A 60,948-nucleotide genomic window follows, 5' to 3' on the forward strand; every position below is an offset into this window, starting at 1 on the left:
GAACAGGTACATCAAACATCCCTTTTGCGAATATTTGAAGTCTTATTTTAACTAATGTAAGAACTTGTCACTCAGCAACCCGATATCCATTCATTGTATTTCGATGATTGGAAATCTATGACTAAAGCTTGACTTTTTTCATTTTCATGAGTTTATTAGAGTGTAAGATATTAGAGCTCTACATATTCTTGTATTGGAGTGGATAGGATTTTAAAATTGTAAGCTGTAAGACAAGATGGATCCCATGTAAAAAATGAATCTATAATATATTTCTGTATAGTTTTCCAAGAAGTCATGTAAATCATTTACTGTGAAGTGCTATTTATTTTTAAATCTATTTTTATTCCTCTACCCTTCATGGATATTTGCCACAGATATTGTGTTTTCAGGTCGTCAGTCCACCTTTGTTTTTTTCTTCTTGCGATAACTAAAGAGGCATTTGATTGATCAACTCCTAACTTGTTTCAAGTATGCATATAGGATTCATCTGATTGGTTCTGGGGTCAAATGTCTTAGAGGAGCATTACACACATTGGAATATCTCAATCTCATAATTGCTAGAGAATTATGTTGGGGATCCATTTCAAACTTTAATAGCTCTTGTATTCATATGCTAGTAAAGATAAGATCTGATTAGATTTGGGGGTTAAGATTGCAAAGGTTAAAGGTCACAGAGGTCATTCCTTCAAAATTGTAGAAGTTAGCTGTGTGTTGTATTTTAGATCTGGCAATGGTGGAGGCAGAAATTTCATCTGCATTCAGTTAACCCCTCTTGTAACAATATAGATTACATTTGATCGACAGAATATCTCTTAAAAAGTAACTGGTTCTCATGTGTTTTTTTTTTCATTTTGAAGTGAATGTTGTTGGTCCTTGTGTTGAAATGTAGAAATTATACTACTCCACACTAAGTGCTAGCAGATATCACAAGTGTTAAGTGTCACTACTTATAGAATGAAAAAAAAACTGAAAAACATTAGTCAGACAGAATGAAACTGAAAGCTTCTTAAGGAGCCTCTGTATAACTTCATAAAATCATTTTGTCACTTTAAAGTATCTGTGATATATGTTTTTTTATACAGGTTGAGATCGTTTGTGATCACTATCCTATTGAGGTTTCTATATTACCATCCCAGTTTAAGTATAGTGATCCTTCATTGAGCATTGCAGCCTTCAATATTCAAATCTTTGGAGTAACTAAATCTGGTAAAGACAATGTCATGGATATTTTAGCCAAGGTAAGTTCCTTTGATACCATTGTATAAGCCAACTTAAATGATCCCTGATATCTGTGACAGTGGTTTGGTTTGCTTTACTTTGAATGTAGTTGTTGTTGTTGATTTTTCTCTCGGGGGGGGGGGGCCACTTACATGTACATTGGCAAGTGGATCCCATGCGGGACCAAAAAAACACATAAAAAGGATCTCTTTTTCAAGATAGGGCACATTAAGTACGTAACGTAATAAGGGTGTCAAAAACACTAAAATGATGAAAAAGGGGTATCTATTTACGCTAGGAAAGCTACGTGTTTAGGGTCAAATTTGCGAGGGTTGTAAAAAAATTAAGACTAAAATGTTTTATAAAGGATGTACTTTTTGCCCCGATAGTCAACAGGAGGTGGGGCTGTACTAAACCCAATGAAGTAGGTTAAGGTAAAACCAACGACCAATGTCCGTGACATAACAATAAAAATATCGCTGTACTTGTTTAGGGAGTCAATTCAGGGAATACTTGGCAAGAGTATCGTTTGGTTGCCAATACTTGTTAAGTGTAGGGTTTCACACGCCAATACTTGTTAAGAGGTGCATTTTCAGAATATGGAAAATACGTGTTTAGGGTGCTTTTCGAGACCCCATGGTATCCACTCGTCAATGGAAGTGCCCCCCCCCAGGATTTTTCTATTGATATACAGGTGTTTTTACAATAGCAACTACCAAAGGCATATCTGATCATTTACAAAGGGACAGATTCCCTCTTCTTGGTTTGTGTTGGCCGATGTCCTGTATCAGAATATGCCCTTCCAGGGTTCCCAGCCCATCAGGGAAAATCATTTTATTTTTTTCAGTCAGGGAAAAATCAGGGAATTTGATAAAAAATACCTCAAATCAGGGGAAAATGCCTCAAATGAGGGAACAAATGAGGAAAAACTCAGGGAATTTTGTTCATCCCAAAAGTTTAAAGCATGGTAGTCAGTCAGTTATATTTTGTTGCATATCAAAACAACATCAATTGAACGACTGGTTATGGTGGTACTAATTATTTTTACATTATTGTTTTTATACAGAAAATACATGTAATTCACTGTAACAACGTAGAAAACATGCGAAACTTGAAATGAGTTTAAATTATTATCAGGGAATTTTTAAACTTCATCAGGGAAAAATCAGGGAATTTTTTTATTTTGAAAGCTGGGAACCCTGCTTTCAATCAACATGCTTCAGATTTGGAGCAGCAAATTTCAGAAGCAGACAATTTTATGAAAGAAAATATGTTATTTTTGGATACGCAAACTTCCACACACGTAATGACCTCAATAACATTGAAAGAAAGATACACGATCTCTACATACTATGTGCTTTGTATCTTTGAAATATTAGGTGGAAACTTTGAAACAAAGGGATTATAAACAATTAAACTATGCATTCATTATCTCAAATAAAACCATCGAGCTAAGGAAACAAAAGGTAAACTACAACTGCACATTGACTTTCCATGATTTAAGTTATATATCTTCTGCGCATACAGTTTGTGCAATATTAACCACTTGGCTGTGGGCCATGTAATATTACGTGCTTACAACACTGTCCGATTTAAGTGTCAGCATCGCGCTGTAATACCCCTATGGTGGAAATAGCACAGGACTATCAAAACTGCGGATTTGGACAACAGATCTCGGGACTTCCCCTGTGATTTATAGAAGCTCAAAGCCACTTGCTGTGTAGTGAAATTTGAGTGTGTATTAAATTGGCTCAGCACAGAGGGGTTGTATACACATAATGGCAGTCAGCAGTCAAGTGGTTAATGTGTGATCATGAACTGCTTCTTTCAACTCATTGCCAAACTGATGGCGGAACACAATAGGATCAAAGTAGACGACTATGAAGAGAATGTCATTCAGAGTGCAATGACAGTCACATGTAGTGAATTACTTGATGAGTGTCCATCTCTATATTAGGTCCATAGTTTATACAGTGCGTCCCACAAAAAACGAAACCGAGATTTATCGATGATTTATCATAACTTAATCACAAATACAATAGACAAATTACCTACCATTGTAAAGCTTAGAATCTCCTCTTTCATCTGAAATTACTTAGATTATTTCTCATTCATGCATGAGTGAGCAAAAACAATTTCAAGAGGGGATACCAAAAAGTCATTTGGCGGGCTGTATCTGGGTTTCAAAAAGAAAACCACATTTTCAAAATGTTCAATATCTGCTCTTTAATTTGATACCTCAATTACAGAAAATGGTCAAGAAATAACAAAGTTCTGGTTATTTGAAATAAGGCTTGAATTTCAATAATTTCATAAAATTAAGAGGTTCTACAGGCTAGCGTTCAAAGTCACTTGACACTCCGTTTTGTTGACGATCAGTCATGCATTAAGTCTTTTGTTAACCATGCGATAGCTTCTGTGGGAAACCGGTGAAAACACGTTTGTTTAATGAAATTATGGAAATACAAGCATTGTTTCGAGGGATCATAACTTTTTTACTTCTTGACCATTTTTTGTGATTAAGGTATCAAATAAAAGAGCAGATATTGAACTTTTTAGGCATGTGATTTTCTTTTTGAAATTCAGATACCCCCCTCCAAATGAGTTTTTTGGTATCCTTTCTTCAAATTGTTTTTGCTCACTCTTGCGTGAATGGGGAATAATCTAAGTAATATCAGATGAAAGAGGAGATTCTAAGCTTTATATTGGTAGGTCAATTGTCTATTGTATTTGTGATTAAGTTATGATAAATCGTCACTTCATCTCGGTTTCATTTTTTCTGGGACGCACTGTATAACGGATCTGCAGTTTATATTTATAGTGGGATGTTTGTTTGAATCCTTCCAAATCTACATGTATTAACATAGAAGAATTCCCACCAATACCTGCTTTCTATTATGACATCACAGGTGTATCTACTTTGTAGTTTGCTCGTGTAAATATACGCCAGCACCAATAGCCTTTTCTTTGAAAGAGTGCATATTTCAGTTTTTATGCGCTATGGGTAGGATGATTCACCCAAAATGCATAGTGCCGCACAAAAAATGCACTGGTGGGAGGTTTTGTCGAATTAAAGCTTGAACACATAACTTGTATACACACTCACTATTGGCTACATCCTCAAAACCTGTTTTTCATAAAGTAAAATAAGAAAAAGGAAAGTGGGGAAATTACATCATCAGCCCACCTATTGCATATTCATGACAGTGCGCATATAACTGTTTTCACAAAACATTGCTAAATATCAAAATTCAATAACTTGGTTCTCTCATCAGATTTTGATCATATTTGGTTGGTCGTGGTCTAGAGGTTAAAACTCTCGTCTTTCAATCTGAGGGACGTGGGTTCGATTCCCGACCATGGCGTGTTTTCCTTCAGCAAGAAATTTACTCACATTGTGCTGCATTCAACCCAGTTGAGGAGAATGGGTACCTGGCAGGAAGAAATTCCGCAAATGCCAGAGTGCCTGTTGGCAGCACGGCTACAGCCAGGGTACTACTAATAATATTATTGTAATGCGCATTTGAGTATATACATACAGAAATTGCGCAATATAAATGTACAATTATTTTTATATTTATTCAGTATTTTGCTGAATGAATTATACTCTAATTATCTAGATACAATTACTTTTAGCCCAGAGTGCCCCTTTAAGAATATAAATTATGTACAATTGGAATAATGAAATGGAATGTTGAATATACTTTAATTATTTTCCTCTTATGAATATTCATGAGTATTCTAGATAAACGATTGGTCAATTCGTGATCATGTGACAAAGTATAATTTCAACAGGGAAAACATTGCTGCGAATAGCTCCTTTTTTTCTTCCAGCTCTGTATATTTTTCGATATACTTTCATTGGGAGAATTGTGCATGCTCATGCTCAATATTTTCTCTCAACGTTGAACTGTGCATGCTCCCTGACTTGACCAGATCATCAATCCAGATCTCGCTCAAATTATTTACTGACAATCTGAAAAGTCGAGTCTAGATAATCATGCAGGCAATATAATTCCACTCATACAGGGCACCTAAATTGACAGTGGATTAGCATACTAATAAGGTGAGTTAAGGTCTGATTCGAGAGTCTTAAACGTACATGTAAGTTAGCCTGCGCGCTTATAATATTATCTTGAGACTGAGTGCAACTGCAGCGGGGCAGCACAACGTACCTCTCACGGGACCTCTCATTAACTGCAGTCGGGTAGAAGCCGCGCGCAGCCTACCCAGGGACTGGCTAACAGCTCGACAGGCCTAAGACTAGTTAGGACTAGGTCTAGTTTGGTTGCAAATCAGCAAGGACTAGGTGTGCAAAATAAAGAGGGATATAAAACAAATATATCAGGCGTTTCTTTCGAAAGCATAGTGGGAATATTAATCCTTGGTTGGACTGGCAATGTAATTTTTTTTCCCTCGGGGCTTCACCCCTCTGGAAAAAAAAGTGATTGCCAGCCCAACCTCAGATAAGTAATGTACAAATATACCAGGCTTTGAGTAAGTAAAATGGGAATTATTTGTCCGAGGTTCCACTGGTATTACTATTTGTCATGAAGGGAAAAATAGTAATTTTGACAGTACAACCGATGATGAATAATTCCCTCTATACTTTCAAAATAAAGGCATGGTATATTTTTTATATCCTACATTTAATAAGTTGGAACAACAGATCTTCATAATCTAGTTCTTGTACATGTAGATCTTCTTTTTTTTATCTGAACCAAAATATAGATAACGCGCTGTGCTGACTAAATACTTTTCCTGAAGCTACGTGCTCAGCAGAACGCACATTTGTGCCAGTGCCCGACAGATTGCGCGATCTGTGTCACGTAATAGTAATTTTTCTTCAGTGAGTGTTTCATTTTCAACATCGCAAAATAGTGAGAATATGTTTGGTCACATGATCCTATGTAAACATCATTCATGATATAATTTATGTAGGATATAATTCCCACTATACTTTCTCAAAGCCTGATATATTTGTATATTATTATTTCACAATTCGTACTTCAATCCTTCATTTACATATATATCTCTTTCTCTCCTTGGTAGATTTTGAATCGTTATGACCTGATCTTGATCCAGGAGATACGTGATTCAAGGACAAATGAACCAGCAGTAAAAGAGCTTCAAGATTTGGTCAACAGGTTTGTATTAAATACTTTATCATGTCTTTTTTCTCACCTTCATAGCAGAGTGAGACTATAGGCGCTGCTTTTCCGATGGCGGCGTCAACATCAAATCTTAACCAAAGGTTAAGTTTTTGAAATGACAGCATAAAATATATGGACTTAGTTCATGAAACTCAGGCCATATGGTTAATCAAGTATTACTGAACATCTTGCCTGAGTTTCAGGTCACATAACCAAGGTCAAAGGTCATTTAGGGTCAATGAACTTAGACCATGTTGGGGAATCAACATCAAAATCTTAACCTAAGGTTAAGGTTTTAAAATGACAGTATAAACTAAAAAATATATGGACCTAGTTCATGAAACTAGGGTCAATGAACTTTGGCCAAATTGGGGTATTTGTTGAATTACCATCATAACTGAAAGTTTATAGATCTGATTCATGAAACTTGGACATAAGAGTAATCAAGTTTCACTGAACGTCCTGTGCCTAGTCCTGGTCTAGTACATAAATCTTGGACTTAAGAGTAATCAAGTATCACTGAACATCCTGTGCGAGTTTCAGGTCACATGACAAGGTCAATGAACTTTGGCCATGTTAGGGGTATCTGTTGAATTACCATCATAACTTTAAAAGTTTATGGATCTGATTCATGAAACTTGGACATAGGAGTAATCAATTATCACTGAACATCCTGTGCGAGTTTCTAGTCAGATGACTAAGGTCGATAAACTTTAGCCATGTTGGGGATATTTGTTGAATTACCATCATAACTCTGTAAGTGTATTGGTCTAGTTCATAAAACTTGGACATAAGAGTAATCAAGTATAACTGAATATCTCATGCGAGTTTCAGGTCACATGACCAAAGTCAAAGGTCTTTTAAGGTCATTGAACTTTGGCCATTTTGGAGGTAATTATTAGAAAGCTGTCATAACTTTCAAAGTTTATAGATATAGTTTATAAAATGTGGATATAGGGGTAATCAAGTATCACTGACAAGTCTTACATGTAGGTCGCATGATCAAGGTCAAATGTCATTTATTGTCAATGAACGTAGTATTGTCTCATTATATGAATGGTGTTTTTTGTGAATAATTATTTCATAGTAGTTTTAAAAGTCAGCACTGCTGCTATATTGAATCGCGGGATGCAGGTGAGACTGCCAGAGGTGCTCCACTTGTTAACATGTTCTGTCAAAGTATTTGTCAAGGACCTTGTGATATTCAAATTATTTTCCAGTTATTTATAATAATGATGATAATACATTTCAATATGTAGCAACTTTTCATGAGGTACAATGGGGTCTATAAAAATTGTGAACTTTAAATGGAAACAATACACAAATTTAATAATACATGATATTTATTGATGATATGATTATGTATGAAGTCGTATGTGACATAATGTTCACTTTATAATGTTCAGTTTTCTGTGTTTTTTTGTTTCTAGAAACAATGAAGATCCATTCCTGTATGTGATCAGTGAGCGACTTGGAAGATCAAGCAGTAAAGAGCAGTATGCATACTTTTACAGGTATTATTATATTGACATAAATAAAAGCTATATTTTGATATTATGAATTGAATAGATAGATTAAGATAAGCCAATTAAAAATTGAAGCCAGTGAAAGGAACAACAAAGAAACCTAAAAATGTTTACTGAATTACAATGTTAAGAGGCATTTGCAAGCTCTGTGTACATGAAAGCAAAATAAAGACAAAGTGGATCTTACTTCATATTCATGGTAAAAAAAAATCATGTTGACAATCATTAACATACCCAAATCCTTGGATTGGATTGAATTAATATTATACAAATAGGAATTGTACGATGTTTGTCAGGGTAAAATGCATATTTGATATTTAAGACTTTCTTGTTCTGTGAAAATTGTGAAATGTTCTTATTATTCCATTACTATGGTTAGATACTTAATATCTATATGTATACACATATCCATCTATTCATTGTATCATTGATCAATTAGAGATTATAATCCATTAATTTGATCACACAATATTTTGCATAATTTAATGATGTCTTTGTATTAAACAGACCAAGTAAGCTGGAGCTTGTTACAAGTTATGTGTTTGAAGAAACACAAGGAGATGTATTTCAGAGGGAACCCTATATTGCTTACTTCAAATCACCAACAACTTGTAAGTTTCATAGCATAGGCCTACTGGTCATTTTAATTACAATATACCATAAAATTCAAAAAATTATATATTTCGGAATTTAAAGTGGGTTTAACTCACTCCAGCTTGTTCTTTATTATTTTAACCATTTCTTATACGCCCGTCCTAGACGGGACGTGTTATGGTATCACGCTCGGTGTCCGTCCATCCGTCCGTCCGTTAACTTTTCCTTGTAAACGCGATAACTTCAGTTTGACTTAACCATGGCTCATATAATTTAGTGTGTATGATACTAGCATGGATCCCAGGAAGCCTATTGATTTTGAGGTCAAAGGTTAAGGTCACACTGACATGTTTTCATCTTGCCCTTCTGAAGTCCTTGTAAATGCGATAACTTCAGTTTAACTTAACCTAGGCTCATATAATTCAGTGTGTATGATACTAGCATGGATCCCAGGGAGCCTATCGATTTTGAGGTCAAAAGGTCAAGGTCACAGTGGCATATTTTCATCTTACCCTTCTGCAGCCCTTGTAACCATAACTTCAGTTTAAGTTAACTTAGTCTCATATAATTTGGTGTGTATGATACTAGCATGAATCCCAGGAAGCCTATTGATTTTGAGGTTGAAAGGTCAAGGTCACACTGGCATATTTTCATCTTACCCTTCTGAAGTCCTTGTAAACGTGATAACTTCAGTTTATTTTAACCTAGGCTCATATTATTCGGTGTGTATGATACTAACATGGATCCCAGGAAGCCTATTGATTTTTTGGTCAAAAGGCCAAAGGTCAAGGTTACACTGACCTGTTTTCCTCTTACTCTTCTGAAGTCTTTGTAAACAAAATAACTTCAGTTTAACTTAATCTAGGCTCATATAATTTGGTGTGTATGATACTAGCATGGAACCCAGGAAGCCTATAGATTTTGAGGTCAAAAGGTCAAAGGTTAAGGTCACACTGACATGTTTTCATCTTACCCTTCTGAAGTCCTTGTAAATGCGGTAACTTTAGTTTAACTTAAACTATGCTCATATAATTTGGTGTGTATGATACTAGCTTGGATCCCAGGGAGCCTATTGATTTTGAGGTCCAAAGGTCAAGGTCACATTGACTTATTTTCATCTTACCCTTCTGAAGTCCTTGTAAACGCAATAACATTAGTTTAACTTAACCTACATGTATGCTCATACAATTTTGTGTGTATGATAATAGCATAGATTCCAGGAATTCTATTGATTTTGAGGTCAGAAGGTCAAAGGTGTAGTCGCCAACTTTTCTTGCTTGACCAATAAAATCAATTTTCCGCGTTGCAGGCGGGCGTACTTGCCTTAGCGACACTCTTGTTTTTGTCTCAGAGTGAGACTATAGGCGCTGCTTTTCCGACGGCAGCGTCAACACCAAATCTTAACCTAAGGTTAAGTTTTTTGAAATGACAGCATAACTTAGAAAATATATAGACCAACGAACGTAGAGGGCAGCAACACACAAGCGTGTTGCTATTAGGAAGGTCCACTCGATACGCGCATACAAATGAAGTGCGCGAACAATTTGGTAGTCATGCCAACGAAACCATGATCCGATACAATACACTCACGGAGTGACAGCAAAATAGAGGTAAACTGATAGATTATGACAAAAGTAGATTAAAATAATAAAAACAAAAAATATACAAAACATTCATTAATAATATACTACATTTAAAAAATAATATATCACTAAATTATTGTCACAATTTTTTGTACATCTTCAGTAAAACAGGATTAAATTCTGTCATAAATAAACCAGTCTGCTAATTTCATCCGGATTTAGTCAAGCTCATTTTGTGACCACCGAAATCCTCTCAGAGCACTTTTTTAGTAAATTGTAGAGTTGATTTATTTTCATTTCCTCTTTATCATTATTTTTGCTTGAAAAGTTTTTACATCACATATCATGCTTAAAAATATGAAATACTTTTTACTGTATTTTTTATAAAATATTACATGGTGGTGACAACGGTTTTAAGACTTTGCATATCATTATGATATCAAGTATACGCGAGGTTGATACATCTTCATCTAAATTTCGCTGCACCATATAATACCCTACACAATCCAGCACCGCCTGAGTATACAAGCGCCATCGCTGGCTTGACCGCGCCGGCGCCCCGGGCCGGTCGGTGCTGAGGTAGGATACGGTTGGCTGCATGCAAATGCTGACACAAATTTTTGTAAAATTATGGTATGAAAATAGTAAATGTGACATAGACCTTCGCCCATTGATAGTTCTCAAGTCAAGACCCGTCGGAATATACATAGCTCGATACTGAACCAGATAATTTCTGTCTAATATTAGGTCTAACGTTAGACTAGGACTTGGCTTTGCTAGTTTAGTGGCCGCGTATTCGATCCTGCCTGATGGATTGCAAAATGAGGGGTTGGATTTCTAGATATAGCATGATTATTTTAGATTTTCAGACTACAATCTACACAGTAAGTGAAAATTAAAATTCTAACCTTGAATATTTATCGTTCCTCATCCTCCATAGTGCCACATCAATGACAGACCAAGTCTATATCCTTCAAGTCCATATCTAGCTAAAGTCGAGTCGCGTCGACCAGCGTCGGCCAGCATATCATTCGCGTAGCGCAGTACGCGCACCGAGGTACAGGTGACCGGGGAAGTTTCGGCGCGGCCAGACCAGAACATCACGGTCTTGGCTCTGGCATTAGCTTGTGTAGATTTGGTAGGGGCAGCGAAATTAAGCAGAAGAACGGTAACACAAATGTCATCAGTTTATGTATTTTTATTGCTATGTAAACTACAAGAATCATGCTTACCTTTTGCCTTACAATTCTTTAAAAATGCCATTATATAAAAATTATATTATTTAACATATTTTCTTGGAGGTTTCATTATCAATAAAAAATAGTAAAATTGAACAAACGAAAAAAAATCAACTCTACAATCTTCCAAAAAAGTGCTCTGGGAGAAAATGGTCACAATATCTGAGCGAAGTGGACCTTCCTAAAAGCAATACTGCAAAGTGTTGCTGCCCTCTACGTTCGTTGATATAGACCTAGTTTATGAAACTTGGACATAAGGTTAATCAAGTATTACTTAACATCCTGCTTGAGTTTCAAGTCACATGACCGAGGTCAAAGGTCATTTAGGGTCAATGAAGTTTGGTAAAATTGGGGTATTTGTTGAATTACCATCATAGCTTTGAAAGTTTATTGGTCTAGTTCATAAAACTTGGACATAAGAGTAATCAAGTAGCACTGAACATCCTGTGCGAATTTCAGGTCATATGACAAAGGTCAATGAACTTTGGCCATAATGGGGTATCTGTTGAATTACCATCATAACTTTGAATGTTTATGGATCTGATTCATGAAACTTTGACATAATAGTAATCAAGTATCACTGAACATCCTGTGCAAGTTTCAGGTCACATGATTAAGGTCAAAGGTCATTTAGGGTCAATGAACTTTGGCCAAATTGGGGGTATTTGTTGAATTACCATCTAACTTTGAAATTTTATGGATCTGATTCATGAAACTTGGCCATAAGAGAAATCAAGTATCTTTGAACAGCCCGTTTGAGTTTCAGGTCACATGACCAAGGTCAAAGGTCAATGAAGTTTGGTCAGGTTGGGCATATTTGTTGAATTACCATCATATGTCTGTAAGTGTATTGGTCTAGTTCATAAAACGTGGACATAAGAGTAACCAAGTATCACTGAACATCTTGTGCGAGTTTCTGGTCACATGACTAAGGTCAAAGGTCAATGGACTTTGGCCATGTTGGGGGTACTTGCAAAACTTGTAAATCAGTGGTCATTAAACATTGATAACAATTTAATTTCTGGAGTTGCGTTCATAGATCTTTGGAAGGCCTTTGATACCGTGGACCATTAGCTGCTTTTAAAGAAATTAGCTTGCATTGGTTGTAGTAATAGGACTATCACTTGGTTCAAATCATATTTATTTGATCGACAACAAGTGACACAATTCAAAGGAGCCAAATCGCACCCTTCAATCGTAAAATTTTGGCATGCCACAAGGGTCAATTCTAGGTCCCCTTTTATTTTCAATATATGTTAATAGTTTACCTGAATGTATTCATGAAGGTATCATAGATATGTACGCTGACGACACGACACTTACCGTCAGTGCGAATGATGCGACAGTTTTGGTAGAAAAATTAACTGTTGCATTAAACAAGGTCATGGCATGGATTAAAGATAATCAGCTCGTCCTCAACACTGAAAAAACTTGTGTCTTGATAATAGGTTCTCCTGCTAATCTCAGGAAAATAGATTCTTTCACGATTTCGTTAAACGGTGATTTGACAAATAGAGTTCAATTCACCAAATGCTTAGGAGTTTTGATAGATGAAGAACTGAAATGGTCAAAACAAATTGAAAATGTATGTAAACTTACGCGTTTTGATGATATATAAATGTGTTCATAATTTAGCACCTTCTTACCTTCAGGTAAACTTAACCAATCCAAATGATGTACATGAACATACCAGACAGAGACAGTGGATATTTACGCGTGCCTTAGTTTCGCACTGATTGTTATAAGTGTAGTCCAATTGTATATTCAATATTTGAATGGAATAAGCTTGATAATTCAATTAGAACAGCTCCTTCTGTCATTTCATTTAAGAGAATGTTGAGAAGAACTTGTAATTTTTAATTACCTTGCGGAACATGCACTGTTGTGCATATTTTGTGTTAGCATGACCTTGATGATTTGGTGTATATTATCAGTATTTTCAAGATGACGTTCTTAGTTAATTTGATTTATTGATATTTGATTATACGTCAAACGAGTGCCCGTCTGCGTTTTGTTTGCTGCTAAGTTTGTTAATGTTTCGTTTTACTTTCAAATCCTAATGTGAATCTTAATGCCGTAACATTGTGTACATACGTTATGCATTTTGTAAATATGTTTATTGTTATTCAGGGCCCCATGGAAGACCACTACTTTTTGGTGAATGGGCTACCCTGTCAAAATATCAGAAATAAATAAATAAATAAATAAATAAAAATGTCAATGAACGTAGTATTGTATATTTATATGAATGGTGTTTTTTGTGAATAATTATTTTATAGTAGTTTTTAAAGTCAGCACTGCTGCTATATTGAATCGCGTGATGCAGGTGAGACAGCCAGAGGCATTCCACTTGTTCATATTTGTTATTCATGTCTTATTCTTAACCCCTTTTTATGTGGCTTCAAACATGAAACAGATTCTTTATACTAAAATATTACATTTTATTATAAATCTGAAATATCTGTTACCTATTGTCAAATAGGCAAGTGACACCTTTTTGTTTAATGTCTTTTATGTTGAAATCTTTTCATTTTCAATTGTAGGTTCATAGACATGAAATATGTAGATTTCATTGAATTAAATTGTCCAGGAAGATTGTATTTACCCAACCAAAATGAGATCATAAGTGTCCTAATTTCAGCTGTCTTAAATGAAATAGCAAAATTGATATTGCCTCAGTCTGTGCTATTGTCTGGCCATATAATATTCATATTTTCATTTTAATGTCATTTATTATGTATTATAGTATTTTGTTGTATTGTGTGTTGCCATGTTGGAAATTTACATATATTTGATGGGGTTTATAATAGGTGGTATTCATACAAAACCACTTAACTATTATGGTATAATATTGTCCATTTATACTTAGCACAAGATCTATGGGTGAACAGACCTTATAGTCTACTATGTTTTATGCTGTATAATTTTCACAAGTTATATTGATTTTCATTTCATTCATTAAATCATTGGTCTTTCTCTTTGTTGTAAATATACATAGATTTGAAAGAGTTTATAGTAGGTGGTCTAGTGCAGCATCTTTGAGTATAAGAACTTGTATACAGCACTTTACAATGTATGATATTACAATAACTTTTGTTATTCATTCATGCATTATGTTTTTCTCTCTGTTTTTCTCTAGATGTGAAGGAGTTTATAATAGGTGGTATTCATACACAACCAGATGAAGCAGTTGCAGAGATAGACAACCTTGTTGATGTTTACAGTGCCATCCAAGAGAAGTATGAAGTTGAGGTAAAAATTTAAGGATGTAGCCAAGAGCGAACATGCATGCAAGTCATTTGTGTATGCTTTATAACTGAAAGTAACCATCATGCAATTTTTTCAATAAAGAAAAGAGCTTTAAGGGGAATCACTTCACCCCTATAGCATGTAAAGAAATGAGATACCATAGAATATATTTTCTTTCCAAGATAGGCCTATAGCTAGGACTCTGATAATATGCTCCTAGTTCTGAGCTTAACTCTAGCCTGATATCATGATGTAAAGCAAACTGTGTCTGTGTAATCTGGGGAAATTTCAGAGTGATTTTTATTGTACCAATAATGCACAGTTGTGACTGTGTTAGTGGCAATGCAACGCACTTGACAGTAATTACATCGTGAATATCCAAGATGCCTGCATCGCAAATAGCATATCAAATTTAAATATTTGCATTATTTTTTTTATAAAACGGGTCATCGGTATGAATTTGTAGTAAAACTTTCATTTAAAAACAACTCAAAATTTCCTTGTATCCTTGTTTCCTTGTTTGACCCCCCCAGACATATTTTGTTGCTACGCTGCCGCACAATTTTTGTCTAGCCTGCATAGCAGAGTGAGACTATAGGCGCCGCTTTTTCACTTTTGACGACATCAAATCTTAACCAAAGGTTAAGTTTTTGAAATGACAGCATAACTTAGAAAGTATATGGACCTAGTTCATGAAACTTGGACATAAGATTAATCAAGTATTACTGAATATCCTGTCTGCGTTTCAGGTCACCTGACCAAGGTCAGAGGTCATTTAGGGTCAATTAACTTGGACCATGTTTGGGGAATCAATATCAAAATCTTAACCAAGGTTAAGTTTTTGAAATGTTGTCATAACTTCAAAATTATTTGGACCTAGTTCATAAAACTTAGACATAAGGGTAATGGTGTATCACTGAAGATCCTGCCTGAGTTTCAGGTCACATGATTAAGGTCAAAGGTCACCTAGGGTCAACAAACTTTGGCCATGTTGGGGTTATTTAAGGTTTTGTCATCATAAATTTAAAATTTTATTGATCTAGTTCATGAAACTTGGACATAAGAGCAACCATGTATCCCTGAATATCATGTGCGAGTTTCAGTTCACATGAACAAGGTATAAGGTCATTTAGGGTCAACAAACTTTGGTAATGTTGGGGGTATTTGTGGAACTGTCATCATAACTTTAAAAGTTTATGGATCTAGTTCATGAAACTTGGACATAAGTGCAGCAATGTATCCCTGAATACCCTCTGCACGTTTTAGGAACATGGCCAAAATCAAAGGTCATTTAAACGTCAATGAACTCTGGCTGTGTTTATGGATCTAGCTCATGAAACATCGACATAAGGGTAATCAAGTATGAATGATTGTTTTGCGCATGTCTTAGGTCACTAGGCCCGTTTTGAAAGTTTATATTTGATGCACATGTACACAGCTTGTTTTTTGGTCGTGTACACGTTGTAAGCACTGAGAGCCAGTTATGTTACGTGATATGATAACTTGCATTTGGCCTAAGTTTTATTTTATTTTGTAAACAGCTTTAATTCGATCAAACATCGATGCATCGAAATTTGAAGGCGGGAAAATCAAGTCAATTTTTATGCTCTGTCATGACCGCGCAGAAAAGCGCTGAGGCTGGGGTAAGCGTTGCACAAGTGGCTGGATGCAGAGCAATAAGGATTGTCTGTATTTTCCATGATCACAAAACTAACCAAAAAAAAGAAGGTATCCAAACAGGATTCTTCACAAAATATCTAAAACAATGATATTTGCAGATGACAACATATACGGCATTTGACATAAAATAATATGGAAGACAGAATCACGCACAGTCGATCTGAACAATTCTCGGTCAAACTCACAGTCAGTCACCATCACAGTCCATACTCGCACACACACAACAGCCCCTTACTACACTCACCTCCCGAAACGACATGCATGCTTGCCGCCCAACGAGTGCTATATCGCTAGCAGAGACCAACTTGCCTGAGGTGTACATGTAGTTGGATCCAAAATGAGCTCCAAATTGAGGGGAATAAATATCATACGTAATTTCCCAGGATGGTCATTTGAATTGGTATTTTATGCTGATATAACGATTGTGAGAAAAGTTTGTGGAATATGAGTTATGACAATATTTGAGAATTAATCCTGGTAATGATTTTTGGGATGATCCATTTTTAGACACACTAGGACAATTGCAGAGCACTGACTCTATCGAAATAAATACAAATGTCTAAAATTGAGCTCTAAATATATATGAACGATTATTGGATGTAAAATATTAAATTATTATGATTTAATAACATTCTATGGCCATACTAAAAATGTTGGTAATACCATCTCTATAGTACATCTCCGAGATAAAGAAGCACATTGCGCATGCGCGATTGATGACATAATTTTCCATTCATGAATTCTAATGCGGAGTTGGGCACAAACAAGCTTCAAATTGATGGAAATAAATATCAAACATAATTTTCTCTGCTTTGTCATGTAAAATTGTATTCTATGGTGATATTACGATCGTGAGAAGAGTTTCTGCAACGGCAATGTTTGATGATCAATCCTGACATGATATATTTTTTAGACTAGTGCACCCATCACTCGTTACGGAATTCGTGATGTCCGTCATTAAAAATGGAAACGAAATACAAGTGTTTTACATCAAGCTCTAAATTCATATTAATGATTATCATTTGCAAATTATTGTTAAAATATTACGATTAAATAATGTTCTATGGTCATGATAAGAAATATTGTTAATGAAAGCAAGATTTATATTACGTTGATCGCGTCATGATTTTCCTTTCAGATCAAATCCGATCTGGTTTGATTAAAGCACAATGCGCTTGCGCGATCGACGATAAATTTCATTCATGAATTCATCGTGCATGAATTATCTCAGCATGAACAGACGAGTGAGACTCGAACTAGGATCAAAATAAACTTCAAATTAATGGCGATTAGTCATCATAATTACACAATAGGTTTCATTTTGGGGAAATATAAATCAAGTAAGTAGTATTTAAGTACTATGAAGGCGCGGTAAAAAGCCCATAGCTTGTTTTATCAAGCGCCCCAGGCCAGCCAAAGACAGATTTCATTCATAAAAAAGTGTGAATGAGCGCTGTGGCTTCTTGCGCAAATACAGAACTTCGTATGTGGGTATGAAAGTGGAATTTTAGTGATTAAATTTGTGCAGCGTCTGAGAACTTGGAATTAATGTGAGGCTGTGATCATGGTAATAGAATTGTGTTGAATTAAATAATTGTTCACTTGTGTACAACTCCCACACAAGTTTTATGCAGATGCTACCGTGTACACGATCATGGAATTCAGTACATGTGCACTGACTTGACAGGGCTTGTACCGGAAATGGGCCTATAGGTCACTGGTCAAAGGTCATTTTGGGTCAATGGACATAATATTTTATTATCATATTTTTTTTCTTCTGTGAATAATTCATTAGCTGTTTTCAAAGGCAGTACTGCTGCTATATCGAATTGCGTAATGCAGGCAGACTGCCAGAGGCGTTCCTCTTGTTATTCAAAAACAGCTCTTTGAGTTTGACCACATACTTTACAGACAAAGATTATTTCCTGAAAATTTCATCCCAGTCCATCCTTGTGAAGGAGTTTTATATGAAGAAGACAAAATTATGTAAATATTTTGTTTTGATCAGGCACCTAATCAAAATCATATGTTACATAAATTTGTTCAATTTTCCCAATAAAACACATTTTTTATATCATTTTCATCATTACTTTTAAGGGGCAGATACATTCATGTAATCTTGTGATAAATTGGAATAGTAACAATCACTTTGCAGGATTCACCAAAAACTGAAGATAGTCTTTAAAGAAATCAAAACTTTAGAAGAAAATAAATTTCTGTGACTGAATGAGAGACGCTTGTAAATATATGTGACTCGTCACGTCAAAAGCAGACAGAACTCAATTTTTTTCAAACATGATTTTTTTTAATGATTATGATTCTCCAGTATACCCAAGCTTTAATTTGGTATATAGCACATGCTAAGGGGCATAGTATTTGCAGAGAAAATAGTCTTTAAATGTACTACTAGAGTATTTTTACGAGAAAATCGCTTCTGAAGTTTTGCCCGCTTTCAGATTTCTCATAGCCTTTTTCACATGTTTCACGCGGAAACTCATCCTTTCATTGGCTGAAAGTGCTTAGCAACCATCTATGATTTACAATAAAATTGGGTTTTCCTGAATCTTTGAGATCTCTTCTCAAAGAAAATAAGCTTTTGTAATCTTTTCAACAATTAATTATACGTTTTTTAAGAGAGAAACACAAGCTATTTTATTGGACCGTGAGGCATTTTGCGTGGCTTTTGCCGCGTCTGGTATTGTTTCTCTGTCTATTGTCAGATTGTGTATCACCGGTCTTTCAGGTGCGATTGTGTGTGGCGTGCATGTTGAATGCCGACTGAACCTTTTCTATACCAGTCACGCCTGTATCGGCCCTATACTACCATGAGTCTAATCCGGGAGTTTTTCTTCTTCTCTTTCTTCTTTTTTCTAGGTTATTATCAATTTCCTTGGCATCTTAAGAACTTTCAACACGTTTATGAGAATAGTTTTAAAACGTTAAATGCCGGGGTAAAATGAGTAAAGCGAACTGTGTTTATACCACCGTAAAAACCAACACACAGAGGCCTCAGTGTGTTGGTTTTTACGGTGGTATGAACACGCCGTCTTTGTGTATATTCCGCGTTATTTTTCTTCCATGAAGGATTTTTTCACAGACATGTTTCTTAAAATCATGCAAGAAGTCTGACATCCCCCCACCCATAGACCCCACTTTTTGTTAAGAACGTGTTACGTTTAACTTTGAGTGTTCGTTGTTCTCTTTTAAATAGATTTAAAAAACTCGCGTTCACTGCCGATCAATCTTTTTGAGGATTTGAAAATCTTTCTTTTGAAAATGTTAAAAACGCTAATGAAAATATCGTGATCATGATTAAAAGAAACTTTCTTAATTCTGCATATCCTTGATAATTTCAATGAAATTAATTAATTCTCTCATACAACCGGCGTTTTGAATACGTCTTGTCCTTTGTTATTTCGCGACCCACTACTTGAGCTTAGTATCCATCGCCCACGCCCCCGGCCGGCCCTTTCTATGCCTTTAGAATTCGCATCCCGTTTGTAAACTTTTCTTAAAACCCTTATAAAAACAAGTACTATACCGTACCATGGTATTACTATGGTACATTACTATGGTATTACTATGGTATTACTAATAATAATAATAATACGACGTTGCTTATATAGCGCATATCACTACCCATGGGCGTCTCTATGCGCTTAATAGAAAAATAGACAAAGAAGAGAGAGGATCAAAGCTATTATGTAGACTGTCTCAATCATAGAACCGCTTAAACAAATAAGTTTTAAGACGACTTTTGAATGCAGAGCATGTAGATGCCTCCTTAATGGAAGAAGGGATGGTATTCCAAAGTTTAGGGGCCGCATGACAAAATGACCTCTTCCCATAGAACTTGGTCTGAACAACTGGACACTTAAGCAGATATCTCTGTGAAGATCTCAGATTACGTGAAGGGACATATCTTATTAATTTCTCACTGAGATATTCTGGGGCCAAGGAATTAAGACATTGATAGGTAAGTAACAGTAGCTTAAAGTTTATACGTGATTTGATCGGAAGCCAGTGTAACTGTTTCAGGACAGGGGTTATGTGAGAATACTTCTTAGTTCGGGTTATCAATCTTGCAGCAGAGTTCTGTATTACTTGGAGCTTAGATAGCTGAGTATCAGCCACGTTACAAAGCAAACTATTACAATAATCTAAGTGACATGTCACGAGAGCCTGAACAAGTTTCTTTGTTGTTTTAGAGTCCAAACAAGAACGAATCTTTCCAATTTTATATAGGGCAAACGAGGCAGATTTACACTTTGCCGAGACAAATTTGTCCAATGCCATATGCTGATCAAACATAACACCCAGATTTCTGGCTGAGACACTAGGAACAATAGAAACATCATTTATCTTAATCAGGGGAAGTTGTAATCTTCTACGAAATCGAGATGTTATGTGTAAAACCTCTGTTTTCTCGTCATTTAGTTTGAGACCATTTAGAATTGACCATTGCTTTATCTCTTTTACACAACACTCTACCTGGGATATTGCCCTCTGAAAATCACATGGTTTGAAAGATACATATATCTGTGTGTCGTCAGCATAACACATCCCTGACATTTGATTGGCCTTTATTACATCTCCCAACGGAGACGAAAACATAGTAAATAACATAGGGCCGACCACCGAACCCTGGGGCACACCTATATCAGATACATGGACTGAAGACTCGTAACCATCTATAACAACTTTCTGTTGTCTGTTTTTTAGATAGGATTCAAACCAACTGTAAACAAGACCACATATTCCAAACCTGTCCTTCAGTCTTTTCAGCAACATATCATGTCTGATCGTGTCAAACGCTGAAGAGAAATCGAGTAACACCAGTATGGATTCATAGCCTTTGTCTAAGGAGAAAGTGATATCATTCGATACTTTCAATAGCGCAGTTTCGCAGCTATGAAATGGTCTATAAGCTGACTGCATGGGGGACTGCAAGTTATTATCCGAAAGATATTTCTGTATCTGATTTACAACAGCCCTTTCAATGGTCTTTCCAAGAAATGAAAGATTCGAGACTGGCCTGTAATTTTTCAATTCATCTTGATCTAAGTTTGGGGTACATTGTGGTATTTCTGTATTTTCAAATAGTACTTTCCGATTCCGTATGGTACTTCTGTGGTAGTACTATAGTACTAATGAATTTACCGTGTGTCACGGCCCTATATTGGGGTCCGGAAAGAAAAGAGAGAGGTAGACTTGTGAACGGATACTCAGTACAACAAACCCTGACATTTTGAGTAAATTTTATAAATTTTATAATATCATTTAATTAATAAGTTCTTGTTCCAATATCAATTTACAACAGTGGAAAGGAGTTATTATTAATTGCAAAAGTTTGGAAAACCTAGTCGAACACTAGTGTGCTCAAAATACATTGGAGAGTTTGAATCACATATCAATTGAAGAGGAAAAATATTCACTGACTAAATGACACACCCACACCCAATCACACACACGCATTCACACGAAACCTGATTATCAGTTCGCGGTAGGGTGGGGCCCCTTGGTTTTGAAACACGGTTCCAACTCTTGCCGGTGATGGCGCTGTCGATATTTCTGCGACAAATCGGTGAACGGTGTTGCGACGTCCCAAAACAACGACCTTGAGCTGTCCTTGATGATCAGTAATGGCTGCATAATCGTACCCGAGAGGGTGGCCGACTCCAGTCCCGACGATGGAACTCTATATTAAAACAATAATCCAAAATGTCTTTCGAGAAAAGGATTTTTGAGATTAAGAACTATATTTACCCAAACAAACATTCGCATTCATCCTCAAGCATACATGCCAATCATGTCCGTTTGGATTACATTTCCTCAATTTTCCTAACGCATTAAAGATCGAGGTAAACAAATCTTTATAAATAAATCATTTCAAAAGATTGAATTATCCTTTCATATGCTCTTTAAAACATTTCATAAGAATAACAGATTAACAATCAATGATGGAAATGATCTACAAAAGATGCTTCTATCACATTGGCTATTCATTTCTTCCATTTTTTCCATTTAGTAATTGAGTTTAATCTATAGCAATACTCAATAACTATTAATTTAAAATCAGTACTATGTTTAGCATTCAAATGCTTTCAAAAGTCGTATTTTGCCTTACAGAGAGATAAATAAATACAATCATTGCTTACCACCGCAGTGATTTTTTCAGACACACCAAAAAGGACGACTTCTCTACACGTCTCATAAGTTGATTAAAAACTTGGTAAATAATTACTGAAGATTCATTTGGTGACTAAACAACTTGAAAATACAACTCAGGAAACATAAAAATGGCGACTGGCAGGAATTAAACTCAGACGACTACATGTCTTTACTCAACGAAAGCAAAAAACGTAATGCCTGCTACTAGCCTCCCTTTCTTCTTTCTTTACCCCGATCTATCTCTTATAATAATAATTTTTTTTAAAACCCAAGCCTTTTGAAGTATTATGTTGTTTGCATTTTGTCATGAAGGCCTACTAAAGCCAGACACAGATGCTAACTCGAACATAATCGTTTTTTTTTTATTATGATTTTCTATCACAATAACGTTTTTATTAAACCACAAGCAAGATTCAGTATTGATGCCATGTTTTTTTATCAACCATCAGAGAACGTTATTATGCCTATAACAAATTAAGATTAAGCTTATTAGTCATTATTATTGAATTGATTAGAAGATATTTCATTTTAATAGCCAGTACTATTGAGATACGGATAAAAAATCAAGCTCCTAATATTTTTTTTATATTGAATTTTTTTTCTAAATATCATTCATAATCAACATTTTTACAATTATAGGCCTATCATCACATCATCCCTATAATCTTCATTATCATTGTTAATTTATATTTCTCATTATTGTTTATCGTTAGTATTAACTGTCATTGTTATTTCCATGATTATCGTTGGTGATGGATTAAGCCATCAATTTCTTTATTCTTGTTTCATCTCTCTAATGGCTGTCTCTTTAGATAAATGCCAGTTGTGGTAAATATCTCAAAATGAGTTCTTACATAATCCAATAAAATGACCATCCAAGTCTGTTCATGAATAAAAAAAAATATGTACCAATTAAAGGATTCTGGAAGAAATTGTGTAACTGCTGACAAATAAGTAAAATAAGCGCGGATTCTGGCATATTTGTCGGGTCTTTTCACAGCAATAATTCACTGTCCCACGTGTGATTTTGTGTTAGTGTGATCGTTTTTCAGCTTAAATTTCATGATTTCACAAAGTTTAGTTTATGGAATTGTACCAGAGCTAGACCGAGGATGATATAGTGACAATTCATCTTGGTTTTACAGACTTTCTCATGAAATCAGTGTTCACTGCAAATACTTTCATTTAGCTTTATCATTAATTTCGCTATCGATATCGTTCCTTCAAAAAACATGAGGAAATTTTGACGGCAAAAGGTTTGAATCATAAACTGTTTGATATACTCATGATTCTAACCCCGAACATGGGCAGCGGAAGGAGTGGGGATGTTTCAGCCCCCACATTTTCCCGGCATTTTCCCCAAACCATGTACAAAAACTTAAAAAGTACCATAATTTGTGATTTTTTGCATGGTCGCCCTCCCCCTTCCCACTTTGAAAATCGTTCCGTCTGTATAATAAGTTTTCCCAAGGTACAATAAACGTTTCTAGTCCCCGCTTTCCTCATCTTGAATATAAAGTGATCATGAATTATTATTATGGCCACCCCCTATACACCTATATTGGTTAAAGTCCCTTTCACAAATGGTTTTGCAATCGTTTGCGATCATTTTGGTCACAATATGTTGCGTACAATGTGTTGCACACAATCGCAACGATTGTAAGCAGTCGCACCACCATTGTGAAAGGGGCTTCACTTGGATAGCGCAAACTTTGACGTTCGATTTAGTTTCTTTATTTATTCTCTTTTAAACTAGTAGATTAGCTCACGTTCACGGACTATCAATATTTTCTAAAGATTTGAAAATCTTTCTTTTGAAAATGCCATCTCCGAAAACAAAAATGTTTTAAATAATGAAAAGATCCTGATCATGGCCTATGATAGAGATAATACCTCTTATCAGTGTCTCCTTGATAGTATCCTTTGTAATTTCAACCGTGTTTTGAATACGTTTTGTCCTTGGCTTTTATTTCGCGATTATACTCGAGCTCATTATCGCCCACGCCCCTGCCCGGCCCAGTGCCATTATCGCCATACCTACGCCTTTAGAATTCGCATCCTCTTTGCAAACTTTTCTTAAAAACATGCTTTTGAGAACACTAAAAGCGATGTTTTTTATCTATCTATTTGAAGCGCGGGCGGGGAGGCGAGGGGGATGCTTCCCTTTCTTTACCCCAATTTAGCTTTTATTATTATTAGAAGAAAAAAAAACCAAGCCTTTTGAAGTATTATACAAAAACTTTGCACCTGGCGCTGGCCGAGAGCATCCCCACCCCCATCGCTACATCCTAGATTATCTTCATTGTTTACTATCAAATCTGTCTTTTTTCTACATGTACTAAATGCCTTTGCTTGCACCATCAAAAGTAAAAAAATAGGAATCTTAACAGATTGGTTTTTTAATTTATTTTTGTAATGATTGCGTTGTTAGCAATCGTCATGAATAGGCCTACCAAAGCCAGGCACAGATGCTAACTCGAACATACTTGTTTTGTTTTTTATTTTCATTTTCTATCACAATAACATTAAACCACAAGCAAGTATTAATGCCATGTTTCTTATCACCCATCAGAGAACGTTATTATGCCTATAGGCCTATAGCAAGAAAACACCAAGATTAAGCTTTATGATTCTTAAATTGATTAGAATATATATTTCATTCTAATAGCCAGAACTGTTGAGATACGGAAAAGGCAGTACAAGCTCATATTGATTTTTATGTTGTAATTATTGATTTTCTTTTAATTATCATAATTATCATTTTTACGATTATCATCACCATCATCCCTATAATTATAATCGTTATTTTGTATTATCGTTATTATCATCATGGTTAGTTTTATACTATCATTATCATTGTTGTTACCCTGAATACTATTTATTTTCAATTTATCATGATTATCGTTGGTGATTGTGATTGATTAAGCAATCGATCTCTTTTTTCTAGTTTCATCTCTCTATTGGAATTGTTGGTCTGTTTGTTAACATTTCGCTATTTCTATCGTTCCTTCAAATGACATGAGGAAATTTGACGGCAAGAGGTTTGAATCACAAAGGGTTTGATATAAATGATTCTAATCCCTATAAGTCTACAAAATGTACAGTACAGTATACATTTCCAGCCCCCGCTTTCCCTATCTTGAATAATGATTATGATTATTCCCGCTAGTTTTCAGTTCAGTTCAGTTTTTATTTTTTTTCTCATTTCCAACAAAAATACAAAATTCATACAAGTATCATGACAATAATGCAAAGTAGAATACATGCAATCTATCTTTCAGTTATAAATGTCTGATTAAAACGCGAGTTTAAATGGCTTAAGCTTAGCTCTAGCTCATCGATTTCAGCTAATTAATCCTCTTCAATCGCCGCCGGTCTCACGTGACTATGAATAGCCAATCAACAATGGCGTACGTTGCTAGGGGCGGAGCTTAGTACAGCGCGAAGATTAGAGCTTGCTGAACGAGCAGAGTGTCAGAAAAGTTTGAACTGACCGAAAAAAACACTCGCAGAAAAACTGCTTTTTCGACAATTTCCCGTTATCATTTTCGATTGATTTTTTAACAGAGTATACTTGAAACATTAATCATCCCTAAAATGTAAAAATAAACGTTTCAACATTTTTGAAGATTTTTAGCATTTTTATTTTTACCCATTTTCTCAAGTTGGTATCGAGCGAGTTCTGTCTGAATTGGACATGACGAGTCACATATCGCAAAAAAAAAGAGAGAAGATATCTTTGGTTAACAGTTACATTGTGTATTTGTCCTAGAATGTCATTTTTGCTGGAGATTTCAATGCTGACTGTTCGTATGTGGCTAAGAAAAGATGGTCTAATATTCGCCTGAAGAGTGATTCTCGTTTCTGTTGGCTCATAAACAATGATGTTGATACTACAGTCAAGGGTACTGATTGTGCTTATGATAGGTGAGTTCTAGGTTATTAACAATTATTTACCTACACATTTCATGCTAATTGATAAGAATGTGATAATTAGATCTACTTAACTTCTATTACAGGCCCATCCATTCCAATGTACAAATTTGTTCATCATATCTTTCATTGTTAAAATCTTATAATTTTTCTTGATTTTTTGCCACTGCAAAATTAATTTGAATTTATTCTGAATTCTTGTCCCCACACTTTGCCATTTGTAGATGTCTAAAAGGATAGGACTAGTCTGAACAGAATATAAAAATAAGGCAAAATTATGAAAATTACTTAAAATTATGAAATGTACATTTCTTCCAGCAGTCCCAGAATTGATATATATGCCAAAAAATTTACCTCCCAAACTTCTATGATGAGTTATCGAGAGTTTAGAAGGCAAAAGTATAGATTTGCAATATTTTTGTTAATCTGATTTATCATATATTTTTGTCACGTTATTTGTCAGGTTTGTGATTAGTGGCAAGGAGATGAAGGAAGGAATTGTACCTTATTCAGCCAAAGTGTTCCGCTTTGATCTGATGTATGAGCTCAATCAAAGTGAGGTAGGTTCTTTAATGTTTTTACCATTTTAACTGGGCTATTTCAGACCAAGATATACTGGGGGGGTCAATTTGATCCCACGCCTTAAGATCTTGGCCGCTGATCGCGCGATCGTCGAAAAAATTTGGACCCGTATAGAGCTGGAAGTAAACTGCAAGACTGTATTGTCAAATTTTTGAAAAAAATTGATTGTTTATATTTTTTATTATTAATTATGCAAATAAGCATATAAAATTTGCCCTAAATTTTTTTTTGTGTGTATATTTTTGCCTTTAATTGACTTTGTATAGCTAGGAGAATGCTAATTTTTGTTTGGTGTGAGTATCAATTTTTATATTTCTAACAAATATCGACAAAAATTTTATAAAAAGTATAATCATTTTCTTATGTGTTTATTGTCTTTTTAATTCTTATGTATTTTCTTTTTTTCAAACTTTTATTTTTATTGTTAATTATGCGAATAAGCATATAAAATTTGCTCTAAATTTTGTGTGTGTATGTTTTGCCTTTGTATAGCTAGGAGAATGCTAATTTTTTGTGAGAGTATCAATTTTTCTAACAAATATCGACAAAAAATTGCCAAAGTATAAACATTTTCTTATGTGTTTATTGTTTTTTTAATTCTTATATATTTCTTTTTTTTCAAACCTTTGTTTTTTTTTATGAACTTTATCGGGTACCCTTCTGTGATCATAAATAGCATAAAATAAATCCATTTAAACCAACAAATGTAAAAATAATCATACATTTAAGATTTTTGGTTGAAAAACACAATTTGCATTGACTTTGTACACATAATCACGTTTTTGAGCAATCTTTGGTCTGACACGCACTTACAAAATTTTGCGTAATTTTGAAATCGCTGACCTGGAGGTTGCAGATTTTGTCTCAAAGGAAGCGCAAAACTTGAAAGTAAAAAGTTAGTGAGCGGCGCGGTCAAAAAAATTTGCGCAACAGCGTAGTGAGCAATTTGTCGAGGGGGGGTCAATGTGTAAGTTAATTTTCCAGGTTACATGTATAATCCGAAAAGGTGTTCCTTATATCCCATCACTCATGGAGTGAAAAAAACCTTTTCCCTTGCTTGTCCATCTGTTGGGTATAATATCACTTTTCTGAATCTGACAAGTTTCCTCCATTATGTCTGTCAAGTACTTAGTTATTTGAACTTATCCCTTACTTTACGATCTATTATTGTAGCTTTATGTTCCTGTTTATACCATGGCTCTCATAATTTTCCTCATTCATTCTGGATTTATGCAATGTCATTTTATTGTCTCACCTGCGAAGCAGAGTGAGACTATAGGCGCCGCTTTTCCAACGGCGGCGGCGTCAACACCAAATCTTAACCGAAGGTTAAGTTTTTTAAATGACATCATAACTTAGGAAGTATATAGACCTAGTTCATGAAACTTATCCATAAGGTTAATCAAGTATTACTGAACATCCTGCCTGAGGTTCAGGTCACATGACCAAGGTCATAGGTCATTTAGGGTCAATGAACTTAGACCATGTTGGGGGAATCAACATCAAAATCTTAACCCAAGGTTAAGTTTTTGAAATGTCATCATAACTTTAAAAGTAAATGGACCTATTTCATGAAACTTGGACATCCTGCCTGAGATTCAAGTCACATGACCAAGGACAAAGGTCATTTAGGGTCAGTGAACTTTGGCCAAGTTGGGGGTATCTGTTGAATTACCGTCATAACTCTGAAAGTTTATGGATCTGATTCATGAAACTTGGACATAAGAGTAATCAAGTATCACTGGACATCCTGTGCGAATTTCAGGTCACATGACCAAGGTCAAAGGTCAATGAACTTTGGGCAAGTTTGGGGTATCTGTTGAATTACCATCATAACTTGAAAGTTTATAGATCTGATTAATGAAACTTGGACATAAGAGTAATCGAGTATCACTTAACATCCTGTGTGAGTTTCAGGTCACACGATTGAGGTCAAAGGTCGTTTAAGGTCAACGAACTTTGGCCAAGTTGGGGGTATTTGTTGAATTACAATCATGGATCTTATTCATGAAACTTGGACATAAGAGTAATCAAGTATCACTGAACATCCTGTGAAAGCTTCAGATCACATGACCAAGGTCAAAGGTCAATGAACTTTGGCCATTTAGGGGGTATTTGTTGAATTACCATCATAACTTTGAAAGTTCATGAATAACCATCATAACTCTAAAAGTGTATGGATCTAGTTCATAAAACTTGGACATAAGAGTAATCACGTATCACTGAACATCTTATGCGAGTTTCAGGTCACATGAACAAAGTCAAAGGTCATTTAAGGTCATTGAACTTTGGCCATTTTGGAGGTAATTGTATCCCCCGAACGGAGTTCGGAGGATACTATGGATTTGGCCTCGTCGCGCCGCCGCAGAGATTTCCTTGTGAGCGCTCTATCAGCTGTATTTGAAATACAGATGATGATCAGAGAAGAAATAATTTCTTCTCTGATCATCTTTAAATCTGGCATGAAGGTTGAGTATGGTATAGCGAAGCGGCCTATCGATTTTGGTGTTGGCGGAGACATCGTTGCCATGGTAACAAGAGTTTTTGTGAAAATAGCAGAGATGTCATTGTGAGCGCTCTACCAGCTGCATTTCTTCTCCGATCATCTTCAAATGTGGCATGAAGGTCCAATATGGTAAAGCGAAGCCGCCTATCGATTTTAGTGTGGGCGGAGACATCGTTGCCATGGTAGTGAGTTTTTGTGGAAATAGCAGAGATGTCCTTGTGAGCGCTCTACCAGCTACATTTCTTCTCCGATCATCTTCAAATGTGGCATGAAGGTCCATTATGGTAAAGCAAAGCCACCTATGGATTTTGGTGTGGGCGGAGACATCGTTGTCATGGTAACAAGATTTTTTGTGGAAATAGCATAGATGTCTTTGTGAGCGCTCTACCAGCTGCAGTACTTCTCCGATCATGTTCAAATCTGGCATGAAGGTCCATTATGGTAAAGCAAAGCCGCCTATAGATTTTGGTGTGGGCGGAGACATCGTTGCCATGGTAACAAGAGATTTTGTGGAAATAGCAGAGATGTCCTTGTGAGCGCTCTACCAGCTGCATTACTTCTCCGATCATCTTCAAATGTGGCATGACGGTCTATTATGGTAAAGCAAAGCTGTGTTTTGAATTTGGTGTGGGCAGAGACTTCGTTGCCATGGTAACAAGAGTTTTTGTGGAAATAGCAGAGATGTCCTTGTGAGCGCTCTATCAGCTGCATTTCTTCTCCGATCATCTTCAAATGTGGCATGAAGGTCCATAAAGCAAAGCCGCCTATTGATTTTGGTGTGGGCGGAGACAACGTTCCCATAGTAACAAGAGTTTTTGTGGAAATAGCAGAGATTTCCTTGTGAGTGCTCTACTGGCTGCATTTCTTCTCCAATTATCTTCTAATTTGTCATGAAGGTCCATTATGGTAAAGCAAAGCCACCTAATGATTTTGGAGTGGGTGGAGACATGGTTGCCATGGTAACCATATTTTTTTGGAAAATTTGGTAAAACCTGTAACTTTGCTTTTTTTCCAGTTTGTCATTACAGTTGGCACATAGAAGCAATATTAGAAGGTGAAACGAAGATGCCTATCATTTTTGGTGGGGGGTCAGTGGCGCACCTAGGATTTTCCAAAGGGGGGGGCAAATTCGTCCGCCAAAAAAAAAAAAGGTCTTCAACCGCAAGTAAAGGACATTTCGCACCAGAAAAAAAATTGACAAGCAAAAATAAAAAAGGTCTTCAACCACAAATAAAGGACATTTTGCACCAGAAAAAAAATTGACAAGCAAAAAAAAAAAAGGTCTTCAAAGTCAAAGGAGGCGCCCACTTAGCTCGTCAGGGATCAGTTTTGACTCGTCAGGGGGGGCAGAGATACGTCCCTTGCATTTGTTGTGACTCGTCAGGGGGGGCAGTCTGCCCCCCCTGCCCCCCCTGCCCCGCCCTTAGGTACACTAATGTGGGGGGTCTTAGGGTTAGGTTTACAAAATATATCCAGATTACTCTAAAATTGTATTCCCCAACAGGTGATACTGGTGGACAATACTTTAGGTTCTGCAGAGTCACGCTGATACGTCATATTATTGTCATCAAATTTGGTACCCACAGGCAAAATGTAGGCAGGGTCATTGTCGCTATGACAATTGTATTTATTTGTCAAATTTCTGTGTGAGCTCTTTATATCGCAATGATGGATGACGCGGTGGGTTCGGGGGATACATGTGCTCGGCCGCGCGACCCGCCGAGCATCTCTAGTTATTAGATTGCTGTTATAACTTTCAAAGTTTATAGATATAGTTTATAAAATGTGGATATAGGGGTAATCAAGTATCAATGACAAGTCTTAGGTCACATGATCAAGGTCAAATGTCATTTATTGTCAATGAACGTAGTATTTTATCATAATATGAATGGTGTTTTTGTGAAGAATTATTTTATAGTAGTTTTCAAAGTCAGCACTGCTGCTAGATTGAATCGCACGATGCAGGTGAGATTGCCAGAGGCGCTCCACTTGTTTTACAATTCATTCTGTTATTTTTTCCTCTGTATTTTAATACATGTATACTGTATTATCAAAATTATGTTTATGTAGTGCCAGCGACTGCCAGGGGTGTAATGCGTCATCGTAGGATTATTGATATTAATATTATTATTATTAGTAGTAGTAGTAGTGGTAGTAGTAGTAGTAGTAGTAGATATTGTTACTGTATATTAACCTCAAATCAATATAAGTATCATATGTAGCAATACCCCATAGACAAAATGTTGTAAAATGAAACAAATATCCACTTGTCATGGTATTGAGCAACTGTCAGCACAATCTTTAATATTGTATCAAAATATGTAAGTGGTCTTTTCTAAGAAATATGTTAAGCCCTGGCGCACACTGAGATGCAATTGCATCGCAAGCCAGCTCACAGTGCAACAGCTTTGCAACGCGCTATATCTCCATGAAACTTTCTCTTTTATGCATATGTCATCTGTGCTTCAGCAGCACATCAAATTGGTTTTGACATCATCATCTAGGACAAATCTAATGAAGACTTGACATGTAAATTTACTTGTAGCTTTCACTGAGTGTGTATGTCGTCAGAGCTGAAATATTTGTAAAGCTAAAAATGACGCAAATTTTCTTTATCTTTTTTTTTTACTTCCTTGTGAATTACAATAACATTTACAAGAGGTGGTAAGAGGCTATTGTTGCATGGGTTATTTCTTGGCCAACAATAAAAGTTTCTTGCTGGCTCCTGCAAGAACATCTTTTAAAAAAGGAGATATTCCAAATACATTGCAGAGATGGATTGGCAGACTTTTCAGCAATTAAAGATCTCATTCGAGATGATGAATCTTTTTAAAGAAAATATGCCTTCAAGGAACAGTCACATGTATTCTTAGCACAGTAGCGCACAAGCATAAGCGTCAAGGGCGCAAGGGTAATTACACCTTATGTAAATTATGTGCTCAGATTTTTTTACAGAAGCAGAAGAGATACTTCTATTGGTTGACCTAAGCATATAAGGGGGAGGTGGTGTCCTATACCGATTTGAGATTTATTTTTGCTGAGTTACAAGAATAATTACAAAAAAAGTTGAAACAATTTTCAGAATACCACCCCTGCTGTGGCAAAAATGTCTTTAGCCAAGGCATTGATACCTTTGACCTCGGGAGAGTACCTGGCATTTAAATACTTAAGCACCCAGCTGACAGCTATGCTGAAGCCAGGGTAATGACTGTTGAGTGCCAGGAGTGTCCTATATCAGACAGATATATTTAACCTACTCAATTTTATTTTGATTATCAGGCAGAACTTGTGAGTGATCATTACCCAATAGAACTGCAGTTGCGAGCACTGACAGAGTAAGTAAATACAACATTTAGATACTGAAAAATCATCTCCTAAGAGACAAAAGGTAATAATTCTATTAAAAAGACATCCATCTAATATATCGCTGGCCACCATTCTGCTCCAGATGATATTCTGCATGTGTTTCTTTTCTTCATTTGTCATAAAAAGAAAAGTAATGAAATATTAAAGCCATTGCAGGTGCAGGGTTTAGAAAAACTATGACAATTAATTTTGTAAATTCTTTAGACTCCTAAAATCATCTGCTGGCTTCATACTTCCCAGTCCCCATTCATCTTAGCAGAATGTTAATCAAATTGTTACAATCACGACGAAAAATTTGCACGCACGGAGGTAGAGAATGACATAATTTATGCGGTCGCATAGGTAAATTGCACCAAATTCATGTATTCAATTAATTAATTTTGATTATTTATTGAAAAAAAATCATACTTTTTGCTCTTATTCATTTAATAAGGTCCTTGAAGGCTGATTTTTGTTGTAAAAATATACCTTATAGCATTCTTAGCAATTGTAAATGAAAAAAAATCCGGTAACATAATTGATTTTTTATTTTTTTTTATTTACCCGGTATATATTTTGTTGTTTTTGTTCCTTTTATATATATCTCTCTTTTTGACAATTTTTATCTGTAGACTGATCGCCATTTACATGTAGATCAATCACTCACCATTTGGTTTCTCTTACTTTTCTGCCTTTATTGAATTATTTTATTATCATCGTGGAGTTTTTCTTTCAACCCGTGTGTCTTGCCAACTTTTTACCTTATCTACATGAAATAAATCCAAGGGAAAACTCTGCTGAAGCATGTTATATAGTCCATAAACTATCTTTCCATTTACTTTTGCTTTTTTTTTGTTTCTTTAGCATTTTTGCTACACATTGACTTTGCTTCAAAAATTATCAAATTGCAGATATGATTTATCCACGCATGAACACTTCTATAATTTTTTCTTTTAGTTTTGCTCTTGTTTGAGTCTTAAAGCAATGTATTAATATGATTAAACAAATTGTGTTATTGAAATTATCTACAAACTTAACATTAATCAATACCTCACATTAACAGATACTTTTCCTTATTTTTCTTCCAGTATACCCTAAAGAATTTTGTATAGAAATTTGTAAAATTCTAGTGTTATGCAGGGGGTTTAAGGTTGATTTCATATTTCTTTACACTTTGTCTTTATATTCTTCATTATGTACTGTTAGTGACAAGGAGTATCGAAAAGCAGAAATACTGAGGTATGTTGTGTAAGAAGTATTGTGCAAGATTTTTTTGAGTAAGCTATACAATGTACTTGTAGCTGATCAAGGTATTTTACAGTAAATTTCTCTTTTCTTTTTCTTTCCCTTTCACTCACTCTCTTTCCCTGTCTCATTTCATTCCCATTTTCTATATCTTTTCTTGCTTTTTCTTGATCATGAACTGTTAGTAAGCATATTTCTGTGAAGTCAGTGTTTTTGTAATCTCTGATTCATATAGTTGAATATAGTATTCTTTTAACTTTTATTTAGTCAACAATATAAACAAGACATAAGGATTTTAAACAAAGAATTTTAAAAGAGACTAAGGGATCCAAATGTTGTCCATCCATCACAAACATTATGACACATAACTTTGCAACAAAAAGTCACTTTCCAACCAAACTTGGATTGTACGTGCAAGACTCTTATGACAAATGTTATTCCATCTCAGTTATTTCACAATGAACTTTTGATACAATTTTGTTGAGTGCCCTTGCAAATAGCGATATTTCTGGTTATTTTCACAAGTGGGCGAGACACAACATCGCTTATGCCTTGACTTAATTTCTCAATATTTTTGGCTGTAATACTAAAGATGCACAATTTTCTCTTTTATGTTTGCGAAGGAAATATGAGTTATAAAGATCATCATTTAGTTTGTGAAGTAAGTAAACCATTAAATGGCTTGGTTAGCATTGAATGAAGAAACTGTTTGCTTGGACTATGATAGATGTTCATTCATCGATGTGTTACATAAATGAATATATTTATAAGCTGTGTTTTATTTCATTATTTAATTGTTTTTTCTCACTGTAGGAAATTATATGAACTACTTGAATTATGCTGAAGACTGAATTTATTAGGTGATATAAAACTCAAAACATGATTATTGGCCAATGCAATAACTGGTAGAAAATACTCTTATTTTGCAATTTTGTATGGCATAGAGTGGTTATATTGTTCCAACTTTGCACTGTGACTACATTCTTTGTATTTGTTTGCTTATTATGTACATGTACTCCCATTGTGTTTTGAGCCATTTTTAACCAGTATCATCAGGTCTAATATATTTTTATCTAGATGTTATTCTTATCTTTATTTCTTGTCCTTGTATCACGATAGTTATTCTCATTATATTTGGGGCTATGTATTTACAGTTGTGATGATTAACTCCATACCTTACCAGAAGCAATTTCTTTCTATCTCGCTCTTCTCTTTTCTCTTCTCCATTTCTTCCCTAAACTTGTTCTTCTCTTCTTTAAATGTCACTCATATATATATGTGTGTTTGTGTGAGGGTGTGTGTGTGTATTTGAAGGTGGGGTAGCAGAGTAGAACTGCCTTTTGCCTGTTGTTTCCATTCAAGTCTCTGATCATTGCCAAGGCTTCTTGCTAATGCATTACCAATATATGTCAAGTATAGTAGATTTGTATACCCAATACATAAATTGATTATTTAAATTACTTGCCAGGTATATCATTCATGAATATTTTTTTGAAGTTAAGTATTTTAATGAAAGATCAGGGACCATGTATACGGAACCAAAGCAGCATGCCTAATTCATTTTGTGTCTCGCCTGCAAAGCACAAGTGAGATATATATTGTAGGCACTGCTTTAAGGCTTAAGTCACAACTCAGAGCTGCTACCGACCGATTAGTAGCCCAGTCAGTCTGCAAGCCCTCGAAAAGTGGCTTCTTTTATCCAAGTGATATTCATGACTAGAGTGTTTTTGCATTGTTAATGAGCTTGGTGCGGACCAAAATACCTCTTTTTATTCGGCCAGTGCTGCTCTAAATATTAACCAAATTTCATGTTTTTGGTATCTTTATAAAGAAGAAAAATTATTCTTTCAGGTCATGTGTTTGGATTTTTAAAAAGATGTTGCAATATAGGGGAAACTTTTGATCTCAAACATGAAACAAAATAATTATTTTCATGCAACAAAAGTTGTTGTTTTTAGCCTTAATTTCTGTTTGAGCACAAATTATTTTTAGATTATGATAAAGCTGAAGATCTAAGCTTTAATATGATATAATTTTTATAAGAGGTATTTTAGATGGGTCAGCAGCCAGCTTTTCATGGGCCAAGTACAGTTAGCAGCTTAAAAACAAGAATACTGCGCTCTGATTGGTCATGGAGACCACACACACACCCACACAAAGTCCAATGTTCCCCCTACACTGGGCCTCTGAAGGTCGCACTCACCATGTGGTAATCTCTTCAAATTACCCGCGCCTGTTGTTTTGAAAACGTTATTCAGCCAATCATAACTCTAGATTTTATGCTACTCAGAAATGTCAGAAATCTCGTCTTGCATCTTGATGGAAAAGGCTGGCTGCTGACCCATCTAAAAGGTGTCACATATCAAGAGTGACATTGTATGAAAGTAGAGAGTTGAGCTTTCTGATGATATAAGTAATGTTTGTGCCCAAAACACAAAATTTTGCACAATTTGCAAGAGAAAACAGAGGAAGAAAACTCTGTTTGAGGCCTCTTTTCAGGCCTGAAATTCACCTATTTATCAAAATATTTTATTCAAAATAAATAACCAATATAAAAGAGTAACGTTTACTCTTTCCTATGGTACGAAAATAATTAATTTTACTCAAGGAGAACATGGTTAAATTCTTTGAGAAAAGTCTCACAATTCACGAGATTTTGTAGGGATATGAATTCAGCCATGAGAGGACTTGGATAAATCATGCTCATTTGCTCATTGCAGACTGACTGAGCCTGCTCGGGTGCCGCTGGAATTTAGGAATTGCCGAACGATTTTTGTAGAAGTCGAGCGGGCTGTAAAAATACTTAGCGGTGGCCGAGCAGTGCCCGGTCCATTACCCATCACTCAAGGCCAAATGTGGGTCAAACCGGGAAACTTATCTGTTTGGCATCCGAGCAGTGATCGTCTGACGACCCACCGAATCCCGGGCGGTCCCCCACCGGCATATTTTTAGGTAATTTCCCGTCCGATCTTGAATTCGCCGTGAGATCATCGACCGATATCTGACTGGCCGATGACCCGCTCGACAGCTGTTGATCCAACGCGTTCAATTTTCGACCTAAATCGTTCAACGCCATTACGCCAACCGCTCGATTACGTCGGCACCCGCGCAGCGACCAACCGGGCGACAAGCGTATTTCCGGCGGCGAGTGAAAAGTGAGCAGGCGCCACCAGAATTTTAACTCCGCGCTAAATCTTGAGCGGCGACCGAGCGATGCCCCAAAAACCATTGGTGCCCGGGCGAAATTGGCTAAAAACTCGCCGCCTGGTCGCCGAGCAGGCTAAATTTTGGAGTTGTGACCTTAGCCTTACGGTGGTGGCAGCGGCAACATTGAAATCTTAACTAAGAATAATATGTGAAATGTCATTATACATTTGAAAGTTTAAAAGAAGAATAAGAATGAGAAAAGGCCCCACCCCACCTTTGTCTATACTAAATGTGATTTACTTCTTAACCATTAATGTGCCAATCTTTCTGAGTTGATTTAATGTATCTCTAGCTATTTATTATTCTGATATTTGACAAGAGTAAACTTAGATAATGTAAGATTTATGCAATACAATAACATGATGTTTACAAAGTGATTGATATAGATTTTTGTCTCGCCTGCATAGCAGAGCGAGACTATAGGCGCCGCTTTTCCGACGGCGGCGGCGGCGTCAACATCAAATCTTAACCTAAGGTTAAGTTTTTGAAATGACATCATAACTTAGAAAGTATATGGACCTAGTTCATGAAACTTGGGCATAAGGTTGATCAAGTATTACTGAACATCCTACTCGAGTTTCAGGTCACGTGACCAAGGTCAAAGGTCATTTAGGGTCAATAAACTTTGGTCAAGTTGGGGGTATTTGTTGAATTACTATCATAACTTTAAAATTTATGGATCTAGTCCATGAAACTTGGACATAATGTTAATCAAGTATTAGTGAACATCCTGCCTGAGTTTCAGGTCACATGACCAAGGTCAAAGGTCATTTAGGGTCAATGAACTTTGGCCAAGTTGGGGGTATTTGTTGAATTACCATCATAACTTTGAAAATTTATGGATTTAGTTCATGAAACTTGGACATTAGGTTAATCAAGTACCACTGAATATCCTGTGCGAGTTTCAGGTCACATGACCATGGTCAATGGTCATTTAAGGTCAATGAACTTTGGCCGTGTTGGGGGTATATGTTAAATTACCATCCTAGCTCTGAAAGTTTATGGATCTAGTTCATAAAACTTGGACATAAGAGTAATCAAGTATCACTGAACATCCTGTATGAGTTTCAGGTCACATGACCATGGTCAAAGGTCATTAAAGGTCAATGAACTTTGACCGTGTTGGGGGTATTTGTTGAATTACCATCCTAACTGTGAAAGTTTATGGATCTAGTTCATAAAACTTGGGATATAAGAGTAATCAAGCATCACTGAACATCCCCTGTGAGTTTCAGGTCACAAAACCAAGTCAAAGGTCAGTTAAGGTCAATAAACTTAGGCCATGTTGGGGTAATTGTTGAAGTGCCATCACAACTTTGAAAGTTTATGGATAGAGTGAATGAAATGTGGACATGGGTGTAGTTGACAGTCTTAAGTCTCTGTTCAAATGTCATTTATGGTCAATGAACGTGGTATTATGTCATTATATGAATGATTTTTTTCTGAATGATTATTTTATAGTAGTTTTCAAAGTTAGCACTGCTGCTATATTAAATTGCGTAATGCAGGCGAGACTGCCAGAGGCGTTCCACTTGTTGGAGTTTACTAGCAAGGTACCATGTCAACCTGTTAATGAAAGATAACCTATGTTATCATAATACTTGATATATTGATTGCATACATCTTTCTTGCTTCATTTTTTTTTCTGCCAAGCTTTTAGGTCATGATGTAAAACCTTAGTTAAAAATATATGCTTTAAATTTGAGTATTTTGGGAAAAAGAATATTTAACTCTGATACTGCATGGACTATCAATGTTTTCTCATTTTATTCACAATATATTTATTTGTACCAACATATTTTAAGTTACCTTTATCTTTAAGATATATTCTCTATGTATCACAAGTTCTTTTGGAAATGTTAGCTTGATACCTGCACGTGTTCAGTAATATATCGGATACAAATTTTATAACCTAACCAACTAATGAATGTTCTGTGGTGCACTGGTGTTTTGTATAACTATTTTACTAACCTTGTTGTTTTGATGTGTGCATGTAGGTTTCATCTCATTTAGCATAAAAGGGTTCACCAGTCATGTGTATCATGAGAACAGCTTTGTGTTACAGCCCCCCCGGAAGGATGAAAATAGAGTCATGAATATACAGTACGTCCCAGATAAAACAAAAGTGTGTAACTTATTAACAAATATAAACAAATGACCATTCATTGAAAAGCTTAGTCTCCTCATTCATCTGATATAATTTAGATGATTATTAATTTATGCATGACTGTGTAAAAGCAATTTGAAGAAGGGATACCAAAATGACATTTGGCAGGCCTATTTGAAATTTCAAAAAGAAAGTCATATGTTTAAAAAATTTCAGTACATGTATCTGCTCTTTAATATGCTACTTCAATAAAAAAAAATGATCAAGAAATAACAAAGTACTGTTTCCCTGAAATAATGTTTATTAAAATGTCAATAATTATATTACATGAACACATTTTACATACCCAACACTTCTTTTGTTGATGATCGGCCATGCATAACGTTTTTTTTGTTATTTTTTAACAATGCCATAGCTACAGTCTAAAGGCATACTGTGAAAACCCACTTGTTTAATGAAATTATAGAAATTCAAGTATTATTTTAAAGAAACAGATCTTCGCTATTCTTGGGTTATATTTACAGATTGAGGTATCATATTCTTCGCTTATTTTTATCAATTGAGGTATTGTATTCAAGAAGCAGATATCAAACTTTGTAGGCATGGGATGTTTTTTTTTATTAAATTCAGATTTGGTATACTTTCTTCAAATTGTATTTGCTCATGCATGCATGAATCAATAATCATCAAGGTACATCGCATGAAAGACAATAGTCTTAAAGTGATAGGTCATTTGTCTGTTGCATTTATGAATGATAAATCATCAACAATTCTCAGTTTTATTTTTTCTGTGATACTGCCTACAGCGTGTCCCACAAAAAAATCTAATGGCATTTTAGATGAGTATAATATTAAAAATACAACATTATATTATTTATACTTTTACACCCGTAAACTACCATCCATTTTCTACAACTGGATGAAATTTATGAAAGGTTAGCGATTAATTGTACGCTTGATTTTCACGATTGATTGTGCATTATAGTCAATGCAATCAATCGTAGAAAAATGTTCTATGATCATTGCTAAGCTTTGTGTTACGGGCCCATGGTCTAATCATAAAAAAATATTAGCATTTGTTCATTACACAACAAGAAACCTCTCCATCCAAGTTTTGTATTAAGTAGTATGTGCAGTCAGGTTAAGCTACAATATTTTTTTCTATTCACGTTCAGCCACAGGTGTAAACCTGCAAGGATTTTCTTTTCTTCAGGACTTGAAGATGACCTAACTATTTATCTGGTGAATAGAAATTGGTGCATACATTACAAACAAAAGGGAGATGTATTTGTAGAAACAGGAGTCTCAAAGTGTAGGTTATCTTGACACATCTCATAACATACCAACATTTTCATTGCATCTAGGTTCAAAAGAAAACTGCAATCCTCAATCATTCGTAATTATTATGGTAGGGCAGCAGTTCACTACCGAGCAGAGGGCCTTCATGGTTCTAAGACAAGCTCAAACAAATAGAACTCTGAATAGGGTACAAGATGAGTTTGAGGCAAAATGCAATCAGTGAGCACCATGCAAAATGTCAATACTTAGAAATGTGCTCAAATTAATACAGAAAACGGGTACAAGCAAAAACCTTAACAAGGGCCGATTGGGGAGAAGAGTAACATTTCGAACACAAGAAAACATTGACATGGTGAGGTAAAGTCTCATTCAAGAACCCTGACAAAGTTGCAGGAGAAACAATGTTCCATAAATAGCTAAATCAACATTCAACTGAATTAAACATAAAGACCTAAAATTTCATCCCTACAAACTAGGCATGAAAAATAAATACAGAATTCTTTAAGGTTAGATCACAGATTGAAAAAAATGTTTCGATTGATTTCCTTTTAGTTATTGTTTAGTATAGTATACATATATTTTAATTTAAGTATGAGCCTGCAAGTTGTGGGCCCAAAATATAAATAGGGAAATAAAATAAGAGTGAATGGAGACAAAATACTTTATTCAACGAAATAACAAAACTTGGATTGAGAGGTTTTCTGACGAGTGCTTAAAGAAGGCTAATATCTCTGTTCAATGGACGATATTGCATAAACTCTGAGCAAGTTGTATAAAACAAATGCTAGTTTACGATTATAGAATAATATACAATATGATTTAGTAATTTTCACATTGTACTCACTTAAAGTCCCATTAATATTTTTTGTGGGACACGCTGTACATATTGGTGCAATAGTGAACTAAAGCAGACCAAGGTACACCTGTATGACTTGACAGCATAATATTGCCATTAACATCCTTGAATGTTTATTTGCAACACTGCATATATTATTCACTGCCGCCAGTAGCACTTAAATCACTGCATTATTCTTTGCATCATTTTTTTTATTTTAAGTCTCCTTATTGAACCATTATATAAAGAAAAATAAGTGAATTATGAATATTATTTTGAAACAGTCAGTAACATCAAAATAATTGATGACCATTGTTGACCATAGTAGATTGCGAGACAAATGAATACCCTCTAGCGATTATTTCAGTCCGCAATAATGAACCTATTTAGTATCAAAATAATTGTTGAGATAATTTCTGGATGTTTCTTTCAATGTATCACATATTTGATATATTTTCTGTGCATTTTCAGTTGATCTGCATAGAGAAATACCCAAATACATGTACCCCATTTTTATAATATCTCTGAATTACATCAAGCTGTCCACTGATCAGATAGAATGATCCAAATCCATAACCAGTGGGCAGTATATTATCTATTTTGCACAGTCTCCCATAATTGTATCCCCCGAACAGAGTTCGGAGGATACTATGGATTTGGCCTCGTTGCGCCGCCGCGTCCGCCGCCGCAGAGATTTCTTTGTGAGCGCTCTATCAGCTGCATTTCTTCTCCAATCATCTTCAAATTTGGCATGAAGGTTGAGTATGTGATAGCGAAGCCGCCTATCGATTTTGGTGTGGGCGGAGACATCGTTGCCATGGTAACAAGAGATTTTGTGGAAATAGCAGAGATGTCCATGTGAGCGCTATACCAGCTGTATTTTTTCTCCGATCATCTTCAAATGTGGCATGAAGGCCCATTGTGGTAAAGCAAAGCCACCTATTAATTTTGGTGTGGGCGGAGACATCGTTGCCATGGTAACAAGTTTTTGTGGAAATAGCAGAGATGTCCTTGTGCAGGGGCGGATCCAGCCTTCGCCAATAGGGGGGGGCCCGTAATTTTTTTCAGCCATATTTTCCCCGATTATACTACGAACGCGAAGCGCGAGCAGAAATTGTTGATACACGTTTTGAACTGATCGAAAAGTATAGGCCTACCTACTGCTTGCAGTTAGCCATGAGGACGTTACATATTTCAATAATCAAATAATGCGAGCGCCAGGCGCGAGCTGAAAAAATTTGACACTTTTACCTAAAGAATGGAAATTCTATGCATTTTTTGTAACTTAAACAGAATAGGTATATATCTTAATAATTGATGCGAAGCGCGAGCCGAAAATTTCGAGATTTAAACCTAAAAAAGAGACACTCTATTCATGTTTTGTAAATAATGAAAAGGATGAGTAATTGGGGATCTTCCTTACATTAAGAATGCGAGCGCGAGCAGAAAATTTGTATATACGTTTTGAACTAATCGAAAAGGTAGGCCCTACCTGTTAAGGACTGCTTGCACTTGGCCATGAAGACGTTAAATATTTCAACAATCAAATAATGCGAGCGCAAAGCGCGAGCTGAAATTTTTTGACATTTCTATATGAAGAATTGAAAATTTTAATCAATATTTGTAATCGTGAACAGGATAGCTATATAACTCAAATATTGATGCGAGCGCGAAACGCGAGCGGAAAAATTCGAGATTTAGACCTAAAAACGGGACACTTTATTCATGTTTAGTAAATCATGAAAAGGACGAGTAATAGGGGATATTCCTACATTTATAATGCAAGCACAAAGCGCGAGCAGATGGATGCGCGTGTTTCAGATTTAAGCCTAGAATCTAGGCATTCTAAGTACATCTTTTATCATGAAAATCAAAGCGAGCGCGAAGCACGAGCATAAAATATTTGATATTCCGATCTAAAAAAGGGTCAATTTCAGCTCTATATTTCAAGCACTTTGTAGGAAAATTGTGAGGTCGATATGGATTGCACTTAATAAAGAGCTGATATATTTTCATTATCATGATTATTATTACTTTGAGTTTTGACATAGAACCGGGACATTCTTAGGACATGTCATCATATGAAAATGATGACTATCTTTCTATTCCTCTTGCTAAGCGCGAGATGAAACAAAAAGGACAATTTAATTATTGAATTTATATCTTGTTTATTAATGCATAATGAGGGCGCGGAATTAATGCGTGTGCAAATCGCGAGCCGAAATTTTTGATAAACTGTCATGAAAACAAGGGGTTTGTAAGTAGTTTGTTGTGTAATCAATATTGACACATACATAACTCTCCAATCAAAATGCGAGCGTGCAGCGCTAGCTGATATGTCTAGACAATCAAACCTCAAAAGGGATATTTTGAAAACTTTATGGAATACATGAAAATAATAAGTACCTGATAAATCAAAATTTGCGAGCGCGCAGCGCGAGCATAAAATGGTAATATTCAGACCATAAAACTGACATTTTTACAGAGCACTTTATAAGAATCAATTTGTAAAAAACACAAAATAATGAAAGTTCGATTTCCGAGGTGAAATATGTTTTGTATAATTATTGACTTCCAAACTTGATATATAAGCTCCATATTGAACAAGTTATGTAAATCACCTAACAGGCAATGCGAGCGCGAAGCGCGAGCGAAAATTTTATATAGTGACATGAAAGATACTTTTTATTCTCAAAGTCTTCCCCTCATTTTAATCTTTGTTTTTATTTACTCGTTTTCCTCCTCTTCTTTTTTTCTCCTCTCTTTCCCCCCTTTTTTTCTTTCCTTTTTTTCTTTTTTTTTGCTCCGCCAAAGGGGCCCCCCTGGATTGCCTATGCTTGTGAGCGCTCTACCAGCTGCATTACTTCTCCGATCATCGTCGAATGTGGCATGAAGGTCCATTATGGTAAAGCAAAGTTGCATATTGATTTTGATGTGGGTGGAGACTTCGTTGCTATGGTAACAAGAGTTTTTGAGGAAATAGCAGAGATGTCCTTGTGAGTGCTCTACCAGCTGCATTTCTTCTCAGATCATCTTCAAATGTGGCATGAAGGTCCATTATGGTAAAGCAAAGCCGCCTAATAATTTTGGAGTGGGTGAAGACATGGTTACCATGGTAACCATATTTTTGTGGAAAATTTGGTAAAACTTGTAACTTCTGCATATTTTCCAGTTTGTCATAACAGTTGGCACACAGAAGCAATATTAGAAGGTGAAGCGAAGATGCCTATCATTTTTGGTGGGGGTGTTAGGGTTAGGTTTACAATATATATCCAGAGATTACTCTATAATTGTATTCCCCAACAGGTGATACTAGACAATACTTTAGGTTCTGTAGAGTCACGCTGCTGCTTCATATTGTCATCAAATTTGGTACCCACAGACAAAATGTGGGCAGGGTCATTGTCTCCATGATGATTGTATTTATTTGTCAAATTTTTGTGTGAGCTCTATATATCGCAATGACGGATGACGCGGTGGGTTCGGGGGGTGACAGCCCGCGAGACCGAGGGTCCGCGAGACCGAGGGTCCGCGAGACCGAGGGCCCGCAAGACCGAAGGCCCGCGAGACCGATTTTTTTCCCTTCATCGGTTGCCGCGGTCGAGTGGTTTAAGGCGCCTCGTTGCAGCGGCGTAACAGGTGCCAGTTATCAGAGGGGGGGGGGGGGGGAGGCAGCGCCAATATTTCCCAGTAATTCCGTCTAGAATTATTGGCATAACTAGGATTTCAGTTTAGGTGGCAGTAGTAAGCACGGGAAGGGCGTTCCGGGGGGGGGGTGCAGGGAAGGGAGAATCGCGGAAGGTCCGACGTTCCTTTGAATTGTTCTTATCTGCTGTCGCTCATCTTAATACGTCCTCTGCCTGTTATCGGAGGGGGGGGGGGGCAGAGCAAAAAAATCCCGGTAAGTATTAAAGTCTAGAATCAGTGGCTTTGCTATAGGATTTCATTTTATGGGGCGGTGGTGAGCACGCGAAGTGTGAGAAACACTTAATAATGAGCGCACGAAAGGTGATCCATATTTTAAGAGGAGTTTTCCCTCTCCCGCGCGAAGCACGGAAGCTCCGACGTTTTCTTCGAATTGTTCCTTGCCCACTCCAGCCTGCTCTTCTCACGTTCTCTGCCTGTTAACGGAGAGAGGGGAATTTTAATTTCGGAAGCTCCGACGTTTCTTTGAATCGTTCCTTGTCTGCATCCACTCTTCCAGTGGCGTAACAGGCGGGGGGGGGGGGCAGCTTGCCCCCCCCCCCCCTTGGTGGAGTTCACCGGGAAAATAAAAAACGGGAAAAAGAAAACAAAAAGGGGGAGAAAGAAAGAAAGGGAAAGGAAAAGAAAAAAGAGGAAAGGGGAAAAGGAAGGGGAAAAGGAAAGGAGAAAAGAAAACTAAGAAAAAAAAAAAACATAAAAAGGGAAAACGGAAAGAACTTGGGAAAAGGAAGGAAAGAAGGACATGTAAGAAAAAATAAATTTTCCCGATATACAAATACATTAGCATGATTAGTAAGACAGGGAAATAATAAAATTAAAGATGACAAAAAGGCAAAGAAAAGCGGGAAATGAAGATAGAATGGAATGAGGCAAAATTTAAATTGGAAAATAAAGAGAAGGGACAAGATATTACTACCGGGCTGCTGAGGATTGAAGATAACGAGCGGGAAGAAAGATGGATATATAACATAATTTCGTATGATAGTCTATCATAAACTTGCTAAATCTCCAAAGCTACCGGGGGCTCTGTCCAAGAGTCAAGACCCCGTGCAGTGGGGGCTCTTCATCTGTAACATTTAAAGGGCTCTATAACGGGCCCCAATATGGACCCTTTTTGCATTAAGCTTTGCGTTGAAGCACTGGCGTACTGGGGGGATAGTTCCACAGCCAAGGGGAAATAAAAGAAAATGAAGGAGGCAGCGAAATGAGATGAATGAAAAAAATACATGACATGATATTTGCTATGATGTAAAAATCTATCACATAATTAGGTTGAGGGCGCTGCACTGTGGCGACCACCACTGGCTTTTTCTGTTCTGATCTTTCGGATTTAATTTCTCTGATTTCATCGTATATTTAATCGTTTTTCATCACTGTCAATGTACCATCATGCCTTCTTCGTGTGTTGCTTCATTATTGATCCGGATCTTTTTAACAATTCTACTGATTTCACGACTTTTTATGACTGTGTACTCATACGGCCACGCCCAAAATGCTCAAGGATCTATTTCTTACACGCGTACCGAACTGTTGTTCTACCGGACCGCCCAGTCCCCGGGTAGCAAACCACGGGGCTTCGCTGATTTCCCACGTGAAATTCTACCCCGGAAGAGAGGCAAGAAGGGAGGGGTACGACAACGAGTGAGGAAGAGAGGTGTGAAACCACCATTGCCTTCTATCGTTTTCGGTAATGTCAGATCCCTACCCAACAAATTAGATGAACTGCGTGCAAATGTCCGTTTTCTGCACGAGTATAGGGAATCATGCTTACTATGCTTCACGGAAACATGGCTCCATGAGAACATTCCGGACAGCGCCTTGGACATTGGAGATTACGAGGTTGCCAGAGGTGACCGTACTTCGGAATCAGGTAAATCCCGTGGAGGAGGTGTTTGTATGTTTGTCAATAATAAGTGGTGCAATAACTGGACGGTGAAAGAGAGAGTATATATGTACACCTGACTACGAGTTGCTAATTGTTGGACTTAGACCTTTTTACTTGCCAAGGGAGATTAATAGGATTTTCGTACTTGTATCATACATTCCACCACATGCTAATGTTGATATCACCAGTAGAATAATATCTTCAAAGGTCAACGAACTTGAGACACTGTCACCAGACTCGGCTAAGATCATTCTGGGGGACTTTAATCAATGCAAATTAGATGAAGTGCTTCCTACATATAATCAATTTGTTCATCAGCCTACACGTAATGATGCTACTCTTGATTTATGCTATTGTAATATTCCGAATGCTTTCACATCGAAGACATGTCCACAGCTGGGTAACTCCGACCATAACAACATACTGCTTCTACCATCGTATCGCCAAAAGCTGAAAAGGAGCAAACCAGTTGCTAGGAAACAGCGCGTATGGAGCTCCGACGCTACCGAAGAACTGCGTGCGAGCTTCGATTGCACAGATTGGGACACCTTTTTTGATTAATCTGAGGGTGCGTTTATCCGCCACTTTTTACCCTAGAATCATGATCTGAATCATGATTCAAATCATGATTCTGCAGAATCACGATTGCGTTTAGTCGAAATTGAATATAATCATGACAGTCAGTCCGCAAGCCCCTGTGTTAATGAGCAAATGGGCAAGATTTATCCAAGTCCTCTCGTGGCTGAATTCATGTCCCTGCAAAATCTCGTGAATTGTGAGACTTTCTTTCTCAAATAATTTTACCACTTTCTCTTTGAGTAATATTGATTATTTTTCTACCATGGGCAAGAGTAAATGTTACTCTTTTATATTGGTCATTTCTTTTGAATGAAATATTTTGATAAATAAGTGATTTTTTAACCTGAAAAGATGCATCAAACAGAATTTTCTTCCTCTGTTTTCACTTGCAAATTGTGCAACATTTTGTGTTTTAGGCACCAACATTATTTATATCATCAGAAAGCTCAAACTCTATACTTTCTTACAATGTCACTCTTGATATGTGGCATCTTTTAGATGGGTCAGCAGCCAGCTTTGTCCATCAAGATGCAAGACGAGATTTCTGAAATTTCTGAGTAACATAAAATCCAGAGTTCTGATTGGCTGAATACTGTTTTCAAAACAAACAGGCGCGGGTAATTTATAGAGATTACCACATGGTGAGTGTGACCTTGCAGAGGCCCAGTGTGGGGTACATTGGAATTTGCGTGGGTGTGTGGTCATATGACCAATCAGAGCGCAGTATTCTTGTTTTTGAGCTGCAAAATGTACTTGGCCTATGAAAAGCTGGCTGCTGACCCATCTAAAATACATCTTCTTATAAAAATAATATCATATTAAAGCTTAGATCTTCAGCTTTATCATGATTTAAATATCATTTGTGCCCAAACAGAAATTAAGTGTGAAAAAAACATTTTTTGTTACATGAAAAAAATATTTTGTTTCATGTTTTAGATCAAAAGTTTTTCCTATATTACAACATTCTTTTAAAATTCCAAACACATGACCTGAAAGAATGATTCTTCTTCTTTACAAAGATACCAAAAATATGAAATTTGGTCAATATTTAGAGCAGCAATGGCCGAATAAAAAGAGGTGTTTTGGTTCGCACCAAGCTCATTAACTATGCAAAAACCCTCTAGTCATGAATATCACTTGGATAAAAGAAGCTACTTTTTCAGGGCTTGCGGACTGACTGATGATTAGAATCACAAACATGAAACACGAAAAAAGGGGCGTTTGGAAAGACGTTTCTGCAGAATCACGTACGAAAATGTTCGAATTAGGCTGCGTTTATGCGACCTCAATCCAGTATCATGATTTGAATCATGATTTGAATCATGATTCAAAACACAAACATGAATCACGATATCACAGAATCAGCGTTTAGACGACCTTCATTCCAATGCTGTTTCTCCTCAGATTCGGGCCAAAGAGATTAATAGATTGTAATCAGGATTTTGTTGATAGTCTAAGTGAATTTTACGCCCGATTCGATGTACATGATTTTTCGATTCAGAATAATGCAATTACAGATAGGTTGTCTGATGTAATGCTTGACCCAAGTGAGGCTATCTGTATCAGTGAACATGAAGTACGGAATGTATTTGCAAAGACAAATGTAAATAAGGCATCTGGGCCAGACCACATTTCTAACAAAGTTTTAAATAAGTGTAGTCAACAACTTGCTTATGTTTTTACATGTATTTACCAATTGATCATGAGTACTGGTAGGATTCCTCGTCTTTGGAAATCTTCGATTATTATCCCAGTTCCTAAGATTAAAAACCCTAGTGAATTGAACCAGTACAGACCAGTTGCTCTCATATGCAATCCTATGAAATGTTTTGAACGTTTATTGTTAAGGCGTCTAAGAAACCATGATATTTTTGATAAAGCTCAGTTTGCATATCAGAACAATAGAGGCGTCGAAGACGCAGTGTTAGTCTTTCTTCAGGGCGTGTATCAGCATTTAGATATTCCCAAGTCTTATGTCAGGTCTGTTTTTATAGATTTTTCAAGCGCCTTTAATACCATAGTACCTCACATACTGATAGATAAACTACTAAATATGAATGTCTCACCTTGTCTTATCAGAATAATTTACAATTTCCTTATAGACAGACCACAATGGGTTAAGTGCAATAATTTGAATTCTGTCACCAAATGTTTAAATTTAGGTGCTCCTCAAGGCTGTGTAATTTCACCAACTCTCTTTTCTCTCTATACAAGCGATTGTAATGTCACCCACGATAATTGTTCAATAATTAAATATGCCGATGACACGGTCATCACTGGTTTCATCCTAGGAGACAGTAGGTCATATCTTAGGGAAGTTGATCAATTTGTAAACTGGTGTGATCAACATCACCTAGTTCTTAACGTAAACAAGACTAAGGAAATTGTATTTGATTTTCGTCGTTCTTCTCAACCCCATGAGCCATTAATTATTCACGATGAAATGATTGAACAAGTTTCTGAATTTAAGTACCTTGGAACCACTATTGATGATAAACTGAATTGGAACAAGAACACACAAATTGTAGCAGGCAAGGCATGTCAAAGGTTACACTTTTTGAGGAAACTCAAGGAGTTTCGTGTAGATAATAGGATCTTGGTTCTTTTCTACCAATCTCTTATTCAGAGTATCCTCACTTTCAATTTTTTTTGCATTTTTGGTAATCTCTCAAATAAAAATCTGAAAAAAATCGAAAGACCCAGGAAAATCGCACAGAGACTGATTCACTCGGATCTTCCCCCCATCAGTACTTTGTATGAAAAACGTGTGTTACTAAAAATACATACAATCATGAATGATTCATCACATCCATTGCACAGTTTCTTTAGATTCAACCGCTCAGGCATTCGCCTCCGTGCACCCAAGAGTAACCGTTCAAGATTTAGACAATCGTTTGTACCCAATGCAATTCATATGTACAATGACAAAGTTAAACGCTGAGGCTTTTGTAACCACGCATGTCAGCATTCAATCCTTGACAACGTTTTTGCCTGTCTACCCTATTTTATTATTATTTTATGTAATTCAATTCAATTCGAACACACTTGTAATCGATCCCCAGCCCATTCTTGCCTCTGTCCTTCCCAGCTTGTTATGCTCTCCAAAGTCGGTTTTTTAATGTGTTCTTTCTTATTATGTAATTACTTTTAACGTTATATACAGCTGAGTATCCTTGCTGCAAATTGTAATACCTAATCATCATTCCGTGTAAGCTTTTTTCTCTCCCTGACTCTAGGTGGTTTCAGACCGCCTCGAAGTTCGCCAGTTCCAGGTATTCTCTGATCGGGAAATTTACCCCGATCAGAAAATACCAGGTATTTTGGCGGTCTGAAAGCAAACTACGCGTAATATCCCCGAAAGAAAATACCCGATAAATAGTAGGTACTTGGCGAAATTACGAGAACTTTCGCGGGGATTTTTCCAAGGTCGTGGGTATTTTGGCGGTCTGAAAGCAAATTACGGGAACTTTTAGCCCAGCGTGTCGTTGGGTGCGGCGCCGTGCATGGGTTGCTGCTGGGCTAATGATTTTGAATTTCGCGCCTTGCTGCTTATCAGACCATACTGCGCATGCTCGTAACTTCAGGAACTTATCCCGAAGGGTATGTTTCAGGGCGGTGTGAATGCAGGAATAATTAATGGGTATTTTTCAGCCTAAAAAAGTTCCCGTAATTTAACGGGGATTCTTGTGATCGAGGCGGTTTGAAACCACCTATAGTCTCTCTGCTTTGATTTCCCTCTATCTTCTTCGCTCACTTGTGGTTTCAGACCGCCTCGAAGTTCGCCAGTTCCAGGTATTCTCTGATCGGGAAATTTACCCCGATCAGAAAATACCAGGTATTTTGGCGGTGTGAAAGCAAACTACGCGTAATATCCCCGAAAGAAAATACCCGATAAATAGTAGGTACTTGGCGAAATTACGAGAACTTTCGCGGGGATTTTTCCAAGGTCGTGGGTATTTTGGCGGTCTGAAAGCAAATTACGGGAACTTTTAGCCCAGCGTGTCGTTGGGTGCGGCGCCGTGCATGGGTTGCTGCTGGGCTAGTGATTTTGAATTTCGCGCCTTGCTGCTTATCAGACCATACTGCGCATGCTCGTAACTTCAGGAACTTATCCCGAAGGGTATGTTTCAGGGCGGTGTGAATGCAGGAATAATTAATGGGTATTTTTCAGCCTAAAAAAGTTCTCGTAATTTAACGGGGATTCTTGTGATCGAGGCGGTATGTGTCCACTTTTGTTTCTATCCAACTCTTTCTCTTGCTTGCATGGTCTCTTCCATCTATGTGTTAACTCTCAGCCGTTTCTCACTCTTTGTCTTTAATGCATGGGTAAATTATTTGACATCTCCCTTCTATGTTGTATTGCAATATCTGTTTTGAATTGTTTATGTATATATTTTTTTTTCTCAATATATTCGCCCAATGTATATGTCGTTTGTGTTTGTATACTTTATATCATTTGTATGTACAGCCAGTGGAGGCCAAATTTCTATGTATTTTATCATGGATCAATAATAAATGAATCTGAATCTGAATGAATCTGAATTTCATTTCAAAAGGCAATTTTTCTTTCTGGCTCGCTTCGCTCGCTGGCGACTTTTTACAAATTTTCCCACATTTGCTATGGTGTGCCCCCTCAAAATATTTGGATGATTACGCAAACAACAACAAAAAAAGGAGGAAAGAAAGAAAAGCAAACGAAAAGTGTATAATATTTTTCTGAATATCACGTCAAAATCTATCTTCATGTTAGATTCTCATGAAAAGGTAATTTTTTTTTATCTCGCTCGCTTCGCTCACTCGGGAGTTATTAAGCTACTTCTTACCACAAGCGCCATACTGGGCCCCCTCGAGCACATAGAGCTTCGCCCTGATGCGCACAATCATAACAAATATTCTCGCTCACGTTCCCCCTCTTTTTGGGGGGAGGGGGGTTGGCTTTTTTGTGTGCTACGAGGGTGTAATCAATTGATAAATATAATTGATCATTTTGTTCATTCAGCTATTCATTAATAGATTCCTTTTTTAATATCAATTTTTAGATAACATTTCAGCTTCTGCCGGAGTATTATTAGACTGGGGATAGTTTGCAAAAATGCCTTTCATAATATACTACTAAATCGGACACCCCATCCCCTCTCTCACTTCATCGTCTTACGAAATCATGCCATAGTCTTTAAAGAAATCTATACAACCAAGGTGAAACCAAAAAAAGTTACAACAATTAGACTGACGAACCCAAATAACAGTGGCGCCGCATCCGAACTGAGCTGTTGCAAATGTCAAGATTTTTTTAAAATAGAAATATCCTAACCATATTTTTCATAGAAACGCACACACTCATCCCACACACAGATAGACACAGAGCACATTCAAATAAATTGGATATTCTTCCAAGTTTTTTTCCCCTTTATTTTATTTTTTTTTTCCCCTTTCAATTTCTCCTATCGTTCCTCTTTAATCCCCCCCTCTCTCTCTCTCTTTCTCCGTTCTCATTATATAATTATGTTAACATCTTATTCCTAAATAATTTCGCTTCTTTTTTCTTCGTGATTTTTGTCTACGTCTTTTCTCTATGCTCTAGGTGAACTCGGCGCTTCTATTTATTCATTTTCCTTCCCTTTTACGGTCATTTGTTATTATCATTTACCTCATCTACCATTTTTCTTCATCTGGATTTCAGAGACATACCTTTAACATACAGGACTGTTTATAAAACGTGTGCTGGTTTTAGAAAAGTATTCATCCATTTATTTGTGTCGGTATTAAAAAATTGATTGAATAAACTAAAGTGATGAATGAAACAAAGGAGACAAAATAAAACAAGGCAAAACAAAAATGCCGAATAATGTTAAGGACTTATATGAAAGTAATAATAATGATAATAATGATGATAAAAACAACAATGATAATGTAACTGCTACTACTACCATAGGCGGATCCAGGGGGTGGCCCTAGGCCCCCCCCCCCCCTCCCCCTTATTTGCGGAGCAAGAAAAAAAGGAAAGGAAGAATAAAAAAGGGGAAATAAAGAGAACAAAAAAAGAAGAGGAGGAAGACGAATGAATAAAATAAGATGAGGTGAAGACTTGGAAAATAAAAAGAATCTTTCATGTCACTATATTAAATTTTTGCTCGCGCTTCGCGCTCGCATTAGGTGATTTTCATATCTTGTTCAATATGGAGTTTTAATATCAAGTTTGGAAGTCAATGTACAAAACATATTTCACCTCAGAAATCGAACTTTCATTATTTTGTGTGATTTACAAATTGTTTTTAAGAAGTGCTCTGTAAAAAATGTCATTTTTATGGTCTTAACTGCTGAATATTAACATTTTCGCTCGTGCTACGCGCTCGCAAATTTTGATTTATCAGGTACCTATTATTTTCGTGTATTCCATAAAGTTTTCAAAGTATCACTTTTCAGTTCTGATTGTCAAAACGTATCAGCCAGCGCTGCACGCTCGCATCATGATTGGCGAGTTATGTATGTCTCAATATTGATTATACAACAAACTACTTAAAATCCCTTTTTCAGGACAGTTTATAAAAAAAAAATCGCGATTTCCATTCGCATTAATGATTAAAATATATTAACTTGATGCATCCAATTTATAATTACAAAAGTGCTTGAGATGTCCAGTTTTCAGGCCATAATATCATCAGATTTCGCGCCCTCATTAGGCATTAATGAATAAGATATTAATTAAATAATTAAAGTGTCCCTTTTGTTTCATCTCTCACTTAGCGAGAGGAATAGCAAGATAGTCATTTTCATATACATGTCTAAGGATGTCCCGGTCCTATATTAAAACTTGAAGAAATGATAATTAAAAATATCAGCTCTTTACCTCACAATTTTCCTACAAAGTGCTTGAAATAATGCAGTTGAAATTGACTCTTTTTCAGATCGGAATATCGAATGTCAAATAGTTTAAGCTCGCGCGCTTCGCGCTCGCTTTGATTTTCATGATAAAAGATTTATTTAGAATGCCTAGATTCTAGGACAAGATAGTCAACTTGTTCTCTATTGAAATCATTATCCAGTTTGAGATCACAATATCAAAAGTTTTCTGCTCGCACTTTGTGCTCGCATTATTAATGTAAGGAATTCAAGATCCCCACTTACTCATCCTTTTCATGATTTACAAAACTTGAATAGAGTGTTTCGTTCGGAGGGCTAAATCTCGAAATTTTCCGCTCGCGCTTCGCGTTCGCATCAGTTTAGTTATTGTTTAGTTATATACCTACTCTGTTTTAGTTACAAAAAGTTCTTAGAATTTCCATTCCTTCGCGCTCGAATTATTTGATTTTTAAAATATGTAACGTCTTCATGGCTAACTGCAAGCAGTCTTCAACAGTACCTTTTCCATCAGTTCATTTCTGCTCGCGCTTCACGTTCGTAGTAATTATCCATTTGCATACACATCTTTTTCAACAAACATTGCCCAGAATTTTAAAAATTTTAGGAAAAAATACAGAAGATTTCAAAAAAAAATTAGCTCGCGCTTCGCGCTCGCATTATATAAATAAGGATTATCGTATTATATATTTATGTCTATTCATAAGACTAAAGCTAAAGAAGTGACTATTAGGTCTACCCCTTGAAAGAAACCAAAAATCCCGGCAAAAATCATCTTCGTGCGGCCGATCGGGGAAAATATGGCTGAACCCCCCCCCCCCCCCCTATTGGCGAAGGCTGGATCCGCCCCTGACTACTACTACTACGACTACTAAAACTACTACAACAACTACTACTACGACTTCTAATTCTACTACTGCTGCAGCTGCTGATATCATGATAACAAAAATAGTAACAACAACAATAGAAAAATGGGTTTTAGGACAACTCCCTGAGAGGACTACTCCTCCGGAGGTCGACTCCCCCATGACAACTCCCCAATGAAAACTCCCCCGAATGACCATTCTCCCGAGGACAGGCTTCCCAGAGGAAAACTGATTTAAACCGGCACTTCTATTTGAGTGACAAATTAATTTACGTTCTTTTCTTTAGAACTTTGACCTTCTTGTTCTTCTTATTATTCTGTTTAAATGAAAAAGAAAATGTTAAGATAATATTGCCCATAATGAAGGTTCAATGTTCCAGGTCTATGTATTTCCATGATATTTCCAGTTTTCTTGTTAAACATTAAATGCGCAAGATCATGAAGCAGAATTACCATAAAAATAAACGTTAAATGAGAAGAGTCAACGATTAGGTAGTGTCAATGAAATAAGGCATCGTAAGTTTATACTGTAAGTAGCAGAAACACCCCCACCCTGCACCCCCCCCCCCCCAAGAGAGACGTTTCGTGCGCGCAGTACGTGTTTCGCACGATTCGTGTGCTCACCACCGTCCCCTAAAATGAACTCCTAGCAACGCCACTGATTCTAAACTTAATTACCGGGAATTATTTGGCTCCTCCCCCCCCCCCCCCCCCGATAACAGGCACCTGTTACGCCGCTGCAACGAGGCGCCTTAAACCACTCGACCGCGGCAACCGATGAATGGTCTCGCGGGCCTTCGGTCTTGCGGGCCCTCGGTCTCGCGGACCCTCGGTCTCGCGGACCCTCGGGCTCGCGGACCCTCGGTCTAGCGGACCCTCGGGCTCGCGGACCCTCGGTCTCGCGGACCTTCGGTCAAGTGGTCGGACCCCTTCGGGGGATACATGTGCTCGGCCGCGCGACCCGCCGAGCATCTCTAGTTTCTTTTTGTACTTTGGAAATTAACGTTTTACTAAGTAATTATGAAATTTCCTTGAATAGTTCAGTTTATATATAAATGCTCTATGTTGTTTTTTGTTTCAGTTCCTCTGGACTAGGATATCATCAGAACATTGAAAGGAAACTCATCATGCTCCAAACAACAATTATCATGGGTTTATATTTTATACAACTTAGATGATAAGTAACAAGCATTTTGCATTATCAATTTTATGTTCATAAGTCAATGTTTACACCAAGTGTCTTTTGCAAGTATTTGTTCTCTTATGGTTTTATTTTCTCTCTGTGCATTTATATTTCTTTTGAGCAAAGATGAAATCTGAAATGGTTTTAAACGCTGAAACAGTAAAGTTGTATTTATGTTATAATTTGGCTGCAGCACTTGATACTAAGAGTTGGCACAAAAGTTGAAATAGTAAATTCAATTCAATTTCATATTATTGTCCACAGTGTGGAAATTCATTTTGCTTACATTTTTGTTTATATTCTTTGATAAAAGTGTCTGTATTTCTACGTTAATGAAGCGTTACCTCAGAGGATGGTATTCCTTGTGTCAATGAAAGGATTGTGATTTAAGCTCTGTATATTAATTTTATTTTGAGAACTTGTAAATGCTCATATTATATAAATATGTCTAGTGTTGTAACTTCTGATTTACATTATAATGCAATCAAGTATTGATCCAAGGAAGTCTATGAATCCAAATGTTTGTTTTCAAAAGTTATCTCCAAAACAATGGCTGGCTATTTTTTGTTAATTCTGAAAAGCAAATTATGCATTACTAGTTATATGAAAGAGCGTTTTATTCTGAATTATTTTTCATGTGTTGTTTCTTAATGCTTGGAAGACAGAGAGAGTACAAAAATCAGCTTTTGGCAAAAAGTATACACCCTTTGCAATCTACCATTCTATGGTAATCATCAATCCCCCCCCCCCCCCCTTCAGTTGTGTAGGGAATTGAGATGGTACATGTATATGATATATAAATAATGTGCTAAATTGAAGCAAATCTTATGAAATTGCATATGAAATTGCAAATAATCTACTAAATGTAAAACCAGAATACGAATCCAATCAGAATATCACAGTGAGTTTACAACAGAGATTTTAGTTTGTGAGGTTACAAACTCCTTAATTATTCAATGATAACTGGACTTCAAGTGGGTATAGAAATTGATATTGTAATGTACTGTAGTGATATAAAAGAGAGGAATAATAATCAATGGGTTTCTCTTTTCCTTTGAAAGCATGACAATGCTGCTCTCCTAACCAATGTATCATGTTTCCTTTTAGCTAAGAACTAAAGAACTACTACGACATGTGTATATCATACCAAATAAATTTTTGTGTTAGTCACACACAAGAAATATGATAGGAAAAAATATCAGGAAAAATATCCCTTTTTTAATTCAATATTACATGATATCATTCAGTTTATCCAGTTGAAAACAAAATATCTTTTAAAAACCTTGTTTAAGTTTTTATACATTTGATTTTTTTTCATAGCTTGGATTCTCTTATCAGTGATGAAACCTGTTTAGAAGTACACAATTATATTGATACCCGACCAAGAAAGCAATGTTCCACATTCTATACTTGTACTCCCTCAGGGATGGATTAATATTTCATAGTTTTATTTTTATATAATTTTCTTCTTGCAATTATGATGATAAACCTTGCAAATGCATCTCTATTGGTTATGTTTGTTTAGATTTTGAATGTAGTGTTTGTGGTATTGTCTTTCATTTTTAGTACTTCATAATTACTTTATTACCTATTACAAAAAAAAACATGAGTACTTACACCAGTACTGTAATTTACTGTCAATATGTAACTGAAAATGAATCAAACACCTTACATGTTTTGTATTTTTGCTTTAATAACCAAAATTTCTGAGAATTTATTAATATGAATTTATTACATTTCATCATAGCATTTCAATCTTTTATTTGTATTAATTTTGAAGGTAAATCATTGTGCTTGTGTGGTATTGTTTATATGGGTTTATTTCCAATTGGTCTAATGCCAATTCATCTAAGTACCAAATCGTCTACTATCATTTGGTCCATCAATTTGTCCACTATCCACATGATATAATTGCCATTTTGTCCATTCACCATTTCATCTAATAAGCAGTTGGTCCAATAGCCATTTAGTCCATAAACCATTTGGTCAAATTGTAAAAGTGTTAATTGGGCAAAATCAATGAAAAGAAAATGGGTATTAGACCAAGTGGTTATTAGACGAAATGGTAATAGACGAACTGGTGATTAGAGGAAGAGATTATTGGACAAAATGGATATTATGATTGTTTGTTAAACAAAATTGGCAGTGGACGAATTGGCAATTTACTGCTTATATGTGTATATTTCACTCTTGTCCACTTACCTTTAAAAATCTGATTTGCATCCACATTGCCATCATCTGATAATTGCATTGGGGAACTTGAAATTAGACACCATTCGTAATTTATATTGTTGGTTCAGAAATTAAAATTAATGAAAAATTGATTTCATGAATATACTGCAATTTCAATCATCTAGATATGTATATTTCAACTTGATTCAAGTACTAGTATTTTTTTTAAAGATAAAAGTTTTGGGTTATTTTGTCGTGATTATTGTGGATCATGTATCTACCGTCATGAGTTTAATTTTGAAAGCAATATAATGAAAAGTTTCATGTGACCACACATAGCATTAGCATCAGCATCAACATCAACTTTCATCTGATACAACTTATTCATTCAATTTAAACTTAACAATTGGCTATGGAATTTATACTCATTAATTTAAAAACTAGAATTTTCAGCTTTGCTAAGTGTAAGTTTTTTTTTCATGTTTTTAATTAGTCATGTTATGGGATATCAGAGGTGTATGTATTATTATGATATATATGTTTAATTGTTTTGTGTATAATAATGTCTTTTACTTCTTTCAAATCTTCACATACTACATACTCTTATGGTATGATTTAGTGAGAATTAGACTTTTATATTATTTTGCACTTTTAGTCATTAACAAAATAGCATTGATTTGCTTGTTGAACTGCATACCATATTTTGTCTCACAACTTAAACAAAAATAAAATCATAATAGCCCTGATATTATTATCAGGCATTTCAATGTCCAGTAATGTCAATGATATTTATAGAATAAAAGTAGCTCTATAATCATTTTACCATTCCATATCCAGTCTTACTCCTAACATGTAGTGTTGATATGTATACATTACTATATCATGTAATTTTATCACCTCTGAAATATTATCCACTGTGTTTATTTCTTTTCAAATATTATTAATTAGAAAGAAAGAATATAAGAAGGATATTGGTCTTTCAAATAGCACATTATGCAATGCATCTGGATGAAACAGTACTTATCAATGTCAGATTTATGTGCATGAAATCTGGTATAAGAATATATAATAAAATTTATTTCAAAGTGAAAAAGAATTTGTCGTGTTTGTGTAATCTTATTTCAATTAGATATTGGAGTTTCCCCATTTATGTGATATCATAGATACCAGATGAAACATTGGATTGGTTTATTGAAAAGGATATCATAAAAAAATAGATGTGCGATATAATTAAATGGGAGTGCCATTTGATAATATTAGAATGTGATATTATTTTTAAACTCATGGAAACTATATCATAAGAGTCATTTGATCGTTTTATTCAAACAGGGTTGCAGGTTTGCCCCTTCAGCTACATATAAACTCCTCAAAAAAGATTTGGAAATCTGACTTTGATCGATAATCCCTCCTCGGTGTTAGTAAATATCAATGTGTAATTAATAAATAGAGCATTTAATTATCTTTAAAATGATACCCTACATGCTATGATTATGGTTCACATGGAGGTGCAGTACCTTGAAATGTGGGGCAAGGTCAAAATTCAAAAGTTGCAAAAGGACACAATATTGGAAGTCACTGTGCTTTTTTCCGTGGTGATGAGTGAGTTTCTCAACGGTTTCTTTTGACTTTGGTCGATAATTCCTCGTAGATTTTTAGTAAATATCAATGTGTAATAATATCAATGAATAGATCATTTAATTTTCTTTAAAATGATACCCTACATGATGTGATTATCGTTAACATGGAGGTGCAGTGCCTTGAAATGTGGGGCAAGGTCAAAATTCAAAAGTTGCAAAATAGCACAATATTGAAATTCACTTCTTTTTTCAGTGGTGATGAGTGATTTTTTCAGCGGTTTCTTTTAATTATTTTCATGCACCTTAACATCAACATTAAGAAGGAATCAAACACATAACAAACAAACATGCATGGGTATTTCAAACCAAGACTCAACCATGTTATCTCACAGAACCATCACTACAGAAGCAGGGGCTTGATTTGAATGGATTTTAAGAATCATGTTCTGTATTGACCCTTCGTGACTATTTCTGCTCGTTTTGCAGCTTTTCAATTCAGACCTCTTCCAACACTTTTGAATCCTGCTCTTTTCGTGATGGCATGATCATGACAAGCATGGTATCATTTTAAAGATAATTAAATGATATTTTGAATGATGTAAAATATGCATTGTGTAAAATTTGGAGTTGGGAGAAATTAATGGCCAAACACA

General features: G+C 36.0%; 1 protein-coding gene and 1 long non-coding RNA gene across 7 annotated transcripts in view; both read left to right on the forward strand.

The window, feature by feature from the left end:
* LOC129255357 (deoxyribonuclease-1-like) overlaps positions 1-16,277 on the forward strand; it is a 16,365-nt gene extending 88 nt beyond the window's left edge. The window contains exons 1-6 of the mRNA XM_054893718.2: positions 1-6; positions 1,083-1,238; positions 6,271-6,365; positions 7,802-7,885; positions 8,405-8,508; positions 14,452-16,277. The exon at positions 1-6 is cut by the window's left edge and continues 88 nt beyond it. Of these exons, the coding sequence (XP_054749693.1) occupies positions 1-6; positions 1,083-1,238; positions 6,271-6,365; positions 7,802-7,885; positions 8,405-8,508; positions 14,452-14,576 (570 nt within the window). The 3' untranslated portion in view covers positions 14,577-16,277. The remainder of the gene's footprint in view (positions 7-1,082; positions 1,239-6,270; positions 6,366-7,801; positions 7,886-8,404; positions 8,509-14,451) is intronic.
* Positions 16,278-26,182: 9,905 nt separating this feature from the next.
* On the forward strand, positions 26,183-59,814 carry LOC129256743 (uncharacterized). Of its 6 annotated transcripts, none has more exons than XR_010293181.1 (7): positions 26,183-26,339; positions 26,809-26,905; positions 32,713-32,768; positions 33,985-34,017; positions 34,647-34,684; positions 39,228-39,333; positions 56,445-59,814. It is a non-coding gene; the product is annotated as an uncharacterized LOC129256743 (long non-coding RNA). The 6 variants fall into 6 exon arrangements; XR_010293178.1 differs by lacking the exon at positions 34,647-34,684 and adding an exon at positions 34,837-34,883; XR_010293180.1 differs by having other exon boundaries at positions 39,228-39,355; positions 56,445-56,981.
* The last annotated feature ends 1,134 nt before the right edge of the window (positions 59,815-60,948 follow it).

Source organism: Lytechinus pictus, chromosome 3 (genome assembly GCF_037042905.1).
Source record: "Lytechinus pictus isolate F3 Inbred chromosome 3, Lp3.0, whole genome shotgun sequence".
Lineage (NCBI taxonomy): Eukaryota > Metazoa > Echinodermata > Echinoidea > Temnopleuroida > Toxopneustidae > Lytechinus > Lytechinus pictus.